This window comes from Psammomys obesus, unplaced genomic scaffold, assembly GCF_907164565.1.
Source record: "Psammomys obesus unplaced genomic scaffold, mPsaObe1.curated_primary_1811, whole genome shotgun sequence".
NCBI classification, from domain to species: domain Eukaryota; kingdom Metazoa; phylum Chordata; class Mammalia; order Rodentia; family Muridae; genus Psammomys; species Psammomys obesus.
The window spans coordinates 9,315,878-9,386,045 of record NW_026596109.1 but is presented as its reverse complement, the minus strand read 5'-3'; the positions used below and the strand labels follow the sequence as shown (position 1 = coordinate 9,386,045).

The following is a 70,168-nucleotide window of genomic DNA, read 5'->3' as shown; positions in this document are numbered from 1 at the left end:
GGAGCGAGCCGGTGGGCGTGGGTGTCTCAGGAGCTGGGGAAGTTTGAAAAGGCCAGTGTTTTTTCAATGCAACCAGGGGTGAACTCCAGGGCCAGAGCTGCCCATAACTGGAGCTCACAGAGCACGGGAAAGAGGTGGCAAGAGATAAGACCTAAAGGAAGTGGAGAAAGCCTCTGTGCAGTCTCCAGGCTGCCTGAGAAGCACGGCTTGATTGCCCTGACCTACTCTGGGTGGGTCAGGCCTGAACAGCTATAGATCTCTCAAGTGTTGAGTCCTGGGTTGGGCTGTGTGGCCACATGCTTTACAAGATGTGGCCAGGACAGTTTATTCCGTTTGAGTCTCAGCTTTCTTTCACTCGTAAGGAAAGAGAGTGGTTTAAGTTGGCCAGACGAGGACGTTTCTATTACGGGAAGGGGCTGGACTGTGCAGGGCAGGTGGCCTCAGGACAAAGCTGACCCACCCTGGCCTGCTCTGGCTCGTCTTGCAGCCAGGACTCTGGCCCCTGTCCCTTGGCTTGCACCTTCCACCATTTCTTCAAGCTGTCCTGCACTCCAAGAGGATCACTGTAGAAGGGAAGACACGAGCAGCTACAGGCAGATCTGTGCCACCCATCTCTCCACCTTCCTCCTCCGTCCTCCCCGCTCCATCCAGCTGCCCCTCCAGAGTTCCCTCCAGTTAGAGAAGAAACAGAATTCCCAAGCCTGCTCTTCCCTCAACACAAGGTGCGCATGGAGGCGATTCCCGAGCCTGAGTCTCCCTGGTAGAAATAAACCGCTTCTCAGCGGGTGACAGGCGCTCACTCATTAAACCCCAGGGACACCCCGAGATCTACAGGAGCCCGGGAAGGCTCTCTGGCAAGGCAGCGTTGGGACTATAAAAATGAATGAAAACGTCAGCGGGCAGCCAGCACGCTGGCAGCCTCCCGCGTGGCACGAAGCAGGTCTGCGCTTGCTGAATCACAACGCCCTGGTTGCGGGTTGCCTTGGCAGCGCTAGGTGTCAGGGGGAAGAGAAGCTGCGGCGCCAGGACGGGGGCGGGGGTGGGGGTGGGGGGCAGGCTGGAGGCTAGGCTCAGCGGGACCTCGCGCCACTGACCCCCCCAGCGCAACACCATGCCCACCGCCCCGAAGTGGTTTAAAGGGGCGCCCTTTGGTGTGCAGAGTCACAGGTGGGCCCGACTGCTTTATGGTTTGGCGACCAGAGTCCGAGGGAGTTCCTGCGGGCCCCAGCAGCTCTTCTGTCTCGGGGAAGAAGGCTAACCCAGAGGGCTGGAGCCGGGAGGAGGACGACAGGAGGAGGGCTGGCTTGCCTCCCCTCCCCCCCTCCACACACTTGCTTTTCCTCCCAGGCTCTACCATGCTGAGTTTTCTTCTTCCTCCTCCTCTTCTTCTTCCTCCCCCCACCCCCCAACTCACTGTGTGCCCTGGCTGGCATTGAACTCACAGAGATTGCCGTTGCGCTCTAAGTGCTGGGAATAACCGTGGGCCCAACCACGTCTGGCCTCTAAATTCTTTGGTTTTCTGTTCCACTTCCGTAGTAAGTTCTTGTGAAGTGCTCCCAGAACATCTTCTATGTAAAGTCTTCAGAATGGCCACAAGGCCTGCCCAGGAAACACTCAGCTACAACGTTCTCAGGGGGTTTGCAGCTCAGAGGTCATATTTCTTTTCTTTTCCTTCCTTTCTCTTTTCTTTTTCTTTCTTTCTTCTTGTCGTCTTTTTTTTTTTTTTTTTTTTTTTTTTTTTGAGACAGAGTCTCTCTAAATAACCCTGCATGTCCTAGAACTCACTAAATAGACCAGGCTGGCCTCAGACTCACAGAGATCCACCTGCCTCTGCCTCCCAAGTACTGGGATTAAAGGTGGGCACCATTATGCCCAGCTGTCACATTTCTTTTTATATTATTTGATACGGCTGCATATAAACGACCTACTATGTGACCTACTGTGGTTCTAGGTTGTGAGGCGGTGTGGATAATGGTCCTATATAATTAAAGGTATACAAAAGATGACAAAGCGTATGTCACGCAGTATGACAGGTCTATCTGCCTAGCAGTGGGGAGGAGAAAGAAAAGGACTTTCCATGAAAGCGAAGTTGTGAGGAGAAGCAGAGCAGAGGGTGGGATGGTTCACGGCAGAACATCTCTGGAACTCTCAGAACAATAAAGCAGACCCAAAGTGATTTTCCATGGGCCATTTCCAAAGTCACCTCCCCTGCGAAACCAACCCCCCCCCGTCCCTGGGGGCCGCTCCGGTCAGGGCCAGATATCAGACCCTCGGCTCCCACTTAGCTACATACTTCTCTTAGGTTTGATGTCTCTGCTGTTTATCCCAACCTGAAGAAATTCAGTACCTTCACAGAGGCCCCATACTCCAGGCATCACTCCGTGGACCTGGTGAGCCTGCCTCCTCTCGTGTGGTCTGTGTCACTACCCCAGACCACCTGTGCGCCCTCCAGCCCAGGCTCGCCTCACACTCGGCTTCAGATATGTTTGATAAACTCAGGGCTGTGGGGGGAAAAAAACAAAACAAAACAGGAGAAAGGGCTGCGCAGGCTTCCTCTTCTCCAGTTCATGCATCAGCCTGACTCTGTACTGTATTTCCCTGAAGTGGGAAGGGCCAGTGGCCGAGGCCATCAGGACTCCATCTTGAGTGCTGAGCCCCTGGGTACTAGGCTGGGGGACTGTCAAGGGTGACTTGGGAAGGACTGGAGTGGGGTGAGTTGGTAGTTATGACGGGCTCATCTCTGAACCTGGCCTAACTTAGGCCCACATAGGACCTGGGACCTATAACTCCAAAGATACCTGCTTCAGCAAGAAGTTCCTGGAACAGAAGTTGGGCACAGGCTGGGCACGGGCCCAAGAAGCCACCCGGCTGACCCAGCTACCCCACTTCCAGTACCAGGCCATCATGAAGGAAAGACAACAGCAGGTGAACTTTGGGGACAGCACCGTTGTCTTTTGGGCTCTTTCCTGGCTGGACCTTCCCCGGTTCCGTTTTCATCCTGAGGTCTCTTCTCTTGGGGCAGGTGCACAAGCTAGGACCTGGATCCTACAACTTCAAAGACTTCCTAACCCAGCTGCAGGAGAAACCACAGAGCAAACGGGGGCTGCTCAGCTCTGGGGAGATACGCTTCCGGGGACTTATTGGGGTAGGTGCTCTCGTCTCTTCCGCCCTGTCCTCTGTGGGAAGTGCTGACACTTGGATAGTTTGAGAAAGCACCCTTCTTGGAACCTAGGCCAAGGCTAGGCTTGGCCTTCCTCCTCAGCCCTTCTGCTCTCTCCTGTCTCAGCCTTGAGCCCAGTGGCTGTGATATTTTCCAGAAGGGAGATGAGTGTGGTTCGTCTCTAAGTCTCAGAAGAAACCTAGAGTATATGAGAAACTCAACGACACTTGTTCGCTTAGCTGGCCAACCAGGAAATAGTGAACAAGCAACAGCAGAATGCGATCTACTGAACTGGGCTTTGGGGGAAAGGGCTCTGGCAGTGACAGAACATAAGAGCAGGCGTCTTAGTGGCACGCTCTGCAGTGTGAAGGAAATACATATCTGGTCAGAGTTTTGAGGCAAAACGACGTAGGAAAGGAGGTGACTTACAGAGAGCAGTCTGGGATGGCCCCACTGGCACAAAACCTGCAGGTCACGAGCCGAGGGGACTCATGCCGCCTGACTCATGCTCTGTTCATGCGCTGGCATCTGAGCCATGGAAGGAAGCAAGACTCAGTCTCGTTCTTTCGGGACAGACAGACCTGATCCTCACAGTGGCCTGATTTCCCTAGCACTGGCCCTGCCCTCTGCCCCCCCCCCCCCCCCTCCCAGGTCTGACTCCCCTAGGGTCTGGTTGCCAGGTCCAGGTATGGGTTGAGTTGCATTATTTTTGGGACAGCAGTGCCCCCATGTGGCTAAAAGGTGCATATCGCCCCCTCAGAAATCCTGCCACCTCCCTGCACTACAGACTAGCTCTGCCCACTGCACATCAAAGACCAACTCCTGTTCAGTTCTTCTGCCCCCAAGACTTTCTGTCACCTCCCCTCGACTTGTGTGACTCTGTCATTATCCCCTGAAGGAAAGTATTGCCACCTCTGTGTTAGTCCCATGGACCATGAGGTTCAACAGGCCCAAGCTCCCCCAGCTAGGAACTAGCAGAACCAGGGTCCCTTCTTAGGACCCCGGGTGCTCACTCATCCCAGGCTGCTCACAGCACAGCGAGGGAGCTGGTCGCAGAGCTGTAGATGTGGAGGGTAGCTGTACTGAGGCCGCAGAGCAGCTGCTCGTGTGCCGGGGAGGAAGGTGTGGTCCCAGGAAGAGATGGTGTCCAGGGGAATCTTTGCAGGGTTGATATGGCTGGCAAACCAGAGGGTAGGAAAGGTACTCCGGGGAGGGGTGAGTGAAAGCATTGTAAGCCTCTGTGTTTCTGTCTCCTGCCCCTGCAGAATTTTTACCCGGGCCCTGGAAATTACGGAGAGAAAGGTAACCCATACACGCGGCTGGAGGAGGGCGCCTGGAACCGCTCACATTCCGAGGGCCTTATGTCTAGGATGTCCAACAAGCCACTACCCTTGTTACATGAGGTACTTTCTCCCCGTCCCGGCCAGGCTCATCCTTCCTCTGGGCGGGGGGGGGGGGTGCCCCAGCCACTCCCCTACAGCCCCCCACACCCCTTTTATTTCTAGGGCAGTGGCCTGGGACCCGGGACTTACAACATCAGGAGTGCGATCGAGGACTATGTGACACGAACCACCAGTTTGCGTGGCCCCTATGACATTTTCTCCGGCGAACGAAGCAAGCCTGTGTCCTATGGGTACTACTCTGTGGAGGTTTGTACCTGAGCGTGTGGCTTTTCGCCTATCCCCGGCAGGCCGTGGCCCTGTGTGCCGAGTGCTGGCTGCTGGGGAGGGCGTCTTCTTCACACACTGCTCACTCTTATGCCCCTGCCAGGGTGGGGTGTGGTTTCCTGTGTTGGGTGAGGAAACGGGTTGGCCACACAGACGGTGATGGCTCAGAGCCTTGGTTTGCTCATCTGATCCTGTGGCTAGTTCTCTCCCTAGGATGAACTGCACTGATATACAGGTGTCCCAGCATGCCAGGCCCGGGAGGCTACTTGCCAGCCACGGCTGCAGGGGCCACAAGGGCACAGGCCCAGTGTCCGCCTGTAAACATCTCCCAGGCTTCATGGACTCAGCTAGCCTAGCTGGGTTAGTGGCAGTGCTGTAGCTAACAGAGCCCTGACCTGGAAGGTGGGAGAGGAGACTGAGCTAGGAATTTAGTTTGCCAGACTCCTTTCCCACCCTCATCAAGCCCTCCCCCCCACCAAGACTGTGTGGCTCTCTGTTTTGCCCTCTTCATGTTTACGGTTGTTGAGGTCGGGTATATGTCCTGTCCCCACCACAGAGTCAAACAAACAAACAAACAAACAAACAAACAAAAACCAAAACCGGCAGCTTTAGTAGGAGAGGGTTGCGGTGGCAGATAGTGTTAGCAGCGTTAGAAAGGAAGGGGTTAATGTGGGGACAATGTGACCAAGTAGTCACCATACTACACCCTATAGCATGGCTGATCCTAGGGTCTCCCAGATATCTACCGCTAAGGCCACTGCCCAGCACAGCAGGGGCCTTGGGATACGCCCCCTCCTTCATTGGTACCACAGCCAGGGCCGAACCTCTTTGCTTGAACCTCTCTGTTCGAGATTTCATTTTATTCTTTAGAGCAATTTTAGGTTCACAGAAAAGCTGAGAGGCAAAAAAAAAAAAAAACAAAAAAAAAAACAACAACAAACAAAAAAAACAAAACAAAACAGTTTCTGCATTCCCGCTGCCTCCCACACCACATGCAGACCCTCCCCAGAAGAAATCTCTCCAAGTGCACACTCACTTATTTATTTGGGCCCGAGGGACTGTTTCATGGCGTGCAGGTGGGGACAGAGGACACCTTGCAGGGGTCGGCCCTCTCCTTCCACTAGCTGGGTCCCAGGGGTCACACTCACCTTAGTCTCTTTCCTCATCCCTCCCCCACGGTTTGAGGCCCACGTCAGAGCAGCGCATTTGTTAAGTCAAGGGGCCTCAAGCATGTGACCTTATTACCACGATTTTACAAAGCGATTCTCCTGATGGTAGTCATTCTGTGGATTGTGGTTGTTTCCATTTGCTTCCTTCCTTTCTTTCTAAAAGCTGGACATGAGCTCATATACCTTTAATCCCAGCGTTCTGGAGGAGGCAGAGGCAGGTGGATTTCTTTGAGTTGGAGGCTAGTCTGGTATATATAGCAAATTTTCAGGCTAGCCAAGGGTACATAGTGAGACCTTATCTAAAAAAAAGCAAAGCAAAACAAAACCCTACACCAATCCACCAATCGTGTGTGTGTGTGTGTGTGTGTGTCTGTACACACCCTGGCATGTGTGTGGTCAGAGAGCAACACTCAGGAGTCAGTTCTCTTTCTGTTACGTAGGTCCCGGGACTGATGCGAATACCACTGCCCAGTGAGCTATTGGCCCAACCTGTCCTATGGGCTTTGATTCTTGTGACCGGATGCAGTACTTTCACCATGTTGGGGAAAAACCCATCAGGGCTCATCCCTCCTCAAGTGCCACGTGCTCTTCTGTGAGGGCCGGTGAACCTGTGACCTTACAGCACTCCTTTGTCTCTTCCCATTCCTCTCAGAAAAAGAAGCCCAGGGAACTGACCAATTTCAAGAGCTTCGTGGAAGAGCTTAACTCACATCACAACAGGAAACGAGGGGTTTTCTCGAAATATCCCCGAGATCCGAAACGTCCCACAGAGAGAATTTACTGGACTACCATTAGCCAGCACCCCAGAGATTCAGTGAGTGTGCCCCTCGGCCTGTTCTCTCTCTTGGAAGGCAGCTCTCCAGCAGCCTAGGGAGGCTGATGGGGGTGGGGTGCCGTGGTCATGTAGGTGGGAAGCTGTGTCTTAGGGACCGGTTGGTTGCCAGTCTGGCCTTGCACCGATTAGACGCTTTCTGAGCCCCTCCATACACCTGGTCTGAGAATGTAGCCAGCACTTGCAGCCGTGATCAGAATTACTGGTGTAGAGCCCATAGCTGAGCCAGGCTACCAGGGAATCCCAACCAGGAAGGCTTTCCTATCTGCCCTCCCTCCCCTGGCCAGAAAGATCTGGATAATGGGCAAAGAAGACTGGGCAGGATGAGGCGTGATAGGGTTTATCCTCAAGTTTGCCTACCTGCTCTTCCCAGAGAGGAGCCAGGCTCTGCTGGTCTCCAGGCAGTTCTCTCTGGGGGACAGTGACCAGTTTTCTGCATGGGCCTTGGCTTTCGTCAGTCCTCCTAGGCAGGGCCTGTACCAAAGGTCATGGACAGTTCAACCGCCTGCTAGCCACCGTCCATCCTTCTCCCAAGAAAGGCACTTGCATTGCACAAAAAGGAAACTGGGGTGCGGAGCTTGAAAAGGGCTCACTGGGTTTGCAAGTAGGAGCCAGGAGACCTTACATAGAATTCAGCTCTCTGGCTCCAGGCCCAGCATGCCTTAGTCCCAGGGTGCTGTTCACAGCTCTGCCCTTCCCTCATCATTTGAGGAAAGGCCCAGTAATGATGGACAGGTGAGGTCAGCTGCCGTTTATCCTGTTGTCCAATTTGGGCCGAGATCACTAGGGCTTCCTCCTCAGTCTTCCCTCTCTACCGTAGGCCATAGCTGGTCCTGGTTTTTGGGTTCCTCATGAGACGGAACAGAAACACGTCAACCGGCCGCCGTTCCTCCTGGCCACCAAGCGCACTAGCAATAAAGCCTACCAGATGTTTTTGGGCAGCTGGGTGAGTGGCTCTGGGTTGGGGCAGCATGACGGGCAAGCAGGGGACTTTCTACAGACAACCCCGAACGTTTGTGGCCCTGATGCCAACACCCCTTGGGCCCGCTCTCTTTCACCCACTCACTGTCTGCTGTTTCTAGGTTTATTTTCTAGGGTCTCCAACTTGAGCACGCATGGAGGGGCTTGTCAAAGGCCAGGCCAATGGGTTCCGTTTCAGGCTTCTGACTCAGTATGCCTTGTGGAGGGGGGCTGGAAATGACATTTCCAACATCTGCCAGTTTCCTTTCCTGTTGCTGTGATCCTATAACACGGACAACACCTTTAAGGGAGAAAGGGCTTATTTGGCCACAATTCCAGGTTACAGCTGACCGTTTGCGGGGAAGTAGAGGCAGGAATGCATGCATGAGTCCTTGTGTCCAGCGCCATTTCTATATACTTAAACAGCGCATGACCCAAACACGGAATGGTGACACCCACCATGGGCGAGCCTGCCCACCTCAACAAACGCAAACAAAGCAATATACCCTGTAGGCATGCCCACACACCAGCGCAAACTAGACAAGGGAATCGAGGAAGAGAATGGAGAGCCTCTTCCTGTGTGATTCTAGGCTGTTGGTGATTAAAACTGATTTTCACAGAGACCACACTTTGAGAATCAAGGAGCTGAGAGGCACCGCCGCACTGCTCTCTCATGCTCTTAGCTCCCCTTCTCACTGTTAGTCGGGGTTGGGGGGGTCTCTGAGGGCAGCTTCTGGAGATGCTAGCTTATTTCTTATGCCTGAATGAGCAAGTCTCCTGTCCTTTCCCTCCGCTGCCCTTTTTGCTGTCCCAGGCTTGTGAAGACGCCCTTGGTACTGTAATCCCTGAACAAGCTAGTCCCAGCATTTGTGAACACTGTTTTTGTTTTTTTGTTTTGTTTTTTAAGGAGGATAAGAGGGGTGGGTAAGAGACAGGGTTTTTCTGTGTAGCCCTGGCTGTCCTGGACCTCCAGCTCATAGAGCTCTGTCTGCCTCTGCCTCTGCTGGGATTAAAGGCATGTTGCCACCACGTTTTTTTTTGTGAATACTTTTTGTTTTGGTGGACACCTCTGAAGACCCACCCCCTCAGCTTTTTGGTGCACCCTTGCCAACCATATCGACCTTACAGCCATCGCACGGTCATCTTAGTCCCTACCCCTAGCTCCACAGCAGAGGTGCTTCCTGCCTCCAGCAGCACAGAGAAGCTTTGCCCCACTTTGAACTTGCTGTTTTTAAGATCTTTCCTGCTCTGTGACAGTCACCTTTGGCCACTGTGAGAAAAATCCTTGAGGAAAGTCAACTGGGGGCAGGAAAGGTTTCTTTTGGCTCTGGGTCTCAGAGGTTTTAACCCACAGCAGCTCACTCCCGTTGCTTTTCGGGTCAGGGTAAGATGGAAACAACCATCTAGGGGGGAAACTGCCCCCTAGTGGTAAATGAGTGAGAGGTTGAGGGGGGCACGGCAGGAAACAGGGTCTTGGCATGCTCTCCAAAGGCATGCTTCCCCACCCACCCCCACCTCTGCGCCCGCCACTGAGCAACTTCCACCAAGCACGATCCATTCACCACTAAAACTGCACCATCAGCAGGGGACCAAGACTTTTTGAGAGACAGTTCGTATCCAAACCAAACTCAAACCAGACACTTCATAACGCACTCTCTCCAAGACACACCTTGCTTGCAATTTCCCTGCCTTGGCATGACTACCCTGCTCCCTGCCTCAGTCTACACTCCAACAGGTGAGGCCCTCAGACATCTCAAGTAAAATGTTTAGACGGAGGCCAGATGACAGGGCCAGCACCTGAGGTTCATTTCTGTTGCTGTGATAAAAGGTCCTGACACAATGTGACTTAGAGGAAAAGGCGTTTATTTTAGCTCACGGTGCCAGCTAGAATAAACTGTAGTCCACTATCTCAGGGAAGTCAAGATGGCAGAAGCTTGAACCAGCTAGTCCATCATGTCTGTGGCGGAGAACAGAGAATGCATGAGGCTCTGCTCACTCTCTCTGCTCTTGCACAGTCCAGGACCCAGACCAGAATGGGACTGGCAGGCTGGATCATCCCACATCAACTAATAAAATGAAGACCATCCACCCCTATGAGCATGCCCAGAGGCCCGCAAGATCCAGACAATCTCTTGTGAGACTCTCTAGTTTCTTCCTAGCTGTGTGCAGTTGGCAATTAAAAGGAACTCTCATATGTAGGCATGCAAAATGGAAGGGCTGAGGAAGGGCCAGTTCCTGAAGCAGGGTAGGAAACCCCCTATGGACATGCCTACTTGACCATAACCTAGATTCTGATCTTTACTATGTCATCTCGAAAAGTTATGTCTTGTCTCTGAGCCTCTCTTAGAGCAGACAAGTAGGTAGGACGGGCCTGGGCGCCATACTAAAGGACCACAAACCAGGTGGCTTGGTGACTGGAGCCGTTCTCTCACAGCTTGATGCCAGAAGACTAGAGTTCATACTCCCTATGAAAATGATGGTAGAGAAGCCTTCCTTGCCTCTTTACAGCTTTTTGACAGTGGCCGAAGACCCTTGGCTTTCCCAGTTTCTGACTGTTCACTCTGACCTCTGCCTCTGTGTATGGCCGTCTCCTCCACAGAGGGCCTTTTCTTACAAGGACACCAGTCATGTTAGACCAGGGTTCCACCTGCTCTGGCGTGGCCTCATCTCAACCCATTATATCTGTAACAAGCAGATTCTCCAATGAGGTCGCAGTGGGAGGCGTTCATGTTAGGGCTTCGGTATATTTTCGGGGGGAAGGCAGAGATACAGTTTGATTCCTCCCAGCTGAGGTGTGTCAGAGGGTAGAAAGGCTTTGGGCAAGTCTTCATGCTGCGCTCACTGACATCCTGACGTCTTTCTCCTCCCTACCACAGAACCCAGTCGGGGTAGGCCGCTACCTCAACACCACACTGATGGAAACTATAGACAGAAGGAAGCGATACCGCTCCCTGTTCTTGAACGGACAGAAGCGCTACCTGCAGAACCTGAACCGGGACAAACTCATGGCGTGAGTATAGCTGGAACTCCTGGAGGGGCCTGAGAAGAGGGGGATGACACTATAGTGGCCTGGAGGAGGGGCTTGCTCAGCAGAGACCCTGGAGATATTTTAGATGGCTGTTCAGCCTCTTTCTGGCTGTGTGAGGTGGGCTGTGCTGATTTTCTTTGAGCGTCATCTGCTTCAGTGAGCAGATGGCAGACAAGATGGAGATGGCGTGATCAGTCTAAAAAAAAGGGGGGAGTACAGAAAATGTTCCTTGTTCAATCCCCTGCCACCTAGGCTCAGGACTAGGTGCTTGCAGGTCACAGAACCTCAGGTTCTTGGTGTTCTTCAAGGGTTGGTGAAAGTCATTTCGGGACGCTGTGATGCCACAGGCACATGGAGCCCTGTGGCAAACCATGAAGAGCTCACAGATGTCAGCTACTGCCATATTTTAGTGATCTTGGAGGCCATTGGCTAAAGCAGAACCTCGATGCTAGATAGGCTTCTATTTGATTGGAACATGTGCTTTAGAACTGAGTATTTTCTTTCTGTGGGCATTATGAGGACTCAGTGCTGGGGACCAGATGGTTTTCTCAGAGAAACTAGCTTTGGTGTTTGTTTCCTGTTATTGTTCTGTTTTGTTCCCCCATTCTCCACTGTGTGTGTGTGCGCACGCATGCCTTTCCATGTGTGTGGGTGACCACAAATGTGGAGGCTTGAGGTTGAAATTGAGATTTACTCTTGAGCACTCTTGTGCCTCATTCACTGAGGCAGGGTCTCTCAAACAAACCCAGGACTCACTGATCTGGATAGGCTTTCTGGAGAGCTTACTCTGGGAATCCCTAGTCCCCATTCCCCCAGGTGAGAATGAGGCAGGCTGTTACACCCACCAACCTTTACAAGGGATTGTGGGAGCCAAACGCTTCCGCTCATGCTTCTACCAAGCAACCCTTTAACTGCTAAGCCAGCTCTACTTTTTAAATGTAATTTTAAAAAAATATATTTATTTTTAATTTCATTGGTGTTTTGCATACATGTATGTCTGTAGGAGGGAGTTGGATCTCCTGGAACTGGAGTTACACATAGTTGTGAGCTGCCATTCAGGTGATGGGATTTGAACCCAGGTCCTTTGGAAGAGCGGTCCATGCTCTTATTAGCTGAGCATCTCTCCAGCCCCTATAAATGTAATTTTAAGATGGCTTTATTTGTATAAAAATAGCCTTGTAGCCTCCTCTTTCTTAATTTGATCCTCTGTTCGGAGGTTCTGGAGTCAGGGCCCTGGAAAGTAAAAGTTTATGTGAAGATGCTGTTTGCCTTCCCTGCCTTCACAGTCGACCAAATTAGGATTCACCTCCCTTCAGGATCTGGAAGGCTCTGCTCCACACTTCCTAACTCCCAGCTTGGTTCTGAGGCCTGATGCCACCCTGGCTTGTGTGTGAGACCTGCATGTTCCTTTCCGGAAGCTTCCCGGACCTTCTTCATCCCCGGTGGCCTGGCTCTTCGCAGCGAGGGGCCGAACTGTAGTCTATTTTTAAGCACTGTCCTGGGCTTCAGTCACCTGAAAGCTCAGGTCCTTCTCCTCCGAGGAAGTTTGATTTGGAGTTTTTGTCTGTGATTTCTAACCCTCCTCCCCTTGCCTTCTCTTTGAGATGTATGTCAGATATCCTTGTTTGGCATTCTAGTTTCTTGGCCTTTTGTTGTCTTGATGTGTATACTTGTGTATAGTGTGAGTGTGTGAGTGTGTGTGTGTGTGTTTGCACGTGAGAATGTGTATGAGTAAGGTACATGTAAGTCTGCATACATGTGCAGATGTGTGTCAAGACTGAAGATGACATCAGTGCATCTTCACTTGATTTACTGAGGCAGGTCTCTCAGTGGAACCCAGAGCTCTCTGATCAGCGAGTCTAGCTAGTCAGGTTAGTCCGGGACTCCCCCTTCCACCTCCCAAGTGTTGTGATTACAGGAGATTGGAAGACTACCTGGCTGGAATTCCGAGGATCCGAACTACAGCCCTTACACGCATAGAGAAGTACTTCACACTTGAATCATCCCCTAGTTTCTTTTTCCTTTTCCTTCTTCTTCTTTTTTTAAAGATTTATTTATTTATCTGTATGAGCACTCTATTTGCATGTATGCCTGCATGACAGGAGAGGGCATCAGATCTCATTATAGATGGTTGTGAGCCACCATGTGGTTGCTGGGAATTGAACGCAGGACCTCTGGAAGAGCAGACACTGCTCTTAACCACTGAGCCATCTCTCCAGGACCCCTCCTTTTTCTTCTTATGTCTGCCTTTTGTTGTTGTTGTTGTTGTTGTTCTTTCTGGTAAAATTTCCTTGTCCAAGTTTTCTAGCCCTGATTCCATCCTATTTTTAAACTCCAAGAGCCCTTCTGTGTTCTCAGTTGCTCCATTTTCTTTCATACTGTTGGTTCTGTGTTGTTGATATAGGATGTTCTCTTATCTAAGGATCTGAATTACATTTTTTTCCCAGGTGTGTTGTCTCCAGCTCTTCTCAGCTCCTTCTTTTCTTCCCTTGTTCACTCATATCCAAGAGAGTAACACTAGAAATGCTTGGAACTAGAGTTTCAGGTGGTTGTGAGCCATTATGTGGGTGCTGGGAGCTAAGCCCAGCTCCTAACAGCTGAGCCATCATCTCTCTAGCCCTTTGCCTGTCACTAAGGAACACAAACGCTTTCAGGGTATAAAAGCACTTCTCCCCTTTCTGGCCAAGGTGCTCAGCCTTATTTTAGACATATTGAGCAAAGACCAGAGCAGAGAAGAAAGGGGCTAAGTAGCCCAGAGTCACACAGCTGGTGAGCAACAGGGCAAGGACTAGAAGCCAGTTCTGTCTTTTCTAGGTCAGTGAGTGTTCGCCCATGTGGTCAGACTTCTGACCACGGTGATATCTAGAGAGAAAGGCTATTGGGTTCTTTCACAACATACTTAATTTCCAAATTGTTCAGTTTTTATCAGATTGTGTGTGTGTGTGTGTGTGTGTGTGTGTGCACGCACGTGCACGCATGTATGGTTCTATTTGTTTTTTGTTGTTTGAGATAAATATTCATGTAGCTGAGTCAGTCTCAAACTCGGCTTGTAGCTGAGGGTGTTCTTGAACACCTGCTCCTCTGCATCTGCCCCCCAAGTGCTGGGGTATGAATTATTTTTTACAGCTCAAGCCAACACCAAAACCAAAAAGAGAATTCTTGAAATAGAGAACACAACTTAAAGAGTTCTTTTTCCAGCCAGGACTCACTTTCCCTCCAATCCTCAGTTTTCCAGCCTATAAAAGGAAAATGATTTACACCCTACAGGGACTGGATGAGATGCTTAATCAAGGCTTGTGTGCGCTACTTAAAGGGTGCCTGTGGCTGCTGGATGTCTAACTGAGAGGATTCTCCTTGGGGATCCTGTGCTGTTCAAGAAGTCCTGGCTCCACCTGGGCTCCTGGGAGTGGACAGCTGTGCCCTCACAGGAGGCATGAGAGCTTCCAAATCCTGTTAGGCTCTCTCATCAAGCGTTCCTTTACAGAACTGGCTCTGTCCTTCTGTCCCGGGTGCTTTCAGGTGATCGGAAACACAGCAAAGGTCATTTTTGCCGTCCTATTTTAACCCTCGCATTTGCGCTTTCTGGATGGTTCTGTTAATGGCAACGTGCTCTTGTTTTATGGAGGTGGCGCTTTCTCATCCCTGGAAACCAGGAAGCCACGTTTGTTTGACACGGTCCCTCCTTTTGACCAATCTCTTTTGTTCCGTTGGTGATTTTCCATAGTGTCTACTCACCCCTTGCTTGGCATGTCTGTCCCACCGAACACTCCTCAGGAGGTCCCTTCTGCACGTTCTGATAATTGATGGTGCCACAGGAGAGCAAGTATCTGTGTTCTTGCTGGGGGTGTCTGCTTGGTGCCACAATTGCTACATCTCTGCCTTAGCCAGAGATCACTTTCTTGGGCATTTAAGCTCAGTTGCCCACGCTCTTCCATACAGGAGAGGGAGAGGAGGAGGCTAGAACAGTAGCTGATGATTCAACTTCCATTTAATTCAAATGTTACAAAATGATGCTCACTGGGCTCCAGAGATGGTTTGGCTGTTAAGAGCACTTACTTGCTGTCCTTTCGGAAGACCTCATTCTGGTTCCCAGCACCCACATAGTGGCTTGTCATCATCTGTAGCTCCAGCTCAATGGGATCCAAGTCTCTCTTCTGGACCCCATGGATACCAGGCACACACATGGTCCACAAACATGGAGACAAAGTCTCATACATAAAATAAAAACATTAAAAAAAACCCAATAAAACCAATGTGCTGCACATAGGTTAGTGCATGCCTATAATCTCAGCATTGAGGAGGCTGAGGCAGGAGGATCAAGAGTTCAGGGTCATCCTGGGCTACATAAATGAACTAATTACAAGCTACCTGTACATCAAAACCTTGTTGAAGAGAGAATGAATAGATAGAAAAAGAGAGAGACAGAGATAGTACTCAGCTGGTGTCACTGTGAGCAGAGAGCCTCCGTTTCCAAGAATAAATCTCCAGTCTTCAGCATGCTGCGCACCAGCATTCATATCTCTCTCTCTCTCTCTCTCTCTGCTTCCTGATGGGGGACACAGCATGAGCAGGTGCCTCTCACTCCCGCTGCCCTCAAGGAGCTGTTCTCACCACCATTCTCCCCATGATGGACTATATCCACAAAGTCTGAGTCACAACAAACCTTTCCTTCTCAGGTTACTCTTGCCAGGCACCTCCTTACAGCAAGGAGAAAAGCAACGATATAAAAACATGCATGGCCATGCTTCGAGACACCTACCTAGCTGCTGAGAGTGGGGTGGAAATGGACACTGTTCAGGCTTTTATCTATATTCCTGTTTGCAGTTTCAGCTTCAGTGAGGCCTGACGCTGCCAACTCTTTCGTCTTTTTGAACAGGAGATTTCTAAGCTTTACCCTCTACTGACTCGGGGCTTAGACTCTTGGATCTGCTGTGTTAGCACCCTTCCACCCGCTTTTCTACTTACAAAGGATTTTTGTGTGTGTGTGCACATCAATTCTTCCATCCATTCACGTGGGTCTCTGCTTTAAGAAGTTTTGTTTTATTTTCAGAGAAAAGTTTATGACAGATTCATAGTCGGGAGTGAAAGTGGGAGAGAAAATGCCTTTCTGGCATGCACGTCAGCCACATGCTTGAAGGGAAGCTTTAGAGAAAGGGTAATGAAGGCCAGCATACAAGAAAAAGCATGCCTCAGCTATGGCCACCATTAAGCTCTTATTCCTTCACTTTTCTTTCAGTGCATTTCAGGTGGGAAAGAGAACTAATGCATTGTCTTAGTTACTTTTCTATTGCCATGACAGAACACCAGGAGCCCAAGGTCTTTCTCTTATCAGAGAAAGAATCTAATTTGGGGGCTCACGGTTCCGTCGGGGTAGAGTTCGTGGCCATGGTGACAGGGAACATGGTAGCAGGTAGCCAGGCATGGCGCCGGACCAAAAGCTGAGCGCTCACATCTTATCCACAAGCATGAGGCAGAGAGCTGAGAACTTCGAAGCCAGGTCCAAATGACACACCTTCTCCTAACAGGCCACACCTCTTAATCCTTCCCAAATAGTTCCACCAACTGGGGACCAAATAATCAAATATATGAACCTATGAGGGTCATTCTTATTCAAACTACCACAGGTTTCCAGTCAGTTGATGTGAAGTAGAGAGAAATTTCTGAATTTCAAAGGTAAAATAAAAATCTTGCTAGTATATCTAAAAAAAAAAAAAGGTTGTTTTGTTTTATGTTTTTTTCAAGACAGGGTTTCTGATGTGTAGCCTTGGCTGTCCTGGTACTCACTCTCTAGGCCCAGCTGGCCTTGAACTCACAGAGATCTGCTTGCCTCTGCCTCTCAAGCATAGGGATTAAAGGTGTGCACCACCACTGCCCAGCAAAAGACAGTTTTGGGTTGTTTTTTTTTTTTTTTTTTTTTTTTTACTATTTACTTGTATTGTTGCTTTTTTAAACCTTCTCTTGCTTTAAATTCTTAGTTAATATGTGTGTGTATGTGTGTGTGTGTGTGCATGCATGGACATCCACGTGTAAAAGCCACAGCATAGATATGGAAATTCAGGATAATTTACAGTGGGTCCCAAGGATTGAATTCAGATCCTCAGGCTTAACAGTGTCTTTACCCTCCGAGCCATCTCACTGGCCCAAGACAGCTAATCTTAAATCTAATCAAAACAGTCAGGCATGCTTTAGGTTTCTCTTCCGAAACACACATGGTAGAACACACTTTTCATACAATTCTTAAGAAAGAGAATGGGATTGTAGAATCTTCTTGATAGTCAAACTGCCGTGTGTGTTCATACAAGACAAATGAGAGCTGTGTGTGGACTGAAGATGAGTCCCACACACATCGCTTCTGAAAACATTTCTGGAGGGTCTTCTCTAATCACATCAACAGTGAATTAGTACAAAGAGCTCAAGATTGGGATGGGACATATGAAAATACATCTGGCTATGATGTACGAGACTAATGTAACCAACAATGAAAGACAAAACAATAATCCAAAGCCAAGCAAAGAGGAGCTGGAGACAAAATACGAAGCAGAACTAAGATGGATATATTTTTGTTTTGTTTTGTTTGAAAAGTTCTTGCTAGGTCACCTGTGTAGCCCAGGCTGGCCTGGAACTCACAATCTTTCTGCTTTAAACTTCCGAGGGATGAAATACTTGAGTGTGCGACCACACTCCACTCGAAGATAGTATTTAATCGTGATAAACATAGAATCCATAAAGAAGTTATAATAATCATGAGCTTTTCCATACCCCAACTAAGTGACAAGGTCCCACATTATAATGGGAATTCTTAATAGATCTGTCTGAAAATATGACAGATGAGAGCATGTAATATTTATTTGGAGGGTTCAGCTAGATAAAATTTACCCTGTTATTTCAGACACTGAAGAAACATGCATAAAAACCGATTGTCCAGGAAAATTCCAATAAAAAGGTCTAAGTTAAAAATGTCACTCATTAAAAAAATTATGTCATTTTACTAAACATATATACTAAAGTAAGAAGTTAACACCAAAAGATTCTCCAAACCAGTAACTTCGAAATTAGAAAGCACACTTTTTTTTTAAATTAAATTTTCAGTGTGCACAAAAAATGGTCTTACCTATGGGACTTCACATATATGTGTTTTTACCCATGCCATCATTCTTCACCTGCCTTCTCTTATCGCTCTGCTTTTCCTTGCCAAGAAAGTCCTCTTCTTGCTGGGTGTGCTGACATATGTCTTTAATTCCAGAAGAGGCAAGTAGATCTCTCTAAATTCAAGGCCAGCCTGGGTTACATAGCAGGTTTCAGGTCAACCATGGGATATATAATTATATCTTGTTTAAAAAAGCAAAAACAAAAACAAAACAAAACAAAACAAAAAAACCCAAGCAAAACCTATAAGCTCTTAAGTCTAAGAGAATAATCAAGTTTGAAATGTGTAACTACTTAGAAAATGATTCCAATGAAAACTGTAAATACAAACCTGTGAAATAGAGCAAAGCACCCAGCTCAGGAAAACCCACAGTTGTTACTGCTTTTAGTACACAGCAGGAGGGCTGGAGGACTGGCTCTGCAGTCAAGAGCAGGTACATCTGCAGAGATTCCAAGTTTGGTTCCCAGCACCTGTATCAGGCGGCTTACAACTAACTACCTGTTAATTCTAGCTTTGGGGATCTGGCACCCTCTGCTGGACTCCTTGGGCATCTACACTCACATGTGCACATACTCTCATACAAACACACATTTATACTTACCTTAAAAACAAAATAAACCATGAGTGTTGGGAACTGAACCCCAGTCCTCTGTAAGAGCAGCAAGAGTTCCTAACTATTAAGCCATCTCTTCAACTCACTTTTCTTTTTATGGTTTATTCTATAACCCCAGTTCCAAGGGATCAGACACCCTCTTCTGGCCTCAACATGCACTTGTATCCATGTACACACACACACACACACACACACACACACACACACACACACACACACAATTTATTTATTTATCTATTTATTTATTTATTTAATAGATGTATTTATTTATCTATCTATTTATTTATTTATATACAGTGCTCTGCCTGCATGTGTGCCTACATGCCAGAAGAGGGCACTAGATCTCATTATAGATGGTTGTGAGCTGCCATGTGGTTGCTAGGAATTGAACTCAGGACCTCTGGAAGAGCAGTCTGTGCTCTTTAACCTCTGAGCCATCTCTCCAGCCCCACAAAATTTATTTTAATTGAAAAAATAGTGATCATGAATGAGCAGTAAAAATAAATGGAGACTGGATGGGGAGGGACTCTCACTGGAGCCTTACCGGCCTTTTACGTTGGCGTCTGCCATTTTCCAGGGTGGTGGCTGTGGTCCCATGTTCTTTCAGCTGTGAAATGTGCACAGCCACAGACAACCAGAGATGCCATAGAAGTGGTTGCTCTGTCATTTCTCCATGTTATAACACGAATAAGCATGGTTTGAAGAGGTGGGTGAAGGGATTTGCTGAGTCTCGCAGGAGAGCAGAGCATGCAGGGAAGAGGATAGTGTGGCTCTGGCCTTGTGCGTTATTTTCATCTCTTCGGACAAGTTTGTGTGAGGCAATGGGTGACGAGACACATGTCCGTTGCCAGCTTGCTGCCTCTAATCCAGATGAGGGAGAGCATGAGTCAGAGAGGTGCAGAATCTCCTGGAAAGTGAGTCCATTGAACTTTTCTCAACCTCAGTTCTAAATCTCACCTACTTCTTCTTGGGTCCACTGGGTCCTGGGTTTCCAAACAGGTGACCTCTGATGTAAGTCCTGGAAAGACTTTTACTTTTACTGTGCGTATAGTAGGGGCTTTATAACAGGACAGCAGAACTCCATCCGCTTGCCTTTCTGGATCCTTTGACTAGGACATTTTATTCCATTTTGTTACAGGTCTGCAGATCTTAGTAGGCCCCCAGACCTTAGTATAACTGATGCCATGACAGAAGTACCATTCAGGCCTTGAAACTCAGCATGTAGGCAAAATGAGAATAAAGACCTAAACCATCAAAGTCTATAGTTCTGGGAAAGTCCCCCAGTGTCCTGATTTCCCTTTTTGGTTTCTGTAGTTCCACTTCTGGATAACTTTTCTTGCTAACTGAGGTGTGTCAACTCAGGGTGTGGTTTCTGTGTTTAAAAGTCCAACCTGAGAAAGGCTTGGGACTGCACTTGGGTCCCAAACACCCACTATAGTCAGTGGCTTGGCTTGAACCTGGGTCTGAGTACTCTTGTCTGGTAGATACCCCATAACGTTTCTATTTTTGAGACAGAATTTTTCTATGTAGTCCTAACTGACTTGAAACTAACCATATAGACCAAGGCTGACCTTAAACTCACAGATATACCCACTTCTGCCTTGAGTGCTGGGATTAATCACACCCAGCTTTTAACAGAGATTTTTAAACTCTGTTTGTGTGTGGTGGTGCATACCTTCAATCCCGGCACTGGGAAGGTAGCTCTCTATTTGAGACCAGCCTGGTCTCCATACCAAGCTCCAGGCCATCCAAGGCTGCATAGCAAAACACTGACTTTTAAAAACAAAAATAAAACAAGACGGAAACTCTAGCCGGCACGCTCTCTGGCCGTGTGGACCAATGCCAGCCTGGCAGTTCCTTTACTGGCCTTGTCCTAGGGCTGTTGTAGGTGGTAATTAAAATTTACTATGGGTTTAACTTCTGGTAACGCTGCTGTTAATCCTCAGCAGCTGTAAAACCAAATCACCACACAGAGACTGGGTTTTTAGTTAATCTAGAACACAATGCTGGGCAATATTTACTCCCTCCTAAACCTCCAAGCCCTCAGTTTCCTAACAATTAGATTTCCCACATTATACTTGCTTTTTGTGAAATCTTAGGTCTGGTTCATGCTCCAAGTCCTCCAAGCTCTCTCCTCCCGCTCTGCTCTCCTCATGCTCCTCTCCTCGAGCTCATCCTCCTTCTCACCCCTTCCTGTTCTCTAGCTCCTCCCCTCTTTCCTGTCCTCTGGCTCCTCCCATTGCACAACATTGTATCTAGTTGCTTTATTTGTGTCCTGTTTACACAAGAATGAGTATCACAATGCAATATCCAGATTGAAACCAGAGAGTTGGGGGTGGGGAAATCAGCATTTGAATTAACAAGGGTAAGGCATATACATTTTAAAAGAACATTATACCAACATAGAGCTATTGACTGTACATGGTTGTTCTAGTGTTTGTCTTGGAAACGCCCGTTATCAGCCACGGCCCTGATTAAATACAAAAGATTCCCTGATTTTCTGGACAGTGTCTCTTTATTCTCAGCCTCTTGCCCATCCCAGGGTGGCGCACACTTCCCCATGGTACTGAGGATTTCTCCCATGCCCACAGTGAAGCTAAACAGACCGTCTCTGTTCCGCCGCTCCAGCGTCTCGCTGATACCCAGAGGAGGCACTCATAAACGTGTAAATGATGAGCCAACACATTCATTATTGAAATGGGCCAGCAACTATACACATCTTGAAAGGAGTACTTGAGAAGCTTCGGAGTTTATCTGGCAGAAATTGACACTTTCCTGATGTTTTATTATGAAAAAAAAATGTGTAGAAAAATTGAAAGGAATTTATTCTGCATCCATGCATCATTTAGATTTTGTTGCTATGTGCTAGGGAGATGGCTCATGGGGTTAAAGCACTTGTTCCAGTCCTGATGACCTGAGTTCAAGCCCTAGTGGAATTAGACAGCCGACTTCAGAAAGTTACCCTTTGACACACAGCATGGCATTCATATACCTGTACTCTCTTTTACCTACAAAATTATGGGTATGCATAATTATCACATTTTTATTGAGCATTAATATTTTAATGAAATGTCATATCTTCTATCTGTCACTCTCTTAGACATATTTATAAAAAAAATAAATTATGTGTGTCTTTGTATGGGGGGGTATGTGCACGTGGGTGCAGTGCCTGGAGAGGCCAGAAGAGGGCATGAGATCTTCTGGAGCTGGAGTTACAAGTGGTTGTGAGACCCTGGATGTGGGGGCTGGGGGGTAAACTCAAGTCCTCTACAAGAATGGAAGAGCCTTCTCTTCAGCCTCTGCTAATCATGTTTTATTTTTTTTTTTTTTGGTAAATTTCAAAGAAAATGGCTGGAATTAATACACTTTTGTCAAAACATTCCAGCATGCTCCATTCTTTCAGCAGTTTAGTTAAAAATGCATATTCTTTACCTAAAAACCTCAAACTAGAACCATAAATGCTCAGTCCTCTCTCCCCCCTCCCTCCCACCCACCTTCCGTCCCTTCTTCCCTCCCTCCTTCCTTCTCTTTCTGTCTTGGTTTTCAAGACAGGATTTCTTTGTGTAGCACTGGCTGTCCTAGACTCACTTTGTAGACCAGGCTGGCCTCAAACTCACAATGATCTGCCTGCCTCTGTCTCCCAGAGTTCTGGGATTAAAGGTGTGCACCACCATGCCTGGCTGCTCAGTCTTCTTAGTAGTGGTAAATTCTTACATTCTTGAAGCATATTTTCAGTCTCTATAGTGTTTTTAAATGTATGTCTTTTTATTTAGTTACTTTTCTCACTGCTGTAAGAAAATCGTTGACAAAAAATAACTTGAGTCAGGAAGGGCTTATTGTGGCTCTAAGCTGATGGGCATAGTAGAGAAGATGGTGGTGAGAGCAGCTCGTTTGTGGCAGCAGGAGTGTGAGGCACCTGGTCGCAGTGTGTCCCCAATCAGGAAGCAGAGAGAGAAGAATGCTGCTAGTTGTGGTGGTTTGAATAGGTGTGATACCTGTAGACTCATGTAGTTGAATGCTTGTCCCGTAGGAAGTGGTACTGTTAGGAGTTGTGTCCTTGTTGGGGTAGGTGTGACCTTGTTGGAGGAAGTTGTCACTGTGGGGGCGGGCTTTGAGGTCATATATGCTCAAGCTACGCCCAGTGTGGCACATAGTCTCCTTCTATTGCCTGTGGATCAAGATGTAGAACTCTCGGCTCCTCCTCCAGCACCGTGTCTGCCTGCATGCCGCCATGCTTCCCGCCATGATGATAATGGACTAAACCTCTAAAACTGTAAGGCGGCCCTGACTGAATGTTTCCCTTTGTAAGAGCTGCTGTGGCTGTGGTGTCTCTTCACAGCAATGAAACCCTGATCAAGACACTAGTGCTCAGTTTGCTCTCTCTGATTTAATCAGCCCGGCATCCCGGGACTGGTCAGCAGATGGTTAAACATGTCTGGAGACACCCTCACCGGCATGCCCCGAAGTATACTTCCTACCTGATTCTTAAGCATGCCAAACTGACAAAATTGACCCACCGCAGTATTGCTGTGTGAGAGAAGTAGGCATTGATTACAGCATTTCTCCGTTAAGACTGTTGAAGGTTTAGGAGGGCGTGACTTCCCAAAGTCACTGTCAGCATGTGGTGTTGATGCCTGCCTTGCTCAGGAACTCACTGAGCACTTACGCTGTGCAAGCACTGGCCTGGCTTCTGGGACACTGTAGCAGAGAAGCCAGCAGATTCTAGCTTTGCGGGGGAGGGCATTCCCTACTCCCCACAATTACAAGAAAGCATGAGATGGAGGATGCAGATGGCACCTAGAACTTCTCGCTCTCTGGATGGACTCTGTCCCCCACTGTTTCCCTAAAGTTTCTGGAAGACGAGACCAGGATGAGCTGTTCTTTGGACTCAGGAGGAGCGGAAAAGAACCTAACACCTTCTTGTTCTCACTCCACCGGCTCCACCCCATCTTCACCCCCTTATTCACTTCCCAGACTTTTGCATATACTGTGTGATGAGAAATTTGATTGTTTGGGTTAGAAAGAGAGACTCTGGGAAATCCCTCCCTGACCTTCATCCCTAATGGCATGAGTGACAGTGAGAACAGGGCACGGGGTGGTGGCCCAGCCAGTCAGTGAAGGCCTTGGACATGGAGCTAAGCTCCTTGGACTTGGTTCTCTAAGAAGCCACAGGTTTTTGTAAAAGTCAGATTGATTTATTTATATATTTACTTTCCCTTTTTTTTTTCTTTTTCTTTTTAAAGGAAAGGTCTCAACCATGTAGCCTTGGCCAACCAGGATCTCACTATGTAGACCAGGCTGGCCTGTAACTCATAGTGACCCACCTGCCTCTGCTTCCTGAACACTAGAGAAAAAGGCCTATGCCACCACACATGGCCTTAAAGTCAGATTTACGATAGCATAATTTGCACACATAAAAGTCATTCCTTCTCAGGCATGCAATTTATGAGGTTAAAATTGTTATTTATCTATTTATTTTTTAATTATGAGCGTGGGTTTGTGCGTGCGAGTGAGATGCCCATAGAGGTCAAAAGAGGGAGCTTCACAGTTTGAATTTTTGTCATTCGAACTGTGTCTCACTCTGGTTCGAATTTGCAACACTCCATGACGGAATGTTGAACATTTTTTCACTTCTGCACTGAAATATTTTCAGAGCTTTTTATTCATTTTTAAAGAGGAGGCTGCTTTACATTCTTATATTACATTTGGAGGGTTCTTTGTCTTTTATTTAAATTTTTAAGTGTGTGTGTGTGTGTGTGTGTGTGTGTGTGTGTGTCTTTATGGGTGTGTGCACACGAGTGCAGATGCCTATGAGGCTGGAGGCTTCAGATCTCCCTGGAGCTGGAGTTAGGGGTAGTTGTGAGCCTTCCGGTGTGAGCACTGCAAACTGAGTGCAGAGCCTCTGCACTCAGCTGTGTAGCCGTTTTACCAGCCCCCACATTTTGAGAGTGCTTTAACTGTTACTAGCACAAGTCCTTTCTTAGACATCGTATGTACAAATACAAGTAAATACTTCCTCCCATGTGCTCAGAAGGGTTCTAACAGGAAGTAACTGGTGTTTCAGAGGTTACTCTATGGCATTTTATGAAGGTAGGTGGAGTGGGGAGGGACAAAGACAGAAGATTCTGTCTCAAAGTCTAGATGAGAGAGGAGGCCATAGCAGGGAGTGCAGAGACAGGACACTGGCAGCAGGGGGGACCCATTTACTCTGGTGATCCCTCTCCCCCATCTCCTATCCCTGCACCAGTATCTGTGGTGAATCCACTCAGCTCTAGGCCACAACTGAGGGTTAGGGGCAAAAGCATCTAACTACTGTAGTCTGTCTTCATGGAGAACTCGCCACAGAGGGGAAAGACAGGCAGTAACTGAGAACATGCCAGTTTGCTGGTTTGTTTTTTTTTATCCTACATGTCTGTTTTTCATGTGTATAAAATGTTTTCCTGTGTGTATGTGTGGATGCTCAGCACATATGTATGTATGTATGTATGTATGTATGTATGTATGTATGTATGTATGTAAGTATGTATGTATATAGAGGTCTGTTTATATTGGTGTCTTCCTCCATCAGTTCTGCTTTATTTACTGAGGCAGGGCATCTTGCTAAAGCTGGACCCCACCGATTCTAGATAGCCTTCTTGAGCTTATTCCCTGAAGCTCTTGTAAGGCATTCTGGCTGTGATGAAATGGGTACAAAATAGAGAGCCCTTCTTTAGAAAGGGCCCTTTGTTGTAAAAGGTGTGGAGGTCATGAATCTTGGACTCTTGACCAATATAGGATTCTCTGTGACGTATAGCTGGCGGGTACCCTCCCATCTCCCACAGGCACCCTCCAGGGATATGGAACTCACTGCCTTGCAAGAGATTGTGCTCATTTATATCTCTCTCTTTCTCTTTTTACAGGGAACGGATTACACCTTCTATGAGGGACAAGTGCCCTCCAACTGTGGATTACAATTCAGATCCTGTTCCTTAAAGTCACAAGGGAAGGACAGCCTGATGTAACCAGAAAGCCCAAGGCCTGAAGAGAAATCTTGCGATGAGAGGATGGGGAAGGAGGCAGGCGCCTTGCGGAATGCCTGGGAGAGAGGAAAGGCCAGAAGAGTCATCTGTACTGCAGCCCCGTGGCCAAACATCACAGTATCTGCTAGGACAGTGGGGGCCAGGAATCTTCTAAGGGACCCATTGTCCTGACCATTCCAGCCAGCTGGTGACATGAATTTGGGATCCAGACAGCAGATGGATGGAAGAGGGGAAAGTGGGTGACTCCCTGGAAACCGTTTTACTATAAAGCCAGAGTGTGGGTACCTAAGTCATTGTCCCAGAAGGAGGTGGGGAGAGGAACATTCTCAATGCCACAGTCTCGGCCCCTGTGTGAACACCCCATCTCCACGCTAGGATGCTTCTGGAAGCTCAACAGAGCCTCACGCTGGGCGGGGACTGCTGACTTCCAGGCAGTGTCCAGCTAATGGATCAGCCCATGAACCGCACAGTTAGCCTTGTGGGTACCCCAGTGTAGTTGGAGAAGGGTCTATGGGGTGAGTGACAGCACCTTGCGACGCTTCCCTCACTGTTTACATCAAGGAGAATTGAGTATGGTGGTGGCAGTGTCCCCAGAGAAGAAGATGCTGAGACCTGATGGACTCAGGCGCAGAACTCACACAATGAAACCTATTTCAGACACTCTCTTCAGAGCATGTTTTACCGTTGCTTCTCACTTGGGTCAAAGTGGCTGTGGTGGGAGAGATGAAACCATGTTTGCAGAGGTAACAAAATCCTCTCTGTAAAAACCGACCCACTGACTCTTCAAGTTGGACAGTCAACTCAGCAAAGTAACAGGAAAGAAAATCAGTCTATCCAATGAGCTTTCCATAGACTAGAAACAACCATCACAAACTGGAAATTTAAAATGCCATCTTTAATGGCTAGGGCGCTCCACCCTCTTGTGGCCAGCGCCACATCTTATCATCTGGCTTTTACGTGGGTCCTGGGCCTCACCTAAAATCAAAAAACAACTTTTTCTAAAAGTTAAAAAGATGGCCGCAATGACACTTAAAAGACTATTTACTTTATAGAACAAGGACATTTAAAAAATCTTTTTGTCAACAATGATATTACTGGCAGTCACTATCACCATAGACAAGGTGGGCAGATTTGGATTCCTTGTCTTTTGTACCTCTGTCGGTGAGAAACCTGAGTTCATTTAAATATTTTGCCCAGAGGTATTTAACAATGAGCTTGTGTATGTGTGCGCGAGCATGCACGTGTGTGTGTGTGTGTGTGTGTGTGTGTGTGTGTGTGTGTGTGTGTATGTAGGATTTCCACTTCTGATGGGATAAACTTGTCTGACTGCCAGGGCTGGCTTTACCTGCCTGTGGATGTGGAGGGCAGAGACACCACACCCGGCAGGAGCTGCCCTCAGGGATGGAAACTGGAATAGAAAGTTCCCCAGCTTCTCAGTGCTTGGCAGAACTGAAGCGTGCTTTACACTTTTGTTTTCCTGATGTATGCGGTTCTAGTTGCCCACAGAGCAAGCTGCCTGAGCTTCCTCACTCCTGGCCATCACCACTTGTGGTGTTTTCTTTACCTCCTAATAAACTGCTTGTACTCAAGTCCTTAGCTCAGGGTTGGGGTTGGCTTCTAGGGAAAGACATGCCCAAAACAGCACTGATACATTTTTTTTTCTGACATTTTTCTGGGTCATCCGGTCACACCTTGGTTTGAGCACCTCAGTTTGGAGACCACTCTTTACTCCCTCACAGCTGCTGCACTTGTCAGATTGGGAAAGGCTCGTTTGGGTATGAAGCAGGTGTGAGGCTTCTTGTGCCTTCTGTCTTCCTCCTGGACAGGGACTTGAGCGAACACTGAGGTTTGTACCCAGGATCCTTCTGAGGCCTCCAGCAGCTATGGGGAAGGATGGTGTGGAGGAGGCTGTGAGGCTGCACCCTGGCTCTGCCCACTGACCTCCAAGCAATTGCATGTATACGCTGGACATTCCAAGCATATGCTGGACATCTGCCCAAGTGATTTGTTTGGGTCAACTAATTGCTTCATAGCCAGTGACACAAGCATTTGGTAACCACCAATTCTAGTTCCAGCAATTTCATGAGTGCCAGACATTGAAGTCTCACAAACGTTGCACCAGGTTCTGGCATCTGATTGCCAAGCGATCCAGGCGATTCCCATCTCTCGGGTGTGGTATCCTCCAGGCATACCGCCCTAGTGCCTGGGCAGGTAGTTTTGCAAGAAGGCAAGCTGAAGCCAGGTGTGGCGACACATGCCTTTAATCACAGCTCGTGGGAGGTAGAGACAGGTGGACTTCTGTGAGCTCTAGGCAGGCCTGATCTATGGAGTGAGCTGTAGGCCAGCCAGAGAAACCCTTTGTCTTAGTTGGGGTTTATTGCTGTGACTACACTCCTGGACCACTGCAAATGCGACTCTTACAAAGAAAAACACGTAACTGGGCTGCCTTACAGTTCAGAGGTTTAGTCCATTATCACAGCAAGAAACACGGGTTTCATGCAGGCAGGCATGGCGCTGGAGGAGGAGCCGGGAGCCCCACGTTTTGATCTGCAGGCAGCAGGAAGAGAACGGAGCCACATTTGTTCCACCAAGGCCACACCTCCTAATGTGCTGCTTTTCATGGGCCAAACACTGTTGGCCATTCCTCTTCAAATGACCACAGCCTGTCTCGGAAAACCACACAAAGCAGCAAGCAGCACCCGCCATGGCCTCTGCATCAGTTCCTGGCTTCGGTGTGCCCTGGATGAACAGTTATGTGGAACTGTGAATGAAATAAGCCCTTTCCTCCCCAAGTTGCTTTGGCCATGGTGTTTCATCACAGCAACAGTAATCCTAATTAAGCCCCTTCATCCCCTTTTCTTTGCTACAATAATGAGGACTGAATAAGACAGCATGTGGTACACACTCATCCAAATGTAAGGTGAAGCTAGGGCTGAAACGCAAAAGCTATTTTAATGGTAGTTTGGATTTCTCCAATGGTAGTAGGATTTCTCCAAAGACCTGAGCCAAAGGCCTTTGGATCACTAGAGACTGTCAAGTATATTGAGGGCCCTAAATCCATCCTCTATTCTCTCTGCTCCCTCGTTTGTGACCATTTTCTCTACCACACCCACCCATTAACGATATGCTCACTACAGGCTCAACTAACCATGGACCAGAACCACTGAAACTGTGAGCCGAAATAAACCTTTCCTCTTTATCAGTTGATTGTCTCAGGTATTTTGCTATAGTGAAAGCAAGCTGACCAGCAGAAGGAACATTAAGGATTTAAAATGTAACTTGTAAAACTGGAGAAGGGACTTCCTAAAGAGTCCATTGAAGAGTTTCAGAATGAAATTCACCCATCACATGTTCTAGTAAAATGCCCACCATTTGTGTAAAACTTTAAGAGTTAAAACTTGATTCTTAAGTGCTTTGTGTTAAAAACAAACAAACAAACAAACAAACAAACAAACAAACTTGATTCTCCTGTCTCTGGGCATTTACGCCTCAGCCCCAGGAGCAGTTGGGCTGAGCCAAACGTCTGGAAAATACAGGTCCATAGTGGCTCCATCACAACAGAAGTTTATCACTTACTTCAGTGACAGTTTAGAGCTGGTGGGCAGTTCTCCCATGATTCAGAGACGCAGGCTCTGAGGCGTTCTTAACCCCTACCCCTCTGGCACCTGCATCCAGCTCAGCAGCTTCCCACAGCTGGGGGGAAGAGCCAAAGTGGATGCACTTCTGTTTACACTGACTGCAGAAAATCCACTCAACCATGACGACTCCTCTGGCTGCAAGGAAGTCTTCCGGGTAGGCATCGGAAGAAGGCATTCTGGTCTGTTGGAGAGCTAGTTTCCTCCAGCTTTTAGATGAAGTCCACACAGGAGCAATTAGCTTGTCAAGATCAACTGGTCACAACCACGTGACAAGCCAGGACATCAGCCAGACCTCCTGATGACCATGCCTGGTGCCCAAGGACAGTGCCCACCCGACCTGAGCTGCCATCCCTCTCACTGGGACTCCTGCCATCACTTCTTCATTGGAACAGAAATGCATTTGTGACACCCTTCCTGTGTTCTTTTAGCCTGTGGGTGCTTGTGTTCAGACAGGACATCCAGCTGAGTGGTGCCACATGCTGCTGAGTCCTGGTCTGACGCCACACTGTGAGCCTTTGAATGAAAAACCACAAAGACCAGCTTCCAGGCCATACTTTATTTTTACATAGTGGTGGCCCCAGAGCCACAGGGACATGTCTTCTGGAGGAGGCACAGTGCCTGAGGCTGCGAGAGCCTTATAAGAGGATTCATGCCTTCTCCTTGGTCCCCATGACCAAATTAAAAAACAAAAAAATCACACAGCACTCTGCCACACCCATCCTCCTGTTCCGTTTCGGTAGTAGCCAATTCAGCTGTCTAGTCAAAGACGGTGGCTACAACTCTGATTTTACAGAAAACCTTCATGCAGCCAAGAAACCAGAGCCATGGAGGGAAGAGGCTTGTGTTGACTTCCCACGTGCACTGTCCTACGGTGGCAGTGACTCCACCAAGCCACTGCGTGCTTGGATGACAGGACTGGCTATGAGACAAAGCTGGGACCCAGTTCACAATGCTTGGAAGATGGCCACTTTCCAGGCGAGATATTACCGGAGCCAAACACTAACCTGAGGTTAATGTCATCCAAAATCCCTTCCCTTCCCAGGTCCTGGGGAGTACCTGTGGAGGGCTGGATTTTGGTTATTTAGGGTGACACAGGTTGTTGGCATCACTGCCCTAGCCCTGGTGGCTTTGGGATGGAGGCCTGACTGGTGGGATGATGGCGCTTTAGACATCACACTAACTAACCTAGCTCCAACTGACCATTCATCTGCCGCAAGCAGAGTCATCAGTCTGCAAGAGCAAGGGTGCTCACGGACCACCAGGAGAGCACGTGCCAGGAATGCATACTGTTCAGACAGCAAGGTGAGGTTATTTGCTTCACAGGCCAATGGATGAGGTGATTCCTTGGCCTCCCAACAGCCACACCTGCACCAGCCTCCACAGGACCATAGCGGTACTTCGCAGTGTGGCAAGCCCTCAGCGGCCTCAGTGAGCATCCTTCAATTAAAACATGACCCTAGGGGTTCTGGCCTTTGCCAGACGGATGAAAAATGGCATGGGAGCTGGCTTGGTGGTGGAAGGAAGGACCATGGATGATGGACAGCCCCCAACCGTCACCTGGATCATTTATGTCCCCCCAACGTCTAACACGAGGCTTTCCTAACCTACTGTCTTAAGATAGAAAGGCTTCAGGAGCTCTATGTTCCAATGTGACAGCTGAGAAAACTGCAGCTTGGGGAAGGGGGAGGGTACGGAGGAGGGGAGATTGCGACCAGCTTGGCTCTCGAATTCTGGCTTCCCTTCCAGAACTCGGTTCCCCTGCAGATCTGGGTTTTCAGCCGGGCCAGGCAGTTCTGAAGGTGGGGCTGAAGAACCAACCACGCTTCATTAACAAGGCAGAAGGACCTCAGAGGCCCCTCCCTCGGGAACGGAAATGGAGCTAACTTTCTCTGAGCTTAGGATTTGTAAGGCACTGAAATTAACTAGAGCCAGGGGAGGGGGAACAAAATGGTGGGAATGAGTGACCCTGGGTGCTTTCCTTGCAACCCCAGGGAGGGTGCTCACAGTAGCACAGGACGGTTGTCCCATCCTCACGCAGTCTGGGAACCACCCCTATGTGACGCGGTCATGAGCGTGTGCCCCCATTGTGACTCAGTGGATTCTAAAGGAGGCCTGGATGGTGGGAGTCAAGAAAGAAAAGCCTGGGAAGGCCAGGCTTCCCATCTTGAGATGCCTTTTCCAGGAACAGTTCCGAGTGGGCTCAGTGACGGCTGGGGTAGCCCCTGGGCCTGAGCACACAGGAAGAAGGGGCAGGATGGCCCAAAGATGGCAGAGAGAACTTTGGACTGGACCTGGCTTTGGCACAGCACATCCTGGGCCAGCCTGCCCGGCCCGTGGACCCCGAGTCCCAGGGGAAGGAGGATCCTCTTTTGCCCCCATGAAGGGCTTCCTGTGGCTGGTGCAGGCAATGCAGGTGAACCTCCAAGGCATCCCCTCCATTGTGCCAGCCAAACCTGTGTCCAGGTGACCTGTGGGGAGCCTTTCTGGACTCAGCTGTCGAATCCAAAGCATGAGTCAGGTGTGAGGTTGAAAGGAAGTATGGTGCTGGCTACCACTTACGAAGCCCCTCCCTGATAGCGGGCCCTTCATGCGGGTGACGTCCCTCAGGTAGGTATTTTTTACCTCCTTCTGCAGGGGCACACAGGGGCCAAACAACTGGCCCGGAGTCAAGAGTCACACAGTTAACGAGTGGCGAACCTGGGACCGGGACTCAGGCCTGTCTGACTCCGAATCCCACGTGCTTCCACTTGCCTGAGCTGCCCTGGAGGCCATTGGGCTGCCTCGGGGATTCCTGGAGGGGTTTGTTTCTGAAATCTGGGAAAGCAGAGAAGCTGGAGCGAGGGAGAGCACGCCCATTTCCATGCATCTGGCCCCCCAGGTTCCCCGCTCAGTGCCTGGCAGCCTTGCAGATCTTGTCATACACCTCAGGGAAAGCGTCCTGGCAGCCAAGCTGCTTCCGCAGCTTGTGGTACAAGGAGCCATCGAACATCTCCCAGAATTCCTCTCGGTTCATATAGCAGTCAGCGTATAACATCTGGAACCTGCATGGGAGGGAAGGAGCAAGGCTGTAAGGATGGACTAGGTGGGCGAGAGGGTCCCTGTGTCCCCAAGCCCTGGGCCACTCACCCGTGCACGCTCCGCACAAACTTCTCCAGCTGCCTCATGCAGGACCTGGCCTCGAAGTGCTTCACACGCGGCTCTCCATATGCCCCAATGTCCACATAGAGCTCAGTCTCATCCCCCTTGGGATGCACCAGTCCAGGCTGGCTGGGCAGGATGAACGGGCACAGCCAGATGGGGTAGACCTGAGAGGCCAGGGAAGTGGGTCGGTCTGCCTTTCCCCAGCAGGGAGCAGACACAGGACTGGCCCACCCGCACCCCACAAAAGGGGACTTTGTGTCGTGCAGTAGGGGCTCCCAGCTTCAGCTTCCCCACCAGGAGTGGGGATACTCCCAGTCTACCGTACTCTAGAGCAGCTCCTGAGTGGGCCAAGACCTTCGTTTTGGAGCTGGGGAAACTGAGGCCCAGAGGGCAGATACGCAAAGGTACGTGTCTCTGCTCGAGGGAGAAGGCCTGGGTCCCGTGGGACAGTGCCTGCCCAGTCCCCCAGCTTACGTGGATGTCATTTTGGAAGGTACGCAGGGCCTGAGACAGGCACTTCATGGGCACCAGCATGTCCTGCACCACGTGGTGCTGTTCGTACAGCTTGCGGAGGGTCTCGCCCTGGGTCAGCTTCAGCAGGGAGATCTTGGGAGGCACCATCCAGCCAAAGAGGTAGCGGAAGATGGGGTTGTTGCCAAAAGGGATGATGTCCTAAAAGACGGAGATGGGGGATGGGAAGGAGGAGGCAGGGCCAGCTCCTCAGTCCAAAGGTACAAGGCTGGCCAGAGTGCAGGGGCCTAGGACTTTACCCCACGGACCTGGATTTGATCTGCAGCTCGCACACTTACCAACTAGGATAGCCTTGGGCTAGTTAGACAACTTTTCACAGCCGAGCTCCTTTATCTGTGAGAAGTGGCACGTGAGGCAAGTAGAGAGACTGTGGCCAGTGCCAGGAACACGGCAATAAGATGCTACCATTCTCAAGACTGAGGTTAAAGCGGCTGGCATAACATAAAACATTTGCTATGTGACTGCTGGCCAGTGAGAAGAGGCACACGCAGAGGGCAATTCTTTCGAAGGTCATCCAGCAAGGACAGCTCTCACAGGATGGGTGGAATCTAGCTCCGGAAGAGCCTATCCATTTGCACACAGCCAACCATCCATTCACTTGCTTCCCTTGGTCTCCCTGGAGACTCTGGTGGGCAGATGCTGTGTTTCCCCTCATGTCCTGGGTGCTGCCGCTTCCACCACACCCTTCGCCTCACCGTGTAGAGATGGCTCCCTAGCTCTCTCTCTCAATGTTCCTCTCAGCTCCAGGCCCTGCTAGCTTCTTAAGTCACCAATGTGCAAACAGCCCCCGGAGTCTTGACGCCAAGGGTAGGTGTCAGAGACAGCTTCCCAAGGCTCCCCCAGAATAGGAGCCCAAAGCAGCAACCTGTGCCAGTGGCCAGAAGGCCACGTATGTCTGCAGCTCTCCTCTGAGGGCACCCAACCACGGCCCACCTGCGAGAGCTGCAGAGCAGATTCTAGCCCGCAGCTCCCACTGCTGTGTGCTGTGCGTCAGAATTCAGCACTGCAGCAAGGGAAGCCACAGAGCTGGCCCACCGAGGCCACGTCTGCTCACCAATATGGCCTCTGTCTGGCTAGGATATAAGAGTAGTAGCTACAGAGGCTGAATACCCCACAACAGAGTGCTCCAGCCAATTCCCGCCCAGGGAGCCTCGCTCTGCTGCCCAGGCGTGGAGCATTTACGGACCATCAGTGAAGATACTTAGCACTGTGTCTTTGCCCATCAATATGTATATTTGATGTTAAGTTCCCGGACGAGGACAACTCTAGATTAAATGCGGAAGGTATCTTTAAGGGCGCCTCCTTCACTCTTGTACCACCTTGTACTCCGAAACTAGAGGCGAACGCTGCTCCTGGCTCGCTCGACAGCGTTGCGCTGTTACACTTCCAGATCTCTGCTGTTTCCCTGAGGTTAGCAGTGAGCCCGTTCCTAGGTCTCAGGGAGACTAGGCTTCCTTTCTCAGGCCCACTCCTCTGTATCAGCTGAAACTGTCAGCCTCAGAAAGCTGGTGTTTAAACACTCCCTGCCCTTCTTTCCTGCCTTTGCCACCCCCTTACACATCCACCGTTTGGCCCCTTAGTGACCTGGGGTCCCATGGCCCCGGCTTTACCTGTCCTGTCCTGCCAATATGCTGAGGTCACTCAGCTACAGCCGCTTCCTCCTCAGGCTCTTGCTTGACTGTTGCTTGCATCTGGCCTGCTGCAGAGCCCCAGGGATGACCAAGGATCCCAGTATCTCCTTTCTTACCCATGTTAACCCCGACCCACCCGGCCCACCCAGCCCACCCGCTCACTGGCTAACAACTGCTATGTAAATGGCAACCCCTAAGAGAAAGATGAGATAGGCCTGCCCTGGGTTCTCAGCCCTTGCTCTCTTAACCTAACAGAAAGACAAAGGTCAAAATAAAACGTTCATGTACTAAAAGTAAAATAGTCTTTGTATGTAGGTATGTATACGCATGGCCATATTGGTCACATGTAGAGGTTGGAGGACAGCTCTAGGTGCTGTCCTTGCCTTCTACCTTGTGTGCTGCTGTGTGTGCCAGGCTAGCTGGCTGGAAAGCTTTCAGAGACTGTTCTGCCTCACCTCTCAGTAGGTCTGAAGTAACAGATGTGTGCCTTCATGCCTAGCTCTAAGTGGGTTCTGGGGATTCAAACTCAGGCCCTCATGCCTGAACAGCAAATGTTTTAGCCACAGAACCATCTCTTTAGAGCAAAGTATTTGTCAAGATAGTGGTCCCCCCCACCAACCCATCTGCGTTAGAGATTGAACCCAGGGCCTCATGTATACTTGGCAAGCACCCTAATGCTAAGCCAGCCTCAGCCCTGCATTCTTTTTTTTCTTTGGAGGGGGGCATAGGGGGGTGGGAGGGTGAGACAGGGTTTCTCTGTGTAACAAGCCCTGGTTGTCTTGTAGACCAGGATGGCCTTGAACTCATGGAGGTACACTCACCTGTGCATGCCGAGCACAGGGATTAAAGGCATGTGGCATCGCCACCCTGATGGTGGGTTCTTAACGGAACAAACAACACACATGTTCGGACAGCCAGAGCTATGCAGAAAAACCCTGTCTCAGGAAAAAAAAAAAAAAAAAAAAAAAAGGAACACAAACAGGTAAAGTCGAGTGCTTACATTTGTATTTAATAGATGAGTGGTGGAACTCATGCTAATGACTTACTCTGATGCACTGTGCAGTCGTTTGTGACAGGGCAGAGGGAAGCCTCTTAGTTTAGTGCTTCCAGCGGCACTCCGGACCTGTTTTGTGCATGGGCCCCACAGGTTAGCCAGCCGGCCCCAAGCTTGGTGTTGCTCAGTGGCCCAAGTGAGAGGGGGCGGGAGGGGTCTGGGCCAGCCAGGCTAGGCCGAGGTGAAGGGCGGGCTGACTTACCGCCCAGAATACAGGTTCACCCGGTTCTTTCAAAGGCCTTTCTCTACAGGGAGGAAGGTGCAGTGAAGGCGGAGAATGGAATGGAAGGCGTCTTGGTGGGAAAGCCTTCATTTGCAGAGTGTGTGCTCCTTATCAGAAAGGTCGGCTTCGTAACTTTTGTAACTCCACCTAGCTGGGTGCTCCACCCACTTCCCTAGGGACACACACAACTGGGTCCCTCCTCAGGAAACCACCCTTGGAAGAAGGGATTTGCCTCATGCAGGCCAGGAGGAGGGGAGGCAGGCCTGGTCTAGGGGCAGAGGTGTGGGTAAGGTCCACTGATCTCAAAGAGCACGTTAATCTGAAGGTCAGCCCCAGCTAGAGCTCCTGTGGGCCAGCTCAAACCTTTGGCCTTTGCTGCTGCCCTGTCCTGTTTCCCTATCGATGCATTTCCTCGTCCTAAGAGTAAACTCCAGGTAAGCAAACACAGGCCTGTTCTTCCACTTCCTTCCTGTAAGCGAAGGTGGTCCAGGACAGTGTCCACAACACAGCACAAACGTACCAGGAGCTTCGTTCTGGTCACTGGCTGAGGCAGGTTAAAATCTACCTCCGCTGGAGTGGGTTCAACTAAATGACACATGGTGCTGACATCTGGGAAAGTGACCGGAAGCCACAACAGGACCGACACACTGCGTCATCTGCCTGGGTATCTCTTGGACCATCTGTTGTGGGGGCAGCCAGCTGTTTTGCTGTTTGGCAGCTCAAGGGGGCCAGGTAGCCATGAGCAAGGGCTTCCCCCACCCATCACTCCCCACCCCCTCATACTCACGGACCCCTTACTGGAGCCTGGACCACTGCAATCCCCTCACCCCGCTTCCACGGTACTTCTCAGTGCACCTGACCACTGCGTCCTCTCATGCCACGCTCATGGTTCTCATAACTGAGGCTTGGACCACTGACCCCCCTCACCCTCCCAGCTTCTCTCCTGGGTCTGATCCAGTGCTGACTCATTCGTAGACCCCTGTCCCCCGCAGCTCCACCTCACTGAATGTGGTGCCACTGACACCTTCACTTGCTCTTGGATCTGGTGAGTTCAATGCCCACAAATATGATCTACCTACACTTTGGTACCGCAGCTCCCCAGCCCGGTTTCCCTTTATTGTCCAGCAGTCTTATCTTTCACTGATCTCAGCTACTGCTTTCATGTCATAGCTCAGAACAGTCTGCAACACGGTCACCATGGCAATCCGATCTCAGAGCCAAACCGGTCCCAGCGCATCTTTTCCCAGAGCCACCCGTACCACACTCACTTGTTCTGCATCACTGAGGAGATCTGCTGCAGCAGACCTGGTTGCTGCAGTATAAAAGCTTAAAACATCAGCTAGCCAGTCCTTGGAGAATTCTTCCTGGGCCCCGGGCTATCTCCTCCACAGTTCCTGTTCAACCTCCCCTACCCACAGGACACCCACTGTCACAGTGTGAAAACCCACAGCACACACTGGCCTAGCCAGGAGCTCATGGTCACTAGTCTCAGGAAGCTGAATGCCCTGGTCATTCCCAGACAATGAACTTCCTATTCTGTAAGCGACGATTCACATGTCCCCCCGCCCCTACCCCCTTCAAGCTGTCACCATGCCCTGGCTCAAATTCCTAGGGAACTCCCTCAACTTCCCACCTCCCAACTGTCCCCAACTTCAAGCACCTGTTCCCTCCTACATATGCTGTCGCCAAGAGGCCACCTTCTGGGCTCAGCCAAGGCACCAACCCCCTCTACCAACAACCCCCACACCCGCACGGTCATTCTCCCCACAGCCCAGAGTACATGGCCATGATGTCACCTCTCCTGAAAACAATCACAGAAACAAGATTCTTTCTCTTAGTCCCATCCCTGCCCCCCTCCAGATTCTGTCCCCTGAATCTATTTGTCCCTTTAGAAGAAGCCTCTGAGATTGGTTTTCACTCTCCCATTCTTTCAAAACTCAGCCTTCCAGGTTTCCACCTGCTATTCAAAGATGATTCTATTCCTTCATCTCACTTAGCACCCAACACTTCCTGAAGGCCTCTGCTGGGCTCTGGCTAAAGGCACCTTCTCTTCTGCTGGTTCCTCCTCTCTGGGGCTATGGGACACCCAGGGCTGGCATCTTTATGCACCTATCATAGGTTTAAATATTTCCCAAAAAGAAGAAAAGTCCAGGTGTGATGAACACGCCTATCAACTCAGCATCATAAAGATCAGCATGGGCTACATGAGACCTTATCTTAAAAACAAAACAACCAAATCCCAACAAAATCTCCACAAACTCAAAACACTTCTCTGCCACCAATGCCCATATTTATACACATGGTCTCAACCTCTGCTGAGACCCTCTGATCCTCACACACATAGCTGACTGGCTTCTTAGGGCCCTACCTTCATTTCCAAAGGAGTCCTACCAACAGGCAGAACTTCCGGTGTCCTTCACCATGCCCTCCCTGCTTCCTGTGGTAGTTACGGGGCCGCCTGCACCCAGTTCTTGGGTCTCCAACCTTGCACTCATGCCAATCTGTCTGGAAACCCTGTAGGTAGGCTTAACTGTCACGGTCCCTCTGTTGCCTCCCAGACAACAGAGATCTTTCATTTCCTCTTCCGTAACCACTTAGCCCTCACACCCCACTCTCCGCCCAGCTTCCAAAGATATTTTTTTAAAAAATAAAAAGTAGGACACATCGTCTTCCTGCTCAAAGTCCACACTGACTTCACTTAGAATAAAGAATTAAGTTCTCACTTGACCTACAGGAGTCATGTGATCCAGCCTCTGGCTGCTGTGTGACCTCGTTCTGCACCTTGGCTCTAGCTCAGCCACCTCGCTGTGCTTCAGGCATATGCAGCCTGCAGGGACAACTGGACAGTGAGGTGCAAGGGCTGCAGCTGACTTCTGCAGCAGGAGGTGAAAGAGCTACAGCCTTGAAGCACAGATCGGGGGATGGAGAGCAAGGATCTTCGTCATATTGCATTTGTTAATCAATTCTTAAATATGACACTGAACAAAATGGGTGAGCTGGAATTCATTTACGAGAAAAACATGTACATCGACAGACATTGCCAGAGCTGTGAAAAGTAATGTGCGGGCTGGGAGAAACACTGGAAATCACATTATCTCCCAATGGTTTAGTATCCAGAGTATGTGAAGAATCCACACAACTCAACAACACAACACAAACTGCCAGGGAAAAATGGACAAAGGGGCTAGTGAACTGACTAAGTGGATAAAGGCGCTTGCTGCCCAACCAGACCTTAATCCCTGGACCCACACGGCGGGAGGAGAGAACTGATTCTTTTAAGCTGTTCTCTGACCTCCACGTGTACATCATGGCGTGTGCGTGTTCCACACACACACGAAGAGCAACAATGGATGGACTGATAATAAACAAACGAAAAAGACCCCACAGATGGCCCGCAAGCGCTAGACACAATGCTCAGTATCTGCCTACCCCAAAGCAAGGCCACAATCTCAGTGTCAAGGGAGAAAGCCAAGCTTGCATTGCGGGTGGCTGTCCCCAGCCCCAAACACAGTGACTGCTCTGCTGGACCCGAGGACAAGACCATTCCCTTCCCCAAAGGGACAGGGAACCGTGGCCACAGTGTGAATGGCTGTCTGCCCCAGGGGACCCAGGGCTTCGAGGGAGCCAGGCCTCACCTGGAGCTCCCAGAAGATGCTTCGAGTGTGGCGGTGGTAGTAGTGCCTCAGGGGAATGTACTCCAGGCCCTCGCGGTCTGTCTTCAGGTAGTTCTCCACGTGCTTGAAGAACCACGGCTTGTAGTAATTGCCAATGCTATTCAGCTGAAATGACAAGCGGCATTGTGATCAGGCCACCAGGGAACCACCAGGGAAGCCACCAGGGAGCAACAGTGATCCAGCCGCCGTTTAATACTCTTGGCCTTTTCAAAGCTCTGACATGTCAACTGTGCCCTTGGAGTCTTCAGAGCCAGGCGGGTCGGGCGCAGCAGGCACTCTCCGGCAGACAACCAGTGACCCATAGTGCTGTGCGCAGGGGCCATGCAGCCGGCTCCAGCAGTCCCGGGAAGTTCAGTGGCCCATCTCAGCCTGATTAGAACAGTCAGTGTTCACGGTGTCAGGGGTAAGTCAGGGCGGTGCACGGGCCAGCTCCCTGCTGCCCTTCCTGAGCCGGTGTGTGCCCCCTCACTGCAATCCAGTGCTGCAGCTCAGCCAACCTCGGCACTTTCCTGCTGCTCCCCCAACTGGCACTGGTCCTCTGAGTTCAGCACTTTCCCTAACATCTCCCTCTCCTCGAGAGAAGATCATAGGTGGTTAATGTCCTGAGCCTGGGCTGTGTCCTCCAATGTCTAAATGACACACTACCTTGCTGACTTACAGCCTTCAGAGGATCAGGCCTAGATCTGCTTGTTGCCAAGATGACGAAGCTGCTCAGACCTCAGGCCCCTCTCCTCTGTACTGAATTCTGGGCACGTTCTTGGGAAGAGAGCGGGTTCTAGAGCTGGGAGGCTGGGCCAAATACTGCCCAGCCACACTCTAGCTTTGTGAACTGGTGCAGGCCACTCTATATCCCTGTTTCCTGCACATGAGAGTTAACAATAAAACTATATAGTCCCCCCCCCAAAAAAAATACTATATATACAAATTTCAGGGCTTTGCACTCTCTCAAAGTAAAAAAACAAATGAAAACCCCCAAACCAAGAGCACACTATGCTATACGTGTGTGCGTGCCAGTCTGTTCTTCCCAGGAGGCTGATCCTTTGGCCTGCCTGTCTCACTTTCTACCTGGCAAGATGGAGACACTGCTGACTGGAATGGCTGTGTAGGTCAAAACACGTAATGCAGGACACACCTAGCATGGGCCTGGCCTACAGCGGGCCACAGCATGTTTCCCTTGCCCTCCCCATGGCTTTCAGCCTTTCCCTCTGCAGCCTGCACCTGCGACTCCTCTGGGTACCACCATCTGTGGAGCCTCCCCTGCTGGCAGGCACTCTTCGGGGAGGAAAGTGGGAGCCACAATGAGCGAGACAGTTTTGCACAAGAGTCTGTTTGCCCAAGCTAGCTTCCCTGAGGACGGTGAGGCCTCTGCTTGGTAACAGAAGGGGACCGAAACCCGGCAGCGAGCGGAGCAATCTGATCTAAGGCAGCTGAGGCATCAGCTTGCCTGGCAATGGCATCACTGTGTAATTAAGCCGAAACTTGGGGTTGCTGGGTCTGAGGTCTTCAGGGAGCACTGTACCAGAGAAGCCCAGAAATGATAAATGAGGCAGCTAACCATCACTCAGGACACACTGCAGCTGGGAAGGACGTGCAGCTTTAACATAAGCACAGAAAGCCACCGCCCGCTGGACTGTGAAGTGGGTTACATGCTCATAGGGAGCCTCACCTTGCATGGTGCCATCAGAGAGGGTCCATCACATCACAGTGCTTAGCTGTCTTCTAAACTGGGATGTTCGGCCTATCTAACAGCATCTGCTCCTCTCCTGTCCCACCTCCACTCCCACTGGATGTCTTGGTCTTGTTTGCTAGGACAAATGGCAGGACTCTCTGGCCTCTGGTCTTTTCTGCCACTTGGCTTGGAGATGCTCCTGGAAGGGGCTTGGGACCTTTGTTTCCTCCCCAGGAAATACAGGAGCTGGCCAGGTGTCCAAACACTTCAAAAGCTGAACAAATCCTTTCAGCAACTGTCACTTTGGTGGCATCTAATCTCAGACAACAGTAAGGTTATTTTGGTATGGTGGGCGGCTTCTTTTGACCCCTCCCCTAAGCTTACGCTGTAGAGAGCCTCTAAAGAAATGCCCCAGAGAAGCTGAACAGCTCTGGACCAGATGCCCCTGATAGGTGATTAGGGGTGACAGGCTCACAGTTGGTTAGGCCTAGAGCCAGAACACTTCAGCTGCTCTTCCCACTGATGCTCCTGGGTGACCTCTTCAGACATGGGTCCTGCCAGGAATCAATGTTGTGGACACTGCTAACTTCTAGAGGCTGGGACTCGGACAACTTCATGAACCAGAAGCCAGAGACCAGAATGTAAACCTGCTCTGCTGGCTGGCCATCTCCAGGAGTCTCCGTCTCTTACTGGGCCCCATTTCCAAGCACGGAGAGGGGACTGAGCCACATGATTTGAGTCCTTCCCGATAATATTTTACTGAAGCCAGGGCCTCATACATATTAGGTAAGCACTCTACCACAGGGCTGACACTCTAGCCCCCCTTTCCAAATACACAAGATCTATCTGTCTGTCTGTCTGTCTGTCTGTCTATCTATCCACCCCCACACCCACCCACCCACCCATCCACCCTGTGTAACAGAGGACAGCTTACGGAGTTAGTTCTTTCCTCTGCCATGTAGGCCCCAGGGACTAAACCCAGGTAGTCAGCCTTGGTGGGAGGTACCCACATTTATTGGGGCCATCTTGAGACCCCAGTTTTAAAACATTTTAAGCATATAAGTATAGCTCAAGAGGCTTAGGAGAGGCTTACACTTTAATGTACTAAATCCTATCTTAAGATATTCTTCCAGTTCTCACGATTTCACAAATAAAATAAAAACAAAACCAACAAAACAAACTGGAAACAACTTTGGATTTCCAGCTGTGGACAGACAGGGCATTTGCTCAAGGCACTGAGACAGTAAGCCAGCTAAGGTGACACAGCACACGGCAATGCATACCCACTCAACAAGACATATTTGAGGATGGGCTCACAGGTACGGGAAGTCAGACTAGAAAATTTGGTAAAGATATGCCCAACCTTGCAAGTAACTAGAGAGCTAGAAAATAAAGAACTATTTTTAACCTTATCAGATTGGCAAAATCAAAGTGTGATACTCTCACTACAGCTGGCAAGAGACATAGGGGGAAAGGCCTTCAGCCACCTGTTGCTGGATGTGGGCAGAAACCCGACCGCTCCACTGAGGGCTGTGTGGTGTCCATATTTAGGGTACACCCACCTTGGCTCAGGATTCCATTTCATTCATAAAAACATTGGTATGAAAGGACGAGAAGAGAGTCTTGAATCTTCAGTGCAAAGTACGTGTTAATCAGTAAGTGATGGGTCATGCCAAGTACTGACATGCAACCGAGTAGCAGGCAGTAGGATAAAATCAGGGAGTGAGCAACCACACATACTGAGAAATGCAGGGCAGACTGTGAACGTGGGTACTCCGATGGGTGTGTGTGTGTGTGAAGAAATGCACCTTAACTTCCTTACATAGTCAATGTTGCTATTCAAGTTTGTAATTTAAAAACTTGAGAAAGGTTTTATGTGTGCATAAGGGCGAAATAAATGAGGAACGAAATAAATGAGGCTTTGGGCCACATGTGTGTGGGGGTCTTTTATTTGTTTATACTTCCATGGCTCTTACCATGCGCACACATCCTTTCTGAATGGAAGGGGAAAAAACCACTTTAAAAACTTACTCGGTCACCAGGTATGGTGGCACACGCCTTTATTCCTAGCACTTGGGAGGCAGAGGCAGATGGATATCTGAGTTGGAGACTAGCTTAGCTTACATAGGGAGATCTAGACCAGCCAGAGCTCCATAGTGAGACCCTGTCTTAAAAACAAAAACAAAACAAAACAACCCAGGGGAAAAAAAAGATTACATAGTTGGCTCACACCTACAATTCCAGAACTCACACTCAAAGAGACTGAAGCAAGATAATAGCTCTAAGTTAGAGGTCAGTCTGGGTTACACATTGAGTTCCAGAACAACCTGAGCTGGTATGTAACCCTGTCTGAAAATAAATCAATAAAGATGAAAACATTACTCACTTGTTATGTATAATTAAAATGTGTTAATAAAACATTAAACATTGCATGGTGGCAGTTGAGGGTGTGCCCATTTGGTCTAGAGGAACTATCAGGGTAATTACTCAGTCTTGGCTCTGCTACCTCGTGGGCATTTAAATTAGCCCTTGGAGCATCAGTTTCCTCTTCTATGACATGGGTTGTCACTAGACATTAGGTTTTGTCCACTATGAGGGGACCGAGTGACTGGCGGGTGGCAGGAATGGAGAAGACGGGACTCGGTGGCCCCTCAATTCTCTGAAGGAGCCTGTTACCTGCCTTCCTGATGGACCGCCAGAAGAAGTCTAGAACAGGCCCAGCCCAGCTCACCTTTCTCCCTCTTGCCTACCTTGCTGGGTTCTACGTCATCCGTCATGACCCCTGTCATGATGACAGCCTCATCTAGGGAGTACAGCAACCCTTCCACGAAGTGGTTCTCTAGCCGCTGGGACTCCTGGGTGAATTTTTCACAGATGGCCTCCAGGCCCCGCACTGGCTCAAACCGAAGCTTGACATACTTCTTGGCAGGGATGATACGGATCTCGGCAGCCACCAGGAAGCCCAGCGTCCCACAGGACCAGGGCACGGCATAGAACAGGTCCGAGTTTTCAGACTGTGAGACAGAATTGGCACATGCTGAGAACTTGAACCTGTAGACATGGTCAGTAAGGGGGCATAGGGCCTGGACTGGATTCCTGCCTGTTGCTATAATCTGACCAGACTTCTCGAAGACCCCAAAGGGAGGATGAAAGGGCAAGGAGGAGCACCAGTACAGGCTAAACAAGCTGGATCCCTACCAGAGTCTGGGTGGCCAGGGGGCATGAAAATGTGAAAACAGCCCCTCCTGAGCTGGTACTAATGGTGGTAATACCCTCCCTGGTCTCCCTTACTCTACACTCAGGCCCCATCTGACAGGTAAGGAGCATGAGTCTCTATGAGGTGACTGCCTCAGTCAAGGCTTGCTCGAAAGTCAGCTGCAGCAGCTGTGCTCAGGTAGGAACCCAACTCTGAAGCGGTATCCATTGGCCATTCTAAGTTAGACTCTTTATGGCTGCAAGAGCTCTTTTCAAAAAACAAAAAACAAAAAACAAAAAAAAAAAATTAAGTAAAATAAAATAAAAAATAAATTCCAGTCTTGACTGGTTTACCAAAAGGCCCATGGTATACCAGCTCTAGCTAACATGCACTGCCTTAGTGGTGGGCAGGATTGGGAGCACTGGGACAGGGGACTGGACGAGGAGGTTCTGACAACTAATCCCTCCCCTGGGATTAGTACAAACTCCCAAAACTGTACCCCTGGCTCCATGCTGAGAACTCCAAACACACTACCTTCCTCCTCCTTGTCCTCCTTTCTCTCCTGATAACAAGGAGAAGGTGGGGCTCAGGTGAGTGCTAAAACAACGTGATGTACTTCCTGGCTGACTGGGGTCTTTTTGTCTCCTGAGCTAGTCTTCCTTCCTTGGGCTCTCTTCTGCACAGCCAAAGCTTTGGTGGCCGTGACGTGCTCACCGTGACCCTGGTTACCCAGGTTTAGGTCTTAGCTGTGGAGGATTTCCTATCTACGTGATTACCCTCTCTGGGCTTGAGTTTCCTAGGTGACTCTGGGTAATCGCAGTGGTCACCTCGTAGGTTGGTGAAGAACATGAACCCTGTAATATTCGTGAAGAATTCTTAACAGTGCCTTCATGAATTTAAGGGGCTGCACAGCCCAACAGATGTGTTTAGGAGGAAGTACCCTGAGGAAAGCTACCTCCCTGACTAGGCCATGGTCCCTAATGGCCCCTCTTCTGAACTTACCGGCGTGCAGCGCACAAAGCTGCCGTCTGCCAGGATCAGCTCATACGCCGTGCAGATGTGTTGGAACAGGCCATACTTGTGTGACGAAGACTCGATGCCTGTGCCCATGATCAGGCCCCCTGCAGAGACACGTGTGTTAGCGTGGTGAGCAGGGTGGGGCTGGTGACACAGGATATTACCCGTCAACCAGTTTGGGGACTAGGAGTGAGATGGTCTCCTTGAAAAGAGCGGTTATGAGTGGCAGGGAGCTATGAGCTATGGAAAGGTGCTGGCCTTGGACAAGAGCTTCGGTAGTCACAGACACTGCAGGGAGAGTGACCAGACTTACTCTGTGTGTGACCTTGGTAGAACTGGAGCAATGGACAATCATGAGAAAGCAGAAGGACCAGAGTATCTGAGCTGCTCAGAAACGGAGTATGGCCATTTCTGGCCCAAACGGAAAGGTAGCCAGCACGGAGTGGATCTGCTATACGGAAGGGGCCGATATTCCTCCACTGTGACCCTCGGATCACCCAGCCCTCCTGCCGCGAACCTGGGGTACCCACCCACGGTGAGGTCATCCAGCTCAGGCAGCACAGGCAGGGTCCAGCCAATGGAGTTCAGCAGGGCCGTCACCTGACCCATAGACACCAACGGCTCCACCCGTACGATCTGTAGACAGAAGAGGGCGGCTGGGTCTGAGGGAGAGTGCAAGCCCAGCAGGACCTGCACACTGATGGCCTGGCCGCAGCCTTCCTAAGCACTCAGGCAGGAGTCCTATTCAGCCTTTATGGACCTCTCCCGAACATGCACTGCCTCCAGTCACCGTGAATATGATCCCTGGTTCTGAGTCAGCTGGCGTTGAAGATCATCGTCTTGGGGAGCTCAGAACAGCTGGGTGTGGTTGCACACACGTGTAATTCCTGCACTTGGAAAGCTGAGGCAGAACTGCCACAAGTTGAGGCCAGTTGGGGCTATATAGCAAGATCTTGAGATTTTTTGTTTTTGTTTTTCGAGACAGGGTTTCGCTGTGTAGCCTTGGCTGTTCTGGACTCGCTTCGTAGACCAGGCTGGCCTCGAACTCACAAGAGATCTGCCTGCCTCTGCCTCCCTGAGGGCTGGGATTACAGACAGCAAGATCTTATTAAAAAATAAGACAAACCAAACAACAACAACAACAACAACAACAAAACCCCAAGCAAACAAACAAAACCAAAAATGTCCTAAACAAACGGAATCAAATATAACAAATGTTTAGTTATTTTTTTTCTAGGTTATAGGAGAAGTATTAATTTGGAAGTTATGGCAAAGATGAGAAGGAAAACGTCAGTCATCCATCCTAGCGCTCTGCTTACCAGTGACAATCACGAAGCAGAGCTGCCTTGCTCTCCATCATGCTGCTCTTTTCTGTGCTTTAATACAACATACACACACTAAAAACTTAGTACTAGAGGGGGCTGGAGAGACCGCCCAGCAGTTAGGAGGGCTGGACGCTCTCCCGAAAGACTAAGGCTTGATTCCCAGAACCCACACAGCAGCTTACAACCGCCTGTAACTCTAGTTCAAAAGGCCTGCAGTTCTTCTGGCCTCTACAGATGTGGCGTGCAAGTGATGGACAGACACGTGTCAGGCAAAACACCTCCACACGTGAAGAAGAAATCAGCAGCAGAGATTGGCGGGAGCCCTGCAGGGGATGCCGTAAGTACTCGGACAAAAGTGCAGACTTCTAGCACCCATGCAAATGCCTGGTAGATGTGACAAGCACATGACAGGCGGAGACAGGCTATCCTCAGAGGAAGTTGGTTCGCTGGACCTACCAATCTGCCAAGCTCTGGATTCAAGTGAGAAATCCTGCTTCAATATATATGGTGGAGAGCAATTAAAGAGGACATCCTACTTAACCTCTAGCCTCTATAAATGTATATACACATCAAGACATGTATGTACACACACACACACACACACACACACACACACACCGCAAAAAATTTAGCACAAGGGGCTGGTGAGATGGCTCAGCAGTTAAGAGCACTTGCTTCTCTTGCAGAGGACCTGAGTTCAGTTACCAGCATCCACATGGAGGCCCTGCCACCCTTTTCTGGCACTGCACACAAATGGTACACATACATACGCGTGGTCAAAATATTCAGTCACATAAAATAAAAACAAATAAGAGAAAATTAGCATTAAGCTATGAACATCAAAAAAAGTAATAAAAAAAAAAAAAAAGAAAAGAAAAGCCACACCAAAAACAAAAACCAAAACCTATGAACATCATCCTTTATCAAGCAGGCTTTTTGTAAAAATGATTTTTCACAGATACACTAGTACTTCATGCTGAGACAGAGCACGGAGGACCAGGGTTAACTGCTGTGACACATAAATAAAATAAAATGACAGAGTTCTTGCTAGAAACAATGCAAACAAAGGCAGTGGAGTAATTTCTTTAAAGTACTGAAAGAAAATGCCTGTCAACCTAAAAAAAAAACAAAACGCATATTTATTTATATTATGATGTATGCAAGAAACGTTAAGAGGTCCTTTAAACAAAAGAAAAACAATGGGCAGAAATATATCTCCAGAAGAGAATGAAAAGGCCTAACTCTATGGACAAATAGATGTTCTTATATTTAAATTTCTCTAATAGACAACTGGTCGTTAAAGTGATGATAATAATACAGTGTGGAGCTTAGAAAAATGTGTGCCACAGCGCAAAGGGTGGAGGAAAGAAATGGAAGTATAATGTCCTAAGATCTTCAGGCCATGTGTGAAGTGCGGTAACATCGGGAAGACAGCAGTGCGGAAAATGAGTCCTGGGAACTCTGAAGCAGGGCCACAGCTTCGCAGGCCAGAAAGAAAGAACACGCGGAGCAGACTCCCTGAGAACGCGGGGAGGGGAAAAGAAACAAAGACCAAAAGAGGCAACAAAAAGACAACAAACAGCAGGTGACAGGCTCAGACCTAGCCTCACCGGTCCTCTACTCTAAGGGCAGTAGCTGAAAGACAGAAGTTGTCAGGTTGAATTTAAAAAAAAAAAAAAAAAAAAAAAAAAAAATAAAGACCCAACCGGGTGAGGGAAACACACTGTGTTAGGTCAACAGTAAAAAGAAGACCATATCATGCTTCCACTAGTCAAGAGAAGTCAGTGGCTTTATCAGTATCAGGCTAAGTAGATTTCAGAGCAAAGAATATAATTAAGGACTTTTTTAAAAGGTAATTTCAGCCAGATGTAGTAGTCACATCATTTGAAAGGAGGCAGTAGGTGGAGGGTCGAGGCCAACCTGGGATGATACATCTTTTCATAATGGAAAAAAAAAAAAAAAGAGTTAATCAAAAGGACATTAAAAAGAAACCTTACATGTGTTAGTTTATGCCTAGTAACAGAGCTTTGAAAGACATGATGTGAAACCGATACGTGACAGGGCTGTAAAGATTTGAACAAGACTATGAGCAATGAAACTTAATTGACATTTGTAGAATGTGTCACTCCCAAACGGTTTACTCATGTGAGTGTAGACACTTACGCACAAACTATTAACCTGTTTTTTTGTTCCCTTAAAAAATTGAAAGCATTCTGGCAACAGCTAAAGCAAATCAGAAATCCAAGACAGAAAGATCTTGCTAAATATTTGGAAACTAAACATCCTTGTAATTAACCTAAGGTCAAAACACAGAGCAAAAGGGAAATCAAAAGTTTTTTTTTTTTTTTTGGGGGGGGGGGTGACAAAAATTAGTAGATAAAGACACTTGTCACCAAGCCTGACAACCTGAGTTTGATCTCCAAACCTGTAAGATAGAAGGACATAAAACCTATTCCCACAGCTGTCCTCTGACCTCCACATACCGTGCCCAGGCAGTGAAACTCTGGTTTGCGAAAGACAAGCCACAGGCCAAGAGAAAATACGGAATGAATTTGGGTTTTTAAAAACTTAGTGAGAGATATGAACAAGCCTCCCTAAAGACGACATACCAATGGCCAGTATATACATGGAAGGGCGGTCACAGCCTTCTGTCACTGCTACAACACACCATGACAACGGCTCAAGTAGAGACGGACTACAGCGGGGTAAGCAATATGCAGCAGCAGGCACACACGGCTCACGGGACTGTAAAATGCAGTTACTCCTTAGAAAAACAACCTGATTGTTCCCCGAAACATACAGAGACATCCGCCCGCCACGTCACTCGGCCATTCTCCTCCTAGGCATTTGCCCAAAAAAAGACTGTTAAAGATTTCTTATTTTAAACTCTCTCTGTGTGTGCAGGTGCCCTGGGAGGCCAGAGACTTTGTATCCCCCAGAGCTGGAGTTACAGGTGGTTGTGAACCCCCTAACGTGGGTGCCAGGAACCAAACTTGGGTCCTCTATAAGAAGAGTACACATGCTTACCCGAGGAGCCACCTCTCCAGCCTCTACTAAGCTATGTGTACATATGTGGTGGAGCTCAGGGTATGCAAAGGCTCCCCTGGAGCTGGAGTTGACATGGGTGATGGGAACTGAACTCAGGTCCTCAGAAAGAGCTGAGTCAGCTTTCCAGTCCCAAAGAAAGACCTTGCATGTTTATAGAAAGCCTGTTCAGAAACCTTCCTGACCACTTATTTCAACAGCTTTAAAGTGGAAATGGCGGGGGTGTCCATCAGCAAGTAAATGGCTGAACAGACTGGCCTACCCACGCAAAGGATACTATTTAGCAGCGGAACAGTCTGTGGGGGGGACACACACTTCAAAATGGATGCTCCTTAAAATACTCATTAGAGAACCCAGACACAAAAAGTCACTCACTTACAACAGCTTTTAAGGCTGTTGGGTATGTTCTGTATTTTGATAATGGTTTCGCTGGCACAATCCTGTCAAAACGCACATCAAAATTTATTACCCTATTGCACACTTTAGATGGACACATTTTACTGTACTCCAGGCAATGTCAACAAAGCTGGCTTTGAGAGGGCACAGTGATACAAACATTATGGCCACAGTCTCACGGTGCTGAAACGCCGCCAAGCAGACACACTTGTATTTAATGACTCGCCCGTTGCTGGGTATTGCACTGTTCTATTAGTAATAAAAGTGTAATCCAAATCTCTGTGTTGGTGATCTCAGATTACATGTAGGTCTAATTCCCTTTTTCTTAAGCTATGTTTTTTGAGAAGTAGAATGAAAACACGTTATCTTAGCTAAAAGGCCCAGAAGCACTGACAATATTGTTAAGCAGGCCAAAGAGTGTGTGCACTTCTGGGCTATTCAACGGACAAGCCTGTACCAAGTTCCCGTCTCCTGGCTACCTTCGTAGCCCCCTCCTCTTGCCTCCCCTCCTAGTGGCTGTGGGCCTAGGGAAGACAACAACGTTAGGCGGAGCCTCTCCTGGTGGCCTTGGTCCTGTCCACTCTGGGATGTCCTTGACTGAACTTGTTACCCTGTGAATCATTCGGGGACAGTGCCCACCTGCTCCCAGGTCCAGGGTACAGCATGTACTCACTTGGTTTTGTTTCTTCTTTTTCCTTTGGGGAGAGGGGATTGAACCCAGGGCCTTGCGCATGCTAGAAAAATTCTCTCCCGCTGAGCTATAACCTCAGCTCTCTCACCTGTTTCTTGGTGTCCACCTCCAGAATGTCCATCAGGTTGATCATGATGTTCTTGTGAGTCTTCTTGTACTTTCCAACCCTCAGCGAGACGGTGAGCCAGCCTGGACGCCCTGTGCACATGAAGGTCTTGCTGCCCTGTTCCTTCCATTCCCGTACCTGCAACCACAGGACGGGATTTGGCCAGCTCCATCTGGGATCCCAAGAGCAGCTCACAGCCCTCCTTTCAGGATGAGGGAGCTGGGAAAGATGCTTTCACCCAGGCACCGTGTGGGAGGATGGTGATGTCCCTAGGGCCTTACCCTGTGGAGTCTCCCTAGCTCACAAGGCCAACAGAACAGCCAACGTGTTGCTACTGCACAAGGAAGAATAAAAAAGCTCAGAAAACAAGCAGAGCCCTCCGAAAACATTGAGTGGACAGACCTCAGGAAAGGCTTCACCGAGGTAATGGAGTAACTATAAAAATGATTATCATCTCCATTCTGCACCCACCCACCTAGGCACCTACTGTACGTTGTCATGTTAGATTTCTCAATCCCAGGAGGTTGGGGTGACCTCCCTTTGGCAGATGAGGCAAGCCCAGGGCAAAGTAGCTTGTGTAAGATCATACAACCTATGACTGGCAAGACCCAAGTTCACAAACAACCAGAGGGCTGGAAAGACAGATGGGCTTGTCCACGGAAAACAACACATGTACTACTTTGACAGGGAGAGAAGGGGCAGGCAGCCAGTGGCTGAACTACCTTGGCAAAACCTCCATACCAGAGCAGAAAGGGTGCGGAGAGTGATGTGCCACTGAGGGATACAGGAGCTTGTCTTGTCCCAGGCTGGCACAGTGCATGGCGGTAGTTAGAGCATCCATTTCCTCTACCCTCCGCCCAGACTGACTGTACCCTGCTGGCTACCCTGGCAGTTTTAGGATTGGGACTGTGATCCCACAAGTCAAGCCATTGGGTCTGGCTCCCAGAGGGGTGCTCTCTCTTTCCTGAGGTGGTGGCAACACTGGCTGGATCGGAGCCAGAAACTGTTGGGGACTCCACAGGAAAACAAGAGCGCGTGAGGATGAAGTCAGCCAAGAAAGACACAGCAGGCAAGAGGGGGTCCTGGATTCAGTCACACCTCAGCCGGCTGCACCCCTGGATTTTTCAGGACATAAACTAGTATGGCCAGCTTCAACTAAGTTTTGCAAGAGTGCAGTCAAGGGTCAAGGGTCAGACCTCTGGATTAGAAGCTGCCCTGGAGCTGTCAGGCAGAGGGCTCAGGAAGGGATCAGGATGGGCTTTCCTCTTATTCAGTTTGGCAGAAGGGCACTACTTTGCATTGGCAGTGGGAAGACAAAAGGTGAATTCCAAGACCACCCGGCTCTGCCTGACCCTGCAGTTGAAGACTTCCTGTAAACAGAGCGTGAGGGAGTGGACTAGGGGTGCTGGATGTGGGGTCACACAGACAGAAACTATCAAGCCTGGATTTGGGGCAGATGAGCAAAGCCTGAGAAACAAAACAAACAACAACAAAAACCTGTTCTTTGCCAAATTCTCAAGAGAGGTCCAGAAAGTGGGTAATACTCTGGCAGCTATGGTAGGCGGGTAGGTACGAGGCAACAAGCCCAGAACGTGGGATGGGATGGAGAGATGGGGTTGAGTGAGTTGAGAGTTCAGGCTCATATCCCAAGCCAGTGTGAGTTATTGAGTAGTTGTGTTGTCCTGGGTACACGACTCACAAACAGGGACCGGGCATCAGGTAGATCACACACAAATGGCACGAGGTGTGACACGAAAGGCCCCATTGTCTCCTAGTCCCAGTTCATCCTCCCATTTAGTCAAGGTTAACAAGCGCTCACTAACATACTTTGGCCCCAAGCGGAGCTGCCAGGTAACAGTCCCAGGTAACAGTCCCTTCTTGGGGAGCTCACAGGGCACCCAGCGGGTAAAGGCCCAGATAGATCTCGGAAAGACCGTGCAGGTGGGGTGGGGGTGGGAGACATCAGAGCCTTGGGGCTCCGACTGTGAGCTACAAAACCCAGCAGTGCAAACTGCTTCTGAGCCCTGCACCCTCTGCGTCTCCTCTCACTGGGCAAGGTCTTTTGGTCTGGGGAGGTCAGTCTGCCTGCGCCTTTGGGCTCAGCCTGCAGCATGCAGACAGCATGAAGTAAACGGAACAAGAGGGTGGCAGCAGAAAGCGACACTCTGCTGCCCGATGCCAGTTAGAGAAGAATATAAGGAGGGGTTGAGGGAGCGCATGCCAGCCCTGGATGGGGGAAGAAGGCTTCAGTGTGAAGAAGTCTCAGCCTAGGTACCTGCTGGCCGGTGTGAACTCTCCCTCTACTTACTGGGAGACACAGACAACTACATCTGGGCAGAGTGACTGTGCGTTAGCCGAGTCTGAGACGCCACACGGGGTTGGGGACTGGTTCCAAAATCCTCTACTTTAAAAGCGTCCAAAACACCACGAACCGCACAACACAACTTTCATCTCTTTCCCTGGCATAATGCTTCTCTCCAAACTGAATTTCTATCCTTCTTCTCCTCGCTGCCTGTGCTCCTCAGCTTCCCGACCCTGGCTCAACCCATCTCTCCTCTCGAATCATTTCTCACAACCCCCCCTCCCCCCATTTCCCAGCACCACCTCCCAGAGGCCATTCCTCCTCTGGAATGCGGGGAGCCTGACGAGTTACCTGACTCCAGAGGGTTCAGGGTCCCTGGTTTTCCAGGCACTGCGCATGCCCCGCACCTAGCGGACGCTCCGTAAGTCTCGGGGCAGGGTTGTGTTGGTTGCCCCCCGCGCTCTCCGCCGATTCCGTTTCATCCCTGGACGGTCCCTTCCCCCACCCCACGCCGGGTCCTCCGCGATCCCGCTCCCACGGCCGCTCGTCGGGCCCCCGCACACGCTCCCCACCCCCGGCCTCCAGCGGACCGCTAGCCCGGCGGCCGGCCGCGCCCCGCGCCGCTCACCTGCTTCTGGATGTCCCGCACGCGCTGCTCGTGCAGGCGCGGCGCGCTGCTCAGCTTGAACACCACCCAGGCGCGCACGTAGTAATAGATGTCGAAGATGAGCGAGAGCGGCAGCAGGAAGAGGCACACGAACACCCAGCGCTGGTGGATGAGCACGAACTCCAACCCCTTCACCCGCACCCACAGCAGAAAGAGCAGCGCGCACACGGCCAGCGACACGGCGGGCTCCATGGTGTCGCGGCGCGCCGCGCTGGAGGCTACGGGCTCGCGCCGCCCGTCACCGTCGCCCGCACCGCGCACCGCCGGCTCAGCGCCCGCCGCCACCGCCCCGGGAGCCTGTAAGTCGGGCCCGCCGCCTCGCGATTGGCTTGGGTCGCCAAGGTTCGGTGGGCCGAGACCCAGGCGGCGGCCAATGGCGAGCCGCGCCGGGGATCGGACCAGGGAGCCGCTGCGCTCATTGGCTGCGGGAGCCTGGATGCTCCACCCTCTTCTGGCCGGCGCGCGAGGAGGGGCTGACCCGGGCTGGGGGCGTTGGTAGGGTCGGCCAGCGGCCGGCTTGGCGGGGCGGAGGGTTCCCGCCCTGGTGGCAGTGGTGACCACCCACGATCTCTCCCTTAGGTGATGCCTCCCGTGGACACACGTCGAGCAGCCGTGCGTTGGGTTACCTCCCGAGAGTGGGAGGCGCTCCAGGCAACCAGCCGGTAGCCCTGGCAGGAGAGTCCTCCGGCCTGGACCCGCGCAGGTCCTGTCACCAGGTCAGGAGGGGCATCTTTTCAGTTTTCAAGGTGGTTACCAGAAATGCATCGGATAACCCCACCCCCTTAGCAGTGCCGGGCCGTGGGTAGTTGGGACCCCCACATTTTATGCACGATGGGTTGTGAATTCCACCTGTCGAGCAATTTCAAAGCACAGAGGCGATGATGGCGTTCCTCCGCGCTGAGGCCAAAGTGGATGGAAGTCTGGAGACAGAAGGGAAGGGCTTCCAGGTGGCATGGCAGCCCTAGATGACAACTAAGAAGCAAGCACATGGCTCCGTCCTTGCAGAGCAACCAGAAGCCTGAGCTTTCCCTGAACAGGAGGAAGCTTTGGAGATAAATTTTCAGACTCGTGGTCGCATAGCAGGTCCTCCTCTGCCTTCTGGGTCTTTCCTGATTCCCTCCCTTTTCGCTCCTGTCCAGGCACACACTGGCACTCCATTCCGCCATCCTTCGGGGCGATGCCTTTGGTGAATCTGTCTCTAAAATGCCCTTTCCCATCCTATTACCGAGCTACAACAGCGCACAGCCTGGAGATCCTCACAGGGCCACCTCGAAAGCCACGCTTCTGTGCTCTGCTGAGAGCGTTATCTGTAGCTGACACAGTTGGAATGTCCTTTCAATGCCAGTTCATAATATTCTTTTTAATTGTCATCAAAATGATTACATTATTTTTGGTTAATATTAAATAATTACCTTCTTCCTTGGTGTGCGCGCGCGTGTGTGTGTGTGTGTGTGTGTGTTAGTATAAGTGCGCGTGCGTGCATGCGGGTGCCTGTGTGTGTGTGTGTGTGTGTGTGTGTGTAGATCAATGTTGAGTGTCATTCTCAATTCCTCTCACCCTCCCTTTTGACACAGGGACTCTTCCTGAGCCTGGAGCTTGCTCGACTGGCAGGCCCATAAGACCTAAGGGATCCACCTATTTTTGCCCCTTCCCAGAGCTGTTTCAGGTGTGCACCGGGCTTTAAAATTTTTTTCTTTTTCTTTTTAGTTTTTGTCTGTATATGTTTGTATGTGTATGTTTTCATGGGTTCATGTGTACATGTGCTGACATGGAGGTCAGAAGAGGGCACTGAGTCCCCCAGAGCTGGAGTTACAGACAGCTGAGAGAGCCACATGTGGGTCCCAGGAAACTGAACCCTTGGTTCTTGACTGCTGAGCTATCTTTCCTGGCCCCAACACCCGGCTTTTAAGGTGGATCTTGAGGACCTGAATCCCCATGCTCTCACAGCAAGTGCTTTACTGACTGGGTCATCTCCCAAGCCCCTGTTCCATGGTTTAAAGGTAGTTTCTAGAAAATTAAAAACGGCAGGTTTGTGTCATGTTATGTGCCCAGAAGCTGCGACCCAGGGATCCTGTCAGAGTGGGGCCTGTTCAGACAGCAGTTCACCCTGGAACCTGTCTGAAGCAGGTGTCCAAACCAACACTTCATTTTGGAAGTTAAGTGTTCCAAGAAAAGATCAGGTGTACTGTCATCTGGGCAGCAAGCTTCCCTTAAAAGTTAACTAGCAATGAGCGTTTTGTAGGAGAAACAGTGAGCATTACTAATCAGGATAGTCTTGTCCTTGGGCGGGGAGAAGAAGGAAGCCTGTAAAGTAGATTAAAAGCAGTGATTTTTAGGAAGCGACTGCCAAATAAAAGTAATGAGAAAAACAGAGCAGTTGCTTACCTGGCGAGCGGATTCTCCCGCTCTCCTTCCCTTCCTGCTTGCCTCCTCCTGATTCTTTCCTTGACCCTCTCTTCACAAAGTCTAACCCTCTGGGTTGCTGTTTTCTGAACAAGGAAAACAGTCACTCCAAGCTGTGCCAGGTAGTCTACGTGTCGAATGAATGTAAGGAAGACCACTTACTTTAACACGGTAGGCTTCTCGTACTTACCACAAAAGAGCACAGAATTGCCCTGTCACTCCAAAACCTCCCTCCTGCTGCCTCTTTGGAGTTGCATTCTCCTCACCATGAGCCCCTGGCATTACTTTCCTGGTCTCAGTCTCTCAGTCACACACACACACACACACACACACACACACACACACACACACACATATAATCCCGGAGGGTCATATAACCTTAAAGCCAAGTATTAACTTTTCCTAGAATCCAAGTGGCTGCTTTGACCAGGAATCTGCTCATGACTTCACATTAGCTATAGAGTTGATTAAACATGGAAATGGGTCAGTCAGAATGTGGGAATAGAGGCTCTGGGAAGCAACTTCACGGGTTAGCCAGAAATTAAGGACAATCCCTGGGATGGTTTGACCACATAACACTCTTCCTAAAATGAAATCCTCCATTTTTTTTTTTTTTTCTGCTAAATACGAGCCTAATTGACACAGGCTTTTCCCCACCCAAATAGTTTAATAAACACTAGAGTTCTGGCATTTCTTGTATGTAGGTGTACAGTACAGTTTCTCAGATCATTTGGACTTTACAATTAGCTCAAGGGGTTATTCTAAGGAAACGGAGGCATTCAGACGTAGAGGGGTCAAGAAACTTACTCTGGCAAACAGCGGAGTGTGGCTCTCTCCACCTGGATCTTTCCAGCCTTTGAATCTTCTGCCTTGATTAGGTGGGTCATCATTTCCTGTGGCTCCATTCCACAGATTAGAAGTGTGGGCATTTAAATAGTGTGGCTTGAACACTAGTTACACGGGAAGGAATGCTTGCTCAGTTGTACTTTGGACTGTCACAGCTCACCTAATCTAAACTTCCAGCAATGCCCTATGTTCCTTCTCTCTCTCTCTCTCTCTCTCTCTCTCTCTCTCTCTCTCGTTCTAGAGATCAGACAGGGCTTTGTGCATGGTAGGCATGAAGTCAATCATTGAGCTGCATTCCCATCACCTTAGCTCTCTTCCTCCCTGATCCCCACCTTCTCCCCCTCTTCTTCCTCCTCCTATATACAAGGCCAGTATTGATTGAACTGTGACATCAACCACTGGTGAGGATTTAACATTTTCTCTAATTTCCAAACACCTACTGGATTGCTAAAAACCCGAACCACCACCAAGAGAACTAGTCGTGGCATCATGGGACTCTCTCACAACTGTGTGGAGAATTTCACCATCGCCATCTGCTTCTGACCAGAGAAAGGTTGAAAGAAGGCCGAGGAGACAGCGCATCCAGGGAGACTGAGGAGGACGAAGGAAAGTGTTGGCGGTAACTGGGCATGGCTGCCTGGGTTTGTAACCCCAGCATCAGGGGTGGAGATAACAGATCCCCAGCGCTTGCTGGACAGACAGTCTAACTAGAAATAGAGGGGTCTGGTTCAGTAAGACACCCTGTCCCAAGTCAATAAGGTGGTGAGTAAGAGCAGAGACACTCCGTGTTCAGCTCTGGCCTATGTATGCAACTCACACACACAGAGGCATGTATGCACACGCATATGCACACACGGTGCTGGCAGACTCCTCTTCCCCGTGTAGCTAGCTAGAAGTAGCATCACTGCACAGGAAGGGATTTTCATACAAAGTATTTATAAATGTGCTTTAAAGGGACAACTAACACAGTGAGCATGCTTGGGGCTCTTCAAGACGTCCTCTTGAACGGTTTATCTTGGGGCTGCAGAGGGTGTCTTCACTCAGCAGGAACAAGGTGGCCTCATTGCAGAGGGAGGAAAGACACGGGTATGAGTGACTTGGGTGCAGGTGCCGGGATGGAGGCAGGCTCTCCAGAAACAAGTCCCCGTGGCCTGGACTTGAGAGGGTTTTGTTTTGTTTTGGAAGATTTAAAAGAAAAGGAAGGGCTGGGTGTGGTGACACACCCCTTTAATCCCAGCAATGAATGCTTATGCTCAATTGACGTTGTCTTTTCTATACTGTCCGGCTCTGGGACTGGTACCACCCACCACAGACAAGCTGAGCTGAGCTGGGCCCTAGGTGGTAGGACTCAGTAGGTCCAGAGACCAGTCACAGATCAATGGAGGAGACTCGAGAACAACTAACAAAGGGACCCTAGGGAGCACGACAAAACTTGTGGCAAACATAATCTTTACTGAAAATGCTGGGAAGAGAAAACACCAAGTCATAATTGCTTAAGATAGCATTCCACAAAAGTTTAGACAGTGACAGCTTTGTGTCTGACGCTAATGAGGAGCCGAGCAAAGGCACACTGTTGCCATGCACTATCTATTGGTTGGAGCTCGCTGAGGAGGCCAACTGATGGAAACAGGCAGCGGAGCCCCACAGGCAAACATTAGCCAAACAGCCTGGGGGTTGGGAGTGTCCATCAGGTCCCTCTCCTGAATGTTCCTGAAGAGGAGAGGAGGAGTTGTGAAAGCCAGAGGGGTCAAGGACACCAGGAGAGCACAGACAACTAAGCCTGGCTCATAGGAGCTTGCAGAAACTGAAGTGACAATCAAGGAGCCTTCATGGGTCCACCGTAGGTCCTCTGCATACGTGATATGGTTGTTGGCTTAATGTTTTGTGGGACTCCTAACAGTGGGAGTGGGGGCTTCTCTCACTCTTTTGCCTCCTCTTGGGACCCCTTTTCTCCTACCGGGTTACCTTGCTCAGCCTTGATGTGAAGATTTGTGCAGACACTTGCTCTTCATTCCCATGGGTTTGTGCACTGCACACGACGCCAGGGCCCACAAGGCAACTGGATCCCACTTTGGCTTTTGTTTTTGTTTTTCTGAGACAGGGTCTTACTCTATTGTCCAAGGTCTCAAATTTGCTACGTATCCTAGACTGGCTTTGAATATCCCATGTAGCGAAAAGCTGGCCTTGAACTCACGATCCTTTGTTCCTCACCTCTGGAGTGCTAGAATTACAGGTGTTTACTACCACAGCTAGCTTTCAGCTTGTATTTTTGTTTTTACCAAGGTCTCTTTAGGTAGTCTCGGTAACCTAGAACTCACTGTAGACTGGCCTCAAATTCAGATCTATCTACTTCTGCCTCCCAAGTGCTGGGATTAAAGGGTACTACCATGCCCGGCTTCCAGCTTGGTTCTTGAATCAGAATCATATCAGCAATAAGACTAGCATGCATATAGTAATGGATATCCGTCTTTTCTTAACTAGTGATTAGATTTCCAACAGTTCACTTTAGAAGACACTAGCAAATCTATAGTAATGGCTAAATCTCTTCATCTGGAAATTCCTGCTTTGAATCCTTACTCTTTAAGGTAGGCAGGCAATTCAGCTGCCACAGATACGCTATTCCTCATCCTAAATTCAGGACAATGCTGTCATTATCAATTCCTATCAGAAGAGGCAGGTCTCTGCACTCGCCAAAGCTGTGTTCCCATTCCTTGATAAAAATAAAATGGTACCCACATCACAGCCCATGGATTTAAATGGATATACACAATGACAGCATTGACTTAATGTGCTTGGTGACCTGCCATTCTGTAGGTTTCGGTGGAGAAAACGGCACAAGAAGACTTGACAGCTAATGGGGCAAGCATGAACTGCAGATACAGCAAAATAGTTACTTACAAAACAAGACAGCAGCCACCTGCTTTAATGAGGGATGGACTGTCCTCCTCCTGTAAGCAGCCTTGTAGAGAGCATGGCTGCAGGTGTGATAGCCATTTATAGTGGTAGATATACATAATGATACAGAGGCATTCATAAACCTCCGAATTTTTCAGAGTAAGCACTCGCTCCCCACAAAAAGAACAGGTAATACTTTTTAGAAAGACACTGGAGGGCAGCAGGCATGTCTCAGCGGCAGAGCACTGACCTAGCACACTCACAGGCCCGGGTTTAATTCCTAGTACTATAAAGAATTAAAGACACTTGAGGGTCTCAGAGAAACTGCTCACTGAAGATGCCCACACACGAAAAAGTGTTTCCTTGATTTCTGTGAAGTGTTGTTTGTTGTAAATTATGGACTTTTACCATGTGAAGACAATAAGTACTGTGCTGGGCATGGTGACTGAAGGCTTTATTCCTAACACAGAAGAGGCAGGGGAACCTTCGTGAGTTCAAAGCCAGCCTTGCCTATATAACAAGTTATATGCCAGCCAGGGCTACATAGTAAGACTTAAAACAAAACAAAACAGAAATCAAAACCAACCAACCAACCAAAACTACCATCTGTACTTGATGGTGGTGGCGCACACCTTTGATCTCAGCACTCAGGAGGCAGAGGCAGGTGGAACTCTGATTTCAAGGCCAGCCTGGTCTACAGAGCAAGTTCCAGGACAGCCATAGCTACACACACACACACACACACACACACACACACACACACACAACTGTCTTGGAAAAAACAAAACAAAAACTTTAGCAAACAAAAAACTTACCATCATCTTTTCATTAAAAAAAAAAAAAAAAAGACTATAATGTCAAGAACAAAGATTGGGGCAACTCATAATTTCTCCAGTTCCCTACAATTTCTGGAAGGGTTGTCAAGGGCTGACTGAATGGCCCTGCTCTCAGGAGCTGCTGTTCTCAGGCTGTGAACTCTGGACCAGCAGCACTGCCTGAAAACCAGACACTCTGGCTCCACCCCCAGCAGGATGAAGCCAAGATCCTGGGCACAGAGCCAAGTTTTTAAGCACTATAGGCATGCCTAAGCCTGACAGAGATTGCTGCGTTCTCTTTCTTCTTGTGGGTCTCACAGGCCTCTCCTGGAGAGTCTTCAGTGGCAGTACCTCACCGCCTCCCAAGGAAACCTGCTTTAGTGACTGGAATCTTCTGTCACTTCCTTCATGTGAGTTCTGCTGTCCTGCGCCACACAGGACGGGCCTTTTCTGTCTCCCCTATGTGACAGGACTGTGTGCATTCGAAGATGGTTAGTAGGGCTCTTCTCACGAGGTAAGCAGAGCCAGGACTAAGTGCTGCTTCTCCAACTTGGTCTTCAGTCCTCTCCTCAGCCTGCCCAGGATGCCCTCTTATTACTAATATTGTTATTGTTGCCACGAAGTACCACTTACTGACTCTGTGAAGAGATGTTCCATAGGCCCTTGAATTCTTTCCACCAGGCCTAGAGGATGGATCTGTGAGCTCTGAGTTACAGACACAAAATATGCTCACACCCAACATCCCTTTGTTTGTGAACGAGCCTGGATTCTACATTCGTTGCTCTGGCTCCTCTGGGCCTTTTGCTATTTCCATGATAGCAGACTATTATGAAATTTCTACTAAAAGATCACTAATGTAGGCAAGCCTGAGCCAGGAAGCAATTTGCAGGATTGAGTATATAGCATAATAGGGAAAACATGAACTCTGGGAGGAAATAAATACAGGTTAAGTCTTGTCAATGCTATTACTAACAATGTGAGTTATGACCTTGAATGGGTTACCAATCTCTCTAGGCCTCAGTTTCCTCTTCTGTACAATGGGAATTTTGTTTTGTTTTGTTTTTGAAACAGGATTTCTCTGTGCAGCCTTGGCTGTCCTGGACTTGCTTTGTGGACGGCTGGCCTTGAACTCACAGAGATCCACCTGCCTCTGCCTCTGCCTCTCCCTCCCCAAGTGCTGGGATTACAGGTGTGCGCCTGGCTTCAAAGGGGATTTTTTTTTTTAAAGATTTATTTATTATGTATACAATATGTGTTTGCATGAACACCTGCATGCAGAAAAGGGCACCAGATTTCATTTTAGATCCCTGGATAAGAGGAAACTCCAATAGAGGAACCGTCTCCATCAGAGTGACCTCTATGCAAGTCTGTGGGGGCATTTTCTTGATTGATGATTGATGTGGGAGGTCTCAGCTCACTGTAGGTAATGCCACCCTTGAACAGCTGGTCCTGGATGCTATAAGGAAGCAGGCTGAAAAAGCCAGGAGGAGCAAGCCAGTAAGCAGTGTTCCTCCATGGTTTCTGCTTCAGTTCCTGCCTCTAGTTTCCTGCCTCGAATTCTTTGCCCTGCCCTCCCTCGGTGACGGACTGTGATGTGGGGCTGTAAGTGGAAACAAACTCTTTCTTCCCGAAGATGCCTTTGGTTGTTGTCTTTATCACAGCAATAGAAGGAAACCTTAACTGAAACAAACGCTTAGCCAGGTGTCAGGCACAGAGCAAATACCCAACAAAGACCTGTTAGCATTCTCACCTGTGTCTGCTCAGCAGTTACGCAATCATTGTGGATGGGTAGGTACAGAGAAACTTGAATTACTGCAACTTAAACACTGTCCTTTCCCCTCGAGGGACACCTGGCTGTGTCTGCCTTTGGGACTCTTCAGCACACTGCTCACTGACTCCCTGGCTCTTTTGCAAGCCAGCCTCCATCTGTGGTCAGGCTAATCTTCCCAAAACCCATTGTTAAAGCAGTACCACCCCATCCTTCCTCCCACTTTATTCCCACTGCAGAGGTGTGCATGCAGGTGTCAGTCAGAACCAGTGCTGGCCTGTCTTCGTGTGTCATCTGTTTGTCTGTTTGGCCTGTCTTCGTGCAATAGCCCAGCTGTGCTCTCTTCACCCCCAAAGCCACTCCACCCTACCTCCTCTCATTCTCTAGCCCCAAGGGCTTTCTCTACCTCCCCCTTCCCCCATGAGTAAGAGAAATATTATCTTGCACAAGAGAGAGAGAAATCGGAGATAGAAAACCAGGTAAGGAGGACACTGCAGCAGCCTCGGGACAGAAGTGGGTAGGTGCAGAGCAAGGTGGGAGGAGCTGCTGTTGCAGACCTGGACCTGCCCCATTTGCGCGATAACCATTAACTGCTGAGTGCGTAGCGTCAGTCGCGGCCCGGATCTCAGCACAGTGCTGGCTGCGTCCCAGGCCCTTGGCTAAGGGTTTTATAAACACTAATTCATGTTGTGTTCATAGCAGCCTTATGAGAGGGATGCTGTCATTATCCCCATTGTATGGAAGAGGAAATGGAGGCTTAGAGAAAGTGGCAACATCATTAGTAATTGTTCAGATCTGTTTGTCTGAAGCTCGCGTTCCCTTCCATTACTTTTCCTGCCACTTCTAAGGAGACGCGGGCAACAGACCCTCTTCAGCTCTCTCTGTCTTTAATTCTTGGCTTATCTTGAAGTTATGAAAAGAGTGTACATCTACCACTAGAAAGATGTGGACTCAAATCCTGTGTCTCCCTCATATCAGCATATCATGTCGTTAGACTGAATGTCCTCATCAACAAGCTTGGTTAACACATTTCCTTGGCATGGTATCTGTGGAAACAAAACGAGGCCAAGGAATCCAAGGCCCTTGCCGGGGTGCCAGGGCTGGCAGGGTGGTTAAACTTTGGTCCACAGTAATGAAAGCCAACCTGGCCCTGGTCTTGTAGCCAGAACTATGCTGCCAACATTGGGTGCTGGTGGGACTGAAGATTACTGGCTATTAATAGTTTATTAAGACTTCTCCCACACTAACTTCTTAACTCTTCCATCTTCCTGAGTCTCACTGGATAAATTGCCTGTAAGGTGAAGAAAGTTGGACTCTACAGCTATAGCTGGTACAAACGTGTCCCATTTTGCTTTGTTTAGGCATTTTTTGTTTTCTTTTGTTTTATTGGGCTTTTGGTTTATGTTTTGTGTGTGTGTGTGTGTGTGCACGTGTTCCGTGTGTTTTGTTTATTTCTTTGTTTTTTAAAGAGAGCAAGGTCATGGAGTTTGGTGGGTAGGGAGGTGGGGAGAAAATTGGAGGAACTGGGGAGGGCAAAGCATGATCAAAATATATTATATGAAAAAAACTTTTCAATAAAAAAACAAGCAAGATGGTGGCAGTGCATGCCTTTAGTTCCAGTACTTGGGAAGCAGAGGCAGGCTGATTTCTTGAGTTCAAGGCCAGCCTGGTGTACAAAGTGAGTTCCAGGACAGCCAGGGCTACACAGAGAAACCCTGTTTCAAGCCCCACCCACTCTCAAAGCAAACAAATTTCTTTTCCTTCTTATTTTAGATTATAAAATGTTATTGGTGTGGGTGTTTTGTACTGTGTGTGTATAGTGCCTAGGAAGGCCAGAAGAGGAAGTTAGAGTCTCTGGAACTGGAGCTACAGCTGGTTGTGAGTCACTATATGGGTGGTAGGAACCTGGTCCTCTGCCAGAGGAACAAATGTTCTTAACTGCTGAGTCATCTCTCCAGGCCTTAAAAAAAAATCATTTATTGAGATAGAATTTTTATATCACAAAATCACCCGTACAAAGTGTATCTAATTTAATAACTTTATTGCAGTTACAGAGTTCTGTCACCTTCTCCATTCTAGTGCATGTCTATGCTCACAGTAGACTGACTTGTTTACCTTTGTCAGATAGGCTGAGCTAGTCATTATCTCTGCCAAAGCTGAGCCCTGGCCCTCCTCCGCTCAGTGATACTGCTGAGCTAGCTGTCCGGATGACAGGCTGGCGGAGTGCTGTGTGGACAGGCATCTTAATTAGACCATTGACATTCATTTGATAAATGGCTGGGCACACGTGAGGGCAACCCCTGGGGAGATTCTCTAAAGGAAACCCAAGCTCTCTGCTGTTTGTGTGTGGATCCTGCTGCAAGACGGGACTGTTACCCCTTCTCCATCAGGACCCTGTCTTCAGAAGAGCCTCTACTGCAACAAAGCCTGCCTCCTGCTCCACCCAGTCCCTGTCCCCTGCATTCTGTCTGTCTAGAAGGGCCCTGAGAGGACATTGCTCATGCCATTTGTCCCCACTTCCCCACCCTTTCCTTCCTTTGGCTCCAGGGCTCTCTCTCAATTGCCAGTGGTATATCACCCATGACCTTAGGGTGTCCACACCTAATGACTTTTGTAGCCTCTACCTGGTGGTGGAGCCTCTCTCTTCTCTGACTACCACCCTCTCTGGACTGTGTCCTGGAGCCCCCTTCACCATGTCTGACCCTTCTCTCTCTCACCTTGCTTTGCTCCCTCTCCCCATGTCTTACCTTTCTGCTGCAGGTCTTCTCCTTGCCTCCTTGGTCTCCGGATGCTTAATGCCCCACCCTGAGGGTAAGCCCACTGTGACAGAGCTATGTAGCCTCCCAGGTGCATAGTCTGACAAACAGATTTTCAGTGGAGCCACCTTAGCACTGACCTTTTCAGTTTTGTGGTTTGAGTGGGCCTCCACTTTTGGCCGCCTCCGCTGTTGGCCTTGCAATCTAGGAAGAGCAGGTCTCAACCAGAGCTTCCTCTGACCTTGAGTCTAGATGACATGATCTGAGGCAGAGTCCATTGGCTAAAGAATCCCAGCTCTTCTAAGAGGAGACCTTGATGGATGGTCACCTAGCCAGGCCTCTGCCCAATGGCCTTAAGAAAGCCAGCATTCTGTGATCCCAGAATGCTTTTCCCATATAAAAACATGAGGTTTTCATTTTGGTTTGGGTTAGAGTGTGTGTGTGTGTGTGTGTGTGTGTGTGTGTGTGTGTGTGTGTGTGTTTGAATTTGGCCTATCATTCCCAGTTGGGGAGATAGCAGAGGCCCAGAACAGAGCTCCCAGAAGGAGAGATTTGGAGGTCAGAAGACTGACAAGGAGCCAAGGATGGGAATGGAGTCTGTCAAGGGCAAAGCCAGTGCTAGCTCAGCCTCAGGGGCCAGATAGCCTCAGACAAGAGGGCTTCAGGAATAAGCACTGAAGTGGAAGGTGAGCCGCCATCAGGGTGTGCATGACAGACAGCAGAGGGGTCTGGCTGAAGCACAGAGCTGCCAGCTCCCCCGAAACTGTAGCATGTACTATACAAATCTTCCAGGGAAAGGGCTCAGTCATGTTACTGAGCAGTCACAGCTCCAGCCGTGTAACATTTCTCACATGCACCCTAGACTTTGTGCTGGGGATAGTCAAAGGAATGAGCGTGATAGTCACGCTGGGCTGGGAGCCACAAAGAGGAAGCTCTCATGCATGGACAGGTAGGCTAGGGCCGTCGGTAGCTCCAGGCATGGGAAATGTCATCTAGGCTTAGTTCTGGACTCCGACTTTTACCCAGACACTGGCAGATACAAACGAAAGCGAGGTCCTTCTCAGCAGCTCCACTTCTCCAGTATAAATGAAAGTGGGTGGGGCCTTCTGCAGCGTACAGCCTTCCCAGCTGCATTGCTGGTCTTCCAAGTCCTTCAGCTAGTTGGTTTGGCTTCTTTGCAATTAGGGAGATGATCCCTGGGATCTCAAAAATGGTAATGGCTTCCTGGGTAGACCCCTGCCCCCCCCCCGAAATCAATTTCCCTGGGGCTGAGGGCAGGGCCATGCATTGAGAAGTGATATCGGTATGCTACCCTAGTGCATAGGAGGCCAAGGCTGACGAGCAGAATAGTCCCCTCAGTGTCTTCCCAGCTCCGCGCGAGATTGCCACCTGGGAGAAAGAGACTGTGGATTTCTAGGACACAGAGTGTGAAGAATAGTAGGCAGCCTGCAAGTTGGCATAATTTCCTGTCTGGGTGGAGAAGCTGTCAGAGCCTGGATTCATTAGGAGCAAAAAGCAGATGCCATGGGTGGAAGGAAGTAGAGGCCAGGCCTGGAGCTCCTGACAAGGACACCGTTCTGGCTTTAGGCAGACCATGCTGGTTTACCCAGCCAGATGTGGCCACCAACATGTACAGGATAACATGTCACAGCTGTATAGAAGGTGAGCACCCACACAGGGTGGCAAGGGAGGACTCTTATGGACAACTCTTAGGTGAAACTAATGCTCCTCGGGGCTTAGCTACTCTGACTGTCTGGCATAGGACTCGAAAGAGGTTGACAAGAAGGAATGGTGTTGAGCAGCGAGACCATTTCCCTTTACTGGTGGTCACAAATTATTGCAATGGTTAATTGAGGACTTTTTTTTTTTTTAGTCTCTGGAGCCCTCAGAGATTTTGGATACTTGAAAAGGATGCAGCTCTCTTAAGAGAGAGATGCCTGAGCTTATGTTAGGAAGAACAGGCTGGGGCTTGGACAATGAATCCAGAAAACAAACATGGGACTCTATGTGTGTACTGCTGTGATTTTGTATGTTCTGTGAGAGTTCATATGTTAGAACCAGGGTCTCTGATGTGGGGGGAAATGAGAACTTCAAGAGATGGGGCCTAAAGAAGATCCTAAGACCATTGAGGTGCTGCCTAAGGAAGGGATGAAGGGACCTTTTTTGGGACCCCTGAAGTTTTTAAGAGTAAGTTATGGGTTAGGACTGTAGTTCAGTGATAAAACGCTTGCCTGATGTGCGTGATGCCCTCGGCTCAATCCCCAGTACTAGTAAGAAAAAAACAAAGTTGTCTAAGAGTCAGTTATAAGAGACACCCAACCCCTAATTCACTCAAGGGACGTGTCTCCCGCCACACTTCCTTGTCATGAAACCACCGCCAGAGCCTGGACCACTGAAGGGGCCGCCAGTCTTAGCCTTTCTCTCAGTCACTGCTCATTGCTGTGAAGAGACACCACGGCCACGGCAACTCTTATAAAAAGAAAGCTTTCAATAGGGGGCTTGCTTACAGTTTCAGAGGCCTAGTCCATTATCATCATGGCACGGAGCATGGCGCCGGAGCAGTAGCTGAGAACTACATCCTGATCTGAAGGCAGAGAGAGGACAGGGGTGAGGGGCAGAGAGCTAGACCTGGCATGGATGTTTGAAACCTCAAAGCCCACCACCCCCAGTGACACACTTCTAACAAGGCCACACCTCCTAATCCTTCTAATCCTTTCAAAAAGTTTCACTCCCTAATGACTAAGCATTTAAACATATGGGCCTATGGAGCAGGCGGGGGGGGGGGGGGCATGCTTATACAAACCACTACAGCTTTTGATGTCAAAATAGTGAGTGCAACAAACCCTTATGCCTTCCAAAGTCAGCTTATCTCCTGTATTTTGTTAGAATAATCTAAAAGACACTAAGACATCTGTTGAATAGGCAGCGTAGGAGAACCTGGCACACACATACAAATACATTCCCCATTGCAAAGCCTGTTAAACATCTCCACCTGGAGTCTTCTGGGAACCTTCAACTCTGCAGACTCAAAAGCACCCCCCCGCCCATCAGCGATGATCTATCCTAACTCCACCTTCCATTCCACCATTACATGGGGTCTGTGCTGAGAACTGAGTATCTGGGACTGGTTCCACCTCACCACTACCACCAAATTCCTGTGTTGAAGCCTAAGTCCCAGCAGGATGGATTTGGAGGTGAGGGCCTTAGGTGGCAATTGTGGCATATGCATGGCGTTAACGCTCCTTTAAGAGTGCTCTGTGCCAGCTTTCTCTCTCTGATCCCCTCCTTTCCTCTTCTTCCTCTTCATCCTTATCCGCCATCATCACCCTCTCTCCCATTTGATAAAGAGAAGGCAGCCATCTGCAAGCCAGGAAGCAGGCAGCCCAGCTGGTTCCTTAATCTTGGACTTCCTAGCCTCCGGGAGGAAGCATATAAGTCACTGCACGGTGATTTTGCTATAGCAGCTTGAACAGCGCCTCATAGGCTGGGATTGTGCAAGTCACATTGTTCTGCCTTGCCCACAGGCTCCACATTAAATCTGTACACATTCTGAGGAGAGACAGAGGCTCCAGAGCGAGAGAGCAAGAGAGAGCGAGAGAGGTGGGGGAAGGACTATTCAGCTGTCAGTTTGATGAGGGATGAGACACTTGCTCCTTCCTGCAGACTTCACTTCCTTCCTCCTTCACTTCCTGCAGACTTCTTTGTGGTCTCCTCCTGCCTGAGAGCGTCACCAGCATCTCCGGTGAAGCAGTAACTTCCTGGCAGCAGCTGGGTCCAGGCTTCTGATTCCCCAGGGCTTGTAGAACTGTCCCCAACCTCAGGGATACCAGCACCAGGTACTTCGCTCCCTTCTCAAGGGCTGGCTGCTATGCCACGTGGCCTTCTCCAGAGGCTGCTTTTAGCATCTGCCTCTTCCTGCACCTCACAGACCTCTGGACTAGAGGCTCTTCTCCATTGTTTTCTTTGTGACCTTTCAGCTACTGACAACTTCAACTCAGCGTACATTTCTCTTCCTCTAATTATGTTAATATAGCCTATAATATGCCAATTTAATAATAAAAATAATATCTACTCCAGCTCTGAATTCCTGGAGGGCAGCCACTAGGTCACTGGGACGAGTCTAATGTGCATTAGTAAGAGCTTAGTACATTGTAGTGTGTGTGTGTGTGTGTGTGTGTGTGTGTGTGTGTGTGTGTGTGAAAGACAAAACAGAATGCACAAAGCCATCACAAACATTACCCTTCATGCTAGGCTTCAAAGGGGCCTTATTATTAAGTATTTTCTGGGTGAGTGGAATACATACCTATAGCTTCTTAGAGGTGACAAGGAATGAAAAGCTCAGGCTGTAGAGCCAACAAAACTTGGTTCTTCCACATCTAAGGCATGTCACTCCACTTCCTTGGCTGGAAGACAATCGGTTCCAGCAACAGCTCCATGCTGCTAGCTCTCGGAGTGACTGGGGAAAGGAGGTAAAGTGTACTTTGGATGGCCGCCAGAGCACAACGTGTTAAAAGGGCATTACGCTGATAATCTCATCAGGCTCCAGAGGAGGAAAACAAGAGGTGTGTGGTGACTTCATCTCCATCTTCCGTGGAGATGAGAAAGCTGGGAGTCCAGTTTTTGATGAAGTAGATAGAAATAAAGAGGGAGATGAGTCTGAAAGTCCCTCGGAGAATGTCCTTCACTTATGGGCACTCGGGGACCTTTTGAGATGCTCGGTAACCACAGAGAGCCAATCGGTGCATAAGCCCGGGCTCTGTGTGCCAGGCCCCATGCTGGGGGAC

At 49.4% G+C, this 70,168-nt stretch overlaps 2 protein-coding genes and 1 long non-coding RNA gene across 3 annotated transcripts; 2 read left to right on the top strand and 1 right to left on the bottom strand.

The window, feature by feature from the left end:
• Nucleotides 1-1,108: 1,108 nt before the first annotated feature.
• Lexm (lymphocyte expansion molecule) lies at nucleotides 1,109-25,548 on the top strand. Its single transcript, XM_055629092.1, has 10 exons — nucleotides 1,109-1,167; nucleotides 2,303-2,390; nucleotides 2,761-2,925; nucleotides 3,023-3,145; nucleotides 4,426-4,563; nucleotides 4,666-4,809; nucleotides 6,649-6,810; nucleotides 7,649-7,774; nucleotides 10,665-10,798; nucleotides 25,476-25,548. The coding sequence occupies exons 1-10, from the start codon at nucleotides 1,112-1,114 to the stop codon at nucleotides 25,546-25,548; spliced, it is 1,209 nt and encodes a 402-aa protein (XP_055485067.1). The 5' UTR covers nucleotides 1,109-1,111.
• A 4,226-nt stretch (nucleotides 25,549-29,774) lies between these two features.
• Dhcr24 (24-dehydrocholesterol reductase) lies at nucleotides 29,775-54,205 on the bottom strand. The gene is made up of 9 exons (XM_055629115.1): nucleotides 53,863-54,205; nucleotides 50,915-51,070; nucleotides 45,900-46,005; nucleotides 45,355-45,473; nucleotides 43,907-44,170; nucleotides 39,449-39,592; nucleotides 32,849-33,046; nucleotides 32,360-32,538; nucleotides 29,775-32,274 (listed from the first exon to the last, which is right to left on the bottom strand). Exons 1-9 carry the CDS (start codon nucleotides 54,091-54,093, stop codon nucleotides 32,121-32,123), a joined length of 1,551 nt encoding a protein of 516 aa, XP_055485090.1. The 5' UTR covers nucleotides 54,094-54,205; the 3' UTR covers nucleotides 29,775-32,120.
• Nucleotides 54,206-54,405: 200 nt separating this feature from the next.
• On the top strand, nucleotides 54,406-55,327 carry LOC129692619 (uncharacterized). The gene is made up of 2 exons (XR_008722726.1): nucleotides 54,406-54,617; nucleotides 55,041-55,327. It is a non-coding gene; the product is annotated as an uncharacterized LOC129692619 (long non-coding RNA).
• The last annotated feature ends 14,841 nt before the right edge of the window (nucleotides 55,328-70,168 follow it).

Bases quoted from the DNA above. Each gene is read 5' to 3' on its own strand.
- Lexm (XM_055629092.1), top strand. From the start codon at position 1,112: ATGCCCACCGCCCCGAAGTGGTTTAAAGGGGCGCCCTTTGGTGTGCAG. The intron at 2,391-2,760 runs GTGAGCCTGCCT...GGCCTAACTTAG, and splicing joins GGCATCACTCCGTGGACCTG to GCCCACATAGGACCTGGGAC. The intron at 6,811-7,648 runs GTGAGTGTGCCC...TCTCTACCGTAG, and splicing joins GCCAGCACCCCAGAGATTCA to GCCATAGCTGGTCCTGGTTT.
- Dhcr24 (XM_055629115.1), bottom strand. From the start codon at position 54,093: ATGGAGCCCGCCGTGTCGCTGGCCGTGTGCGCGCTGCTCTTTCTGCTG. The intron at 46,006-50,914 runs GTGAGAGAGCTG...TTCTGTCTACAG, and splicing joins AGGTGGACACCAAGAAACAG to ATCGTACGGGTGGAGCCGTT. The intron at 33,047-39,448 runs GTGAGGCCTGGC...TCCGTCTTTTAG, and splicing joins GCATCTTCTGGGAGCTCCAG to GACATCATCCCTTTTGGCAA.